Genomic DNA, 52,372 nt, shown 5'->3' on the forward strand with positions numbered 1-52,372 from the left:
TCTACGTGGCGGTTACTTAATTGGTTTTGCGTTTCTCAGTCTATTTCGTTGAGGAAAGTGTTTTGTGGAAGGGCATAACAACAGAAAAGGTGACATTATGAATATTTTGATAGGAAAGTAGTCAATGGCAGGTGGAACAAACGCGCTTCAACTGGATTCGATCGTAATTTTTTTATTTTTGGGAAAGTACCCTTTTCGCTACGCCTTAGCAGCTCTTGACTCATCTGCTTTTAAAGACAAAGGTTTTTTTGGACTAGAATCTTGTATGCAGATTGTTTGGTTACCACATCTCTAATGGTAATTCTCGACCCTGTTTCGATTTCTAACTTTTAGGAAATTTGGCGGAATAAGAAGGTACTGAAATACTTTCAAAAACAAATTGTAATTAAATAAGACTTCAAAAATCTGGTTTCAATTCATTACAAAAAAAATCTACATTTGGTAGATATAAATTTTATATTGGAAAAGTTTATGTTCCAGTAATTTTAATAATATATTATATATTAAGAAAACAAAATATCTAAAGAGTTACAAAAATGTTTCATTTAACAGTTAATGTTGATTTCTATTTTTAAATTATAAATCTTTTTGAAATAAAATTTTTGGTTAACAAATCTTCAAAATTGCAACAAGTCTTTGCTGAAATAAGACAAATTTCATGAATTCGCATTCCGCAAAAATCGATCGGAATTCGAAACAGAAACAGGGGCTCTTGTTGCGCTTTCCACTCAATGAACAAACTACGGCTACTCGAATTAATATGGCATTTTGCTGGAAAACCTTTGCTAAAGCTGCCCCGAGCGAGCGAGATGGGTGATGGATGTGGTGGAGGGGTCGTCGGATGAGAGCCTAAGAGTGCGAGTGAGACAGCAGAGGCCGGGCGTGCGAATCGACCAGCTTGAGCGGCTACAGCTGGCTGAAACTGCTGGTCGATACCCAGTGCGCGGTGTCCGGGCGTACCATTAACTATATGGGACCGTAGTCGCTGAGCGCCTGGCCCGGATGCTGGGCACCCGGTCCGCCGGGCAGCGTGACCACCACGGACACGGCCCGCGAATCGATCACCGATCCGGGGGCGGTGTTCTGTCCGCCCACGCCATTGTTTCCGTTCCCATTGCCGTAGACATTGCCGGGATTACCGCCGCCGCCGCCGCCAGAGGCGCCATGCATCAGGGTGCCGGGGAGAGGGCCCATGCCGACCGTGCTGCTGCTCATCGCGGTGCCGTGGCCCAGGGTGCCGCCGCCAATGGTGCTACCGCCGCCACCCCCGCCACCGACGCCGCCGCCGCCCATGGTCGATGCTCCCCCCGACTCTCCATGTCATACGTGGCTGGCCGCCGGCTGCTTGAGAACATGATGGTGCAGGTGGTGGTGGCTGGTGGAGGCCACCGAGGCGCCCCCAGCCTGGGTGTAGGGCGTGGCCAGCAGCGAGCCCGCCGCCGAGCCCACGGGCATGCCCATTCCGGATCCGGCATACGGATGCGGAATGGGCGGTCGCTGCTTGATCAGCGCCTGATTGGCGCCCGTCCGATCGGGCGCTCCAAAGAGTCGCCGCCAGAAGCGACGCCAGCTCTCCAGTGTCTTGCCGGACCAAATCCAAACGCCCGAGGTGATGCCCACGGCCAGGGCCATGAAGTACTTGAGCATCAGCACCGAGTAGAGCGGCTTCTTGCCGGGACCCTTCACCTGGGCACACGGACAGGCCAGCGCCTTGATCCAGTCCTCGAAGTAGGCCGCCTCGTACAGATAGCAGCCGATCACTATGGTGGCCGGCACTGTGTAGAGCACCGAGAAGATGCCAATCCTGATCATCAGCTTCTCCAGCTTATCCGCCTTGACGCCGGCTCCAACGCCACCCTGCTGCTTGATCACCGATCGAATCCGGAAGAGGGAGACAAAGCCGGCCATCAGGAAGGTGGTGCCAATAACCAGGTAAACGAAGAGCGGGGCCAGCACAAAGGTCTTCAGGTGATCTGGGTTCAGGTTGCCCACATAGCAAATGCCCAGAATGGGATCGCCATCCACCGCGGAGAGCAGGAGCACGGCCACCGACTGGACAGTGGGTATGAGCCAGGCGGCCAGGTGGAAGTACTGCGAGTGCTTGGTGATGGCCTCATTCCCCCATTTTAATCCAGCGGCCAGGAACCAGGTGAAGCTGAGGATGACCCACCAGATCGAGGAGGCCATGCCGAAGAAGTAGGTGAGCAGGAAGACCAGGGTGCACGAATGCGGACCCGTTGAGCTCTCCCGCAGCAGCAGGCCATCGCAGGCTATCTCCTCGTTTTGGAGGAAATTCCGGGACAAATAGCCCACGGCCACCATGAAATAGCAGGCGGAGAGGAAGACAATCGGCCGCTCCGGGTACTTAAACCTTTCGGTGTCGATGATGAATGTGGTTAGGGTCATGAGCGTGCTGCAGAAGCACAGGCCCGACCACAGGGCGATCCAGAGGCCGGCGAAGTCCTTTTCGTCGTTGCTGAAGAAGGGTCCCTTGCAGGGAATGCCGCAGTTTGGCACGCCGGCGATCCTTTGCACAGTGAGGTTCATGTACCAGTGATGCGGATGGTGCATCATGGGCGACTGCTGCTGCTGCTGCTGCTGCAGCAGCTGCTCCTTCCCCAGGAAGATGAGTGGGGAGCGGCACGAGCAGCTGCACTCTTTTCCGCTTGCCTTTTCTCCTTGGGGATTTTGGCAGTTTTTTGAATTGCGTCCGCGGCACTGTTTTGTGTTCGTTGAGCCACCGCTGCCGCCGGCACCACCGCCGCCGGAGCCACTGCCTCCCTGCTTTCGCTTGCCACCGGAACCAGAACCGCTGCCAGATCCTCCCGATCCGCCAGAGCCACTGCCGCCACTGCCCGCTTCGGTATAGGAAGGCTGCTCCATGCACAGGTTGTCGGGGTCACCATGGATGGGCAAGTGCTCGCAGGCCATCCTCTCCGGCCACTCAAAGCTGTACTGCTGCATAATGGGTGCACATCCCGAACGGGCTCGTTCGCAGACACTGCGGCAAACGGGCAGTGGTTTGTGATAGTCCTCCAAGCATATGGGCGTGTACATGCTGCACAAGAAGAACTTGAGGTCCGGTGAGCACTTAATCTCCACCAGGGGCCAGAACTGGTGCACCTCCAGGCCCGCCTCGTCCTGCGTCTCGTGGTTCATTTCGTTGGGAAAGGAGGTCATGTTGTAGCCAATGCCCCGGCACATGGGTATGGTGATCTCCTCGCAGCGTAAATTGGGATCCTTGGGTATGGCCGGCACTCCGTAACCGGGCGCAGGACTCGCGTCCAGACCATGTCCGCCCATTCCCATGCCGCCCATGCCCAGGCCGTGATCCGGACTGTGCTGCGGCCCATCCGCTCGACAGCAAGTCGTCAGGATGAGGATGAGTGCGAGTCCCAGGAGTCCCAGGACCCTCAGTCGATTGTGTCTCATTGTGTGCGTCTTAGCTAAGCTTCGTTCTCGGGTGTGACTTGCACCCACTCGGGGTCTCTGTTGGCCCTCTGACCTTCTCTGCGCTTGCACCTCACTCCACGTGGAGGCGCCTCGAGAGCCGGAAAAGCGAGTCGCGTTTCCTTCCTGCCAGACAGACAGCTCAGCGTCAAATCGTCAGCGCTCGACAAACGGCGTGGTCTAGCTGTAATTAAAGGAAAATAAAATATATAATTAGTTTAAGGGTTAATTAAAGAAATACGAGATGTTCTAAGTTCTAAATAGAATTCCCAAGATTCTCAGATCTCAGATCCCAAGGGTCCAAAAATATCTATAAGTTTTAAGTCAAGTTGTATTAAATCTTATGTTCCATGATTTATTTATTTCGATATTTAGACAGTTATAAAACAAATATTGAATTATAAATAACCACACAATTTTATGATCATTAAATCACCATTTTGTTTACTCCTGTACTTTTATGATAAGAAATTCAGATCCTGATAATGATTGTCTTAAGCCTGCACATACTGAACAGATATTTAATATTATTTTTAGCTTCTAACGAGTCAACCTCCGAAATTCAACTGATTTTGTGCTCTAAAATTTTCCAACAGACGTCACATTGTGGAAAAGAGATGGTGTTATAGTCGTTATTGTGGATCACTGATGAGGCGGCGACAAGTCGTAACTGCTCTTTCCTGTTTTCTGATTCGCTTTCTGGCCCACTCCCTGGAGAACTTTCGCGCTTCATTTGTTTCAATTGAGCGCAGCGACACTTGGACGACATGTCCATGTCACATGTCAAGCACTCCGGTCCTCCCACCATCCAGCACTTCACCCCGATTTCCCACTCCTCCAACGAGTGTGTCAACCCTTCCGCCAATATTTGCTGACGCTTCGGGGCTGTCCCTGCTGATGATTCTGATTCTGATTCCGATTCCAATTCCGATTCGGGAACTGCTACTGCTGCTGCTGACCAAGAGGCGCATCAATCAAAATCAGTGAGTTTTATTAAATTTGACGGCGTCTGCTGGCTGCAAACGCATGGATCCAGTGCAGATAGAAAAAAATTACCCTCTAGAATTGGAAATAATGTATCTGTATTGGGAAATAACTATTTCACAAGTTTGCAATAAAAAAAAAGAAAATACAAAAACTACCTTATAGTTAAAAAAAAATATGTATCTGAATCGGGATACAACTAACTTTATCAAAAATAAGCAACATAACCCTCGAATACTTTTCATAGTATCATAAGTTTATTTAATAAACACTAATTTCCAATCAAAAATAGCTAAGATAATGGGCTTAAGTATATTAAATATATGCAGTTTTTAAATTTGCTAAAATCTAAAGAGTCTTTCAAAAGTAGTTACTTTCCACATGTTACACCCCGGGTTTTCCCTTAGTGTGTGCTTGATGAATGTGTTTGCTTTGGTTTCCCAGCCGAAGAAGGGTGTGAAACGCTGATGGATTGGATGTGATGAGGCAGAAATTAATTCAAGACAATTGCTCACTTGAAACGCAGTCAAAATGGAGGCTGCAAAGCCACCCATCAAGTTAAGTTTCCACTCATCGCTGGCTGGATAATAAATATTATATGGGTGACACCTTATTTGGGGATAAACCACTCTGACATGGCAGCTGGCGATATCGATGCCAGTGGTTTGTGGTCAACTCAACGGGCACACAGCACAGCTGTTCCAGCTCCAGAAGCGATACTTGGCGATACCGAAAAATTGACAGCTGGACAGACTGAAGTGAAGGGCAATTTACTTGCCAGCAGCCAGCAGTCAGCAGCTTCTGTATGCTCAAAGTCACGAAATTTATCTACAAGATACAGTTTTTAGCAAGTGTCAAGTGACATACATATTTGCGGCTTTTGCGGCCAGCTTCAGCTTCAGTTTCAGTTTGGGATGGATCTCAGCTGCGCGTGTGTGGTCCAAAAGGAAAAGCATCAGCTTTAAAGCTTTACAGCTCCACAGAGCTCTTGGAAAAAGTGTCAACAACAGCTGCAAATAAAACATAGTCGTACTCCCCATACTTTACCCCGCCTTCTACTTTGTTTGGCGCTGAAAGTCCTTTCATTGTTTTTCCAAATGAATGACATTTTAATTAATAACATTTGTGTGCGCTAGTCGACGGCATGGCGTCCATCACAAATTTGCCCACTCCTCCTGTTTGCCACCGATACAACCCCGAAAATAAGTTGGTAGAGTGTGGCTGTGGCTGTGGCTCTCACTGAAACATTTTTCGTGTTAAAATGTTTGCCAAGCACTTCAAAATAATTAAGTAAATACGCTACGGAAAATGTTTCTAGGACAGCGCGGACGTGGGACGGGGCAAAAAGCCCAAGTGTTGTGATTACAACTCGAGGGTAGCGCCAAAAATAAACGTTGAAATCCAATATCGAAATGTGGGCACCAGGCAATCGGATCGTGAGAAACAATGCCAGGCGTTAGTCCAGGCTATCGATTGCAGCGAATATATATTCTATATACTCCACATAAGATGGTGGCGTCTATCGGTTGCGGTGATGCTGCTTACGCAATGTTCACCTACTCAAATGACAAATTCAGCGGATGATGGAAGTGCAAAAGAGCAGAGAAGCTGTCATAAATCAAGGTTGAAGAGTGGTTACAGCTGCCAGAGGGTTTAAAATAATTTTTAAAAAATTATTTGTTGCAAAACAAAGTTAAATTTGATTTGCAATGGTGTAGAAATGACATAATAATTTTTTGCAAGTTCTCACAAAGGCTCAAAGGCTTTAAAGCAAATTTACAATCCTTATAGATAAAAACAAGTATTTAAAAGTTTTGAAATGACTTTAAAATTTAATGAAATACTTAAAACAAATTAAATTTCCTTTTGTAAGTTCCCCAATGGCAAAACCTAACCCAATGCATTAAAATTTGCCCTCGCCAATTGACACTTAAGTTTTTTCTTCGTAACCGAGAGTGAAAATTAGCAGTAAGCCGAAACAATGCGACAATCACCGAACGGAAAGAGGGAAAAGTCTAATTGGTTTGTCCGACGCAGGAAAATCATATTGAAATGCAGCGAACGTGACCAAAATGGCAGAGACCCCAACAGAGCGAAATGAAAAAGAAAAGAAAAGAAAATGCGTACATATGAATACATTGGATATGGAAAAGCCACGTTCACAACGGATTCCACATTTGGATTTGGCCAACGGGTGGTGGTGATTCTGGTTGTGTGCTGTTGTTGCTGTTGTGGTCCGAAACGAAAAACACCACTTGCTCTGGTTATTAAAGCCTCAAGTGGACGAGGGATCTTGGGCTCCTTTCGGGCCCGACTGAGTTCTGATTGCCGGGCAACACAACTACCACTAATAGGTGGATGTGTTCATGGGAAATGGCCTGGAAATAATAGCAAACGTGCTTCTCTCGAATGGAGCGAGGCAAAAAGAAAAAAGAAATAAGAAATAAGCAGAATGCATAAATATTATTTTTAATAGAGAAAAATGTCTCAAGTGGCGGTGACGAATGGATCGCTTCTCTGAGATTCTCTGTGATTCTCTGTGATTCTCCCCGTTTTCTCGGCTTCTACAAGTGGTAGCTAAATGTTTGTATTTGCCTCGATCGACTGGGCCATGTTTGCTTAATGATTTGTTGTTTCTCTCCCGCTCAGCGTATTTAGTGCAGACTCATATTGTTTATTTAATTGTTAACAAGCGTGCGGCTCAGACGCTACAAGCTCGTTACGAGTAACAAATTATTACTCGCCCCGAATGCATGGCTTTTTGCCAATCATTCCGCCGCTGCTAGAATTTATACAAAATCACGCTGCCATCCAGTCTCAACGATGTTTGTCCAAGCTCTTCAGCAAACTAGAGATCTGGCTCTGACTTTCCTGGCCATGTTTGCCAAAGACTTGAAAACGCAGAGAAAAAGAGATTCAGCGGGGAAAATGGAGAGGGATCCCCCGGTGATCGGTGAATGGCTGCGCTTCGATGCACTAAAGAGGTCGTCGGGCGGAAGCTGTTACCAAAGTTGGTAGCTCGCCATCACCAGCAACATGGGCAAAACACAGCAGCAATAGCAGCAGCAGCAGCAACAGCAGCAACTGCGACAACGACAACCTGACTGTTTTAATTAAACAAACAAGCCAAAGACAAGATGGGAAGACGACACCAACGAGCAAATAAGTAGCAAGTGTTGCTGGCTACTCAAAGTACAGTCGACACCCATGGCAAACAAACCGCACAAGGTGTGGGTTTCCAAGAAGGTGGGAATTTCATATCAAGACGAGTCTTGAAGGAATGATCTTATTTGCAATATTCCGAGAATCTAAGAAGATGTGTTGTATTTATTTTATGGATGATTAAAAATGTTGATTGTAACTATTTACATACTTTTCTTAATTACCTTTGGGTTTAATTATACAATACATTTATTTTTAGGCACCTAAAAGTATAAAAGCGAAGCCATATTAATTTTAAGGAGCAAAGCTATCTTAAGACAAACTGAAAGATTGACTATATAAATAGAAGGTTCTAAAGAGGTTTCCTTTAACAAGGCCATAAACTTTTAAGTACCAATATCGCTTACAAGTACAGTTAACAACGAGGCACAAAAGCGGAGGAAGTGAATCCGGTATTCAACTCAAGATAATGATGATGAGCAATTAACCAAACAATGCCCGAAACCAGCATTGTTGGGCAGCCAAAGAGAATGCTAATCGATAACTTATCGCCCCGATGGAGGCCAATCAATCAATCAAAGGCAAAAAACAATAATAAAAAAAAAATCCCCCATCGAAGAGGTCTTCATACAAAACGGCTCCAAATCGCCAGCTTGTGGAGTTTGGGGTAAAAATGCAGAAAAAATAAGCGCCGAATAAGAACGCGGAGCATGGAAAAGCCAAAAAGGAAAAACTTGCCAACCACAAGGCACTTAAACTTTCTATGGGGGGTATTTCCGCTCTGTTCTCTGTTCTCAGTTTTTTTTTTTTTTTTTGTATTTTCGGGGCATCCCCTGTCCCCACCGCAGGTGCACAAGGCACAAAGAAGCGTTGAAGCAGCAGCAACAAACTCGAAGGGCTCGCAGGTGCAACAGTCAACTCAAATCGCCCACCCACCTACCCCCTACGCTGTGGCCTTGGCCAAAGCAAACCGCGAAAATCAATTGAAAAACTCGCCGTGAAAAGCGGAAGGAAAAGCGAAGGGAGGGTGGGAGGTAGGAAAAACAGAATCAGGAGCTGGAGGAGGAGGAGGAGGAGGAGGAGGAGGAGGAGGAGGAGCAACTGTTTGCCTTGTTGGCGGCGGCATCAAAAAGCGCGTAGCGGCGCAAAATGAAAACAGTTTGTCGACACGGTAGGGTCAGAGTGAGTGAGAGAGACAGGTAGACATTTACTGAAAGAGACGGCAAATGAAAAAGTTTTTATTTTACCAGCCCCTTTCCCACCACCCCAACTCAAAGTCAATGCAGACAAGTTCCATGACCTTACAAACGCAGCGCGAGTTCAAATGGGGAAACGGCAAAAAGGGCTGCGGAAAATGGGGAAAAGCGGCGGTCTCGACTCTCCTGTGAGCTTTTCCCCGAGGAGCTTTGTCAACGTAATAACACAAAACTGGCTCAAGATTTTTGCGCGTCCGCCCATTAAAATCATTGACATTTAAACGTGTTTTAGCTTTCCTTTTTTTTTTTTTTTTCTTTTTTTGCATTTGCATTTGCCAGGCTGTTTTTGCTGTCACACTTTTGCAACAAATTTTTTTAAAAAGGGTTTTAGAGCACTCTTCCCTGCGCTTTGGCTCTTTGATGTTCGGCTGCTTTTGTTGCTTTGTGAAAGTTTTAGCAAAATGCAAATTGTTTGTGCATGTGGCCCATCATTAAATGCTTTTTTGCATAGTTCTTTTTTTGTTTTAGTCCATGCTTAACCACTGTGAGTCCTCTGACTTTACAATTAAGTTTTAATTAAGTGGACGCCATCATGACTCCGCTGATTGTGAATCTATCTCATTATTCACTGGCTTTTCTGTCTATTCCTCTGGTGGCTTCATTTGGCTCTTTTGATAAATTATGGTAAATGCATAACTAAGAGATCCTCGGAGATCGGGGAAATCCGGTGGGCACTTCACGCAAAACGATTTGCAAATGTCAAACTGTTCCTGTGTATTTTTGGGAACCACCCTGCACCACCAAAGAAATTCGGAAGGGATGGGAAGGGTTCTTTCGAGGGGTTGATTTCGTCGTTTAGGGTTTTCTATTATTGAATATTTCTTGTCCTTGTTTTTTTTTGTCGTCGTTGTTGTCCTTGTTTTGTGCTAAAACTCTTACTGCGGACTAAATGACACCGCAGAAAGCGAGTGGAACAGCTAAAAGGGCAAAGACAGAGGGGTGGCAATACACGGAAAATTATTTGTATAACTTTGCTAATAAACAGTAGGAAAAACTTGATTAAAAGTCGTACTCACAAGACCTTGAATGATTGAAAAACATTCACTAAACAAATTGTTATATATTTTTAGAAAAATTGATTTGTATTAAGACAATAAATAAAGCGACCTTTTATTTAAGAGTATATAAAACGATTAACATAATTTAACTTTCTGTGCAAAACAAAATTAACACAATTTTATTTTCTGTGCAAAATAAGTGAGCCCGAGGTTGAAGGCGAAACAAAAACATGGAAATAAAATTAAATTTCCGATTTTTACCCCGCTTCCTACGCCCTGGTAAATTTTGCTAATAACAAGACAAAAGTGCAGCTGCAGTGGCCAAAGGGGAATGAAGGGGTGCTTTACAGGGGGTGTGAACTGTCGGCTGGCTGACTAAATACAAAAGAGTGTCAAGTGTCTTCCCAGCTAAAAGGCAAAAACCTACAAAAAAAAAAAATGCAAGTCCTGCATGTGTGGGTGGTTGTCCTGTTGGCAGATTTTATTTTCCATTTCAAATTTTGCAGCATGAGCAAGCGTTTTTATTTTGACAGTTGTTGCCACTCCCCTTTTGGTAGACTTTCGAGGGAGAAGAAAAACAATTAAAAACGAATTGCCTTGCACTCCCATTCCCATTTCCATTTCCTCTGCGACAATGAAAACACATCCCGAAGCCCATCAAAAGGGAATTTTGTGGGGTACAAATTAAATATACCAAAGAATACAAAAAAAAAAAGGAAATATATATATATATAATTTTTGTTGCTTCAGGATGTGGCACATTTGTAAAATAACAATTTTCTGGGTGGGAAAAGAGGAAGAGGTTTTATGATGCAACTTTAACGCATCATAAAACAGCGGCGTGAAAGGAACTATAAAAATGTTCATGACTTTTTCCACCAAGCTGAGGTGTTACAAAGATATATATTAAGTGCTGAGTAACGATAATGACTTTTGGAAAAAACAGGGAATAAGGTAATCATTGTCCAGTTTTATGGAATTCCAAAGGATTTTGTCCCATAAATTTTCTAAATATTATAAAGTTATTGCATATAAAATAAAATGTAATTGTCCATATCCTATAGTTTTTTCACATTTTATTTACTTTGTTCAAATTTATTTTATTATTATTGTAAACGTAGAAAACCAGTTACCATTCGGTTTTCAATTTTCAATTTTTTCATTTTTTCATTTTTCCATTTAACGATCTTCCATTTCCGAGACTTTTATTTTAATACTATTTGTTGGTTATTTAACTTTCCAAAATGGAAAACGAAAAATACTGTTATTGCCATTTATCTACGATTTACATTTATGGGCATATTTGATAATAGACCGTTTTATGGCTAATACCGGTGACGGCATTTTTACACCCCGATTTGGCAATAAAAGTAATTGAATCATAAATGCAGCGCGGCTACTAAAAAAATAAAATATGCTGATATTTGTTGATGGAAAACTAATTGAAACAGCAGGAGGACAGCAGGAAAGCGAGAGAGGTGGTTTAACGACTGTCGCCGCGTTGTCTGTGGCTCACATTCCGGTGGATCTTTCATTTTTATGGCAATTAAAGGGAACCGCAGAAAAAAATAACCAACTGCCGGCGACATTGACATACAAAAAACCAACAAAAAAATATAAAAAAAAAATGGGAGAAAAACTATTACGGTAAGAGTTTTCCCGGCTGTTGTGACACATGCAATAAAAACGATTTTTATGGTCATTTGAAAGCGTCAAGAGGGCAAAAAGAAGGGCCCCCAAAAGAACATATACATTCCGGCATGAATGATGCATGTTATGTCTGAAGTTCTAGGTAGACAATTTAGCATGTCTCCCTGGTTGTACTCCTTCTCCGGGGATGGAAACTCCGTCCTCATTTGGCGTACAAACATTTTTAGTGCCCTTTGTTGTCAACTAACAACCTCGTGCCGTTCACACATACACACACCCGCACACCCGCACACCCACACACCCACACACACACACGTGTATTAATTAATGTCAGGGAAATTAAGTGAAATATATCTGCAACATGCTCCCGGAAAATGCGAGGATGTTTCGTAGGTAGCGTCGCTTGTTGTGTGACAAAATGCCGCTGACATGGATAATTAATGGTGAGCTACGAGGTGGAGACTTGAAGATACATAGGTGACATCGGGTTGAGGGGTCGTGTGTGGTGACCTCCACCTGCGAAAGGTGCTTAATTGCTGAGCTTGGGCAAGACTAAGTACAGTGGATGTACCGCAGCAACACATTTAATTAAGCTCTAAACTTATTTTCCTAATAATAATAGTTTCCTCAGCACACAGAAAAATTAGAGCCATTTGGGATGCGATATTGCAAGATCAAACTTTATTATAAACTCATCATCTTGATTTAGGTATAATATTAACTAAATATTATTTTATTATGATTTTTAATTTACCATACAATTTTTAAGTGTAAAATGTGCAATGCATCTCAAGGGTGAACCTGTTTGTTTGGCAGACCGTAAGTCAACAATTTCTATTCACGACCAAACAAAGGAAAATAAAAAAAAAGGAGTACCATAATTTATGATGTGTTTGCTTTGACCGAAATTCCGCAATTAATTCACAGACATTTATTGTATTTATTTACGCGACGCCAACACACTTTGGCAACATTCTTGATTGGTAGCAATTAATTTATGCAACTTAATGCAATGCAAACAACGAATCACAACATGGCTCATAAATTCCCATTTTTAGAGTGCGGCCTGCCAAAAAGGATTTTTAATTATTTGTTTTAACCAGCAATTTTGCAATAGTTTGTATGGTTTTTGACTTTGAAATTCGTGTGTGTGTGTGTGTGTGTGTGTATTGGGGCAATTTGACGTCTCGATGTCTGGTTTCTATTTCAATGCTATAAATTTGTCGCCGCTCTCACTCTATTTTCATGGCTCTCTGCGCTGCTCCTTTAATATTACGCATACGCCTCGCTATCCTGGTGGGTGGCTCTTCCTCCGCCTGGCATTGATTTTTATGTTTGTTTGTCGCTGCTGCTTCTCCCCATATTCCTTAGCGTCTTTTTGGCTTGCTTTGTATTATATGTATATGCTCTTTTTCCCTCATTCTTTTTTTTTTTTTGTATTTTTCTCTCGTATTTAATGGCATTTGTAGCATGGTTTACTTTGTTGGCATGCGTGCGCGACCCGACGCCAAACGATAAACACGCGGCAGCCACCGTCGCCGGTTTGCCCGCCTCCCAATTTTCCGATTTTACCGCTTTTCCCCCCATCTTTTAACCCCCTTCTTTATTTCGCTATGTGTCTCTGGCATGCGTTTAAGTTTTCAGTTAATGGCTTTTAATGGCATTGCTGCTGCTGCGTTTGTTTCTCTTGGCTTTCTTGTCAAAATGTTAAATAAATATCCAAATCAATTAGTTGCGTAAATTTCGATCCAAAACAGACAAAATTAGTTCAATCAATAGATGAAAGATGCCATTGAAAAGCCATAAAAAGTATACAATTCCTTTTGAGTTGACTAAAAGTATTTCAGTGCCATACCAATGGAGAAATTTAAGTTTCGAAACACCAATATTATTAATATAAATGACACATCCAAATCCCCGCATCAGATAAACCATCCAAATAAATAATATTAACCACACTCATTTATCTTCCCCGCATTTGTCGGGGCGAACGAATATCATTTAGAAATCTGATTAATTTACCACCTTTGGCGCAGGCCAGAGACATTCTATAAATACCGACCACAAATATTGGTTTTGCGCCGCCCAAAACACACGTTTCCAAATATTTTCCAACTAATTTAGCACCCTCTTCAAGTCATAAAGTTGCAGTCCAATTCAGATTCAAATGGAAATGCATAAACCAATGCGAGACCACAAATTACCAAATTCAATCTGCGTATACAGGGCGATGTATGGTATATACTATATATGTGGATGTAAATTTGAAATGCGAGGCACATGTCCCAGGCAGTCGACTTTCCTCCCGGGCTCTTGGTTTTTGGATTTCTGCCTTCGGCTAGGGGAATTTCAATGAGGCATCTCGCATCTCGGCGACTCTGCTCTCCGGCTCTGGTTTATAATTTATGGCGCTGTGGCTAATGGCCAAATTGCCCATAACAATAATTTGCATGCAAGCGCTTCCAACTTTGACTAATTTCTTTTGGCCAGTCCTACAGAAATCTTAACGATTCACAGGCTCGCCCAGCCAGCCATATATCACTCAATATCAAAATCAATATCAACATCAATATCAATATCGGTCGAAGGAAATGCAGAGAGCGGGCAGAACAAAAATTCGAAAAACAATTTACAACAATTGCTTAATTGAAACGCCAGGGCCACTGTAGAATTTAAATTTATGAAAGCATCAGACCCCAAATCGAACAAAATCATAAATAAATCGCGGGCTTATCAGCGTTTTTTGTTGCTGGCACTTTGTGGCATTTCAAAGTGAAAATGCCGCCCTACCCTAAAAAGTTTGAAAGTGGACAGCACATGACTCTTGATACCGATCCGAGTTTCGATTCCTAGCTGACAGATGAACTTTGTACTCCACATATCACCCGTCTTGGTCTGACAGCTTTCATGTTTTGTTGGCTTTCAAAATTTAGGAATATTTTCAGAGCTAGGTTTCTCCGATAAGCGCATTTTAATATTCTATATTGAAATTGTCATGCAACTTTCTGTTGATTTCCTTTTACGGAACATGCTAGATTGAAAATAAATCCCAGGCAACATTTCTTTGCATAATTCGTATTTGTGATTGACAGACAAACAACCAAGGTATCAAACTGCTGCACTGAAGAAAAGATATTTTATAACAAATTTGTTAATAAAAATGATATACATATTTTTATTTTTAACTTTATGGATTATGCACATAACATTTATTTATCTTTGAATTTCGAGCGAGAACTCTTGATATTTCACTTTTTTCTCTGTGCAGCCTCTAGGTAGAAGTAAAGTTTCCCCATTAGCATTTTCATGCCACATATGGCTGGCAAATGTAGGAACAACAGCCAGTCAACTCCACTTCACTCGACTGAACTAAACTCGACTCAAAGGCAGACAATAGGCCTGCGGGACATGCGACAGCGCCTATGTGTTTTCGAACTTCCCCCGATGTTTTATACGACTTTTTCGTAGGCGTAACATGTGTGGCATAAACAAAGATACAAAACGGACGGAAAATATCAACCGATATTCGCTTGTACATGTACTATACATGCCAGTATGCAAAAGGCCGAGGGAAGGCGTGAAACTGTTGATAGTCTATTGCACTTTTTTCTTCGTTCTGTTTGTGTTATTCTTTTTTATGGCTATGCAATAAAAATATTTACGATGCCAAAGCGCCAAATATGTAGGGAAATTGTTCGAACCAAGGGTGGGGTAGGGACAACCGGAGGGTTAATAAAATGTTGCACTTGTAACAAGAAATTGAAGTTGCAAAGTGGTTAGAGTTGGTTGGGGAAATTTATTTCACTTTTATTTTAAACGCTGATGGAAAAAGATTTTGTTAGGCGATAAACCTGAAAAACTGATTTGAAATTTAGTAATAAAAACTTTTGTAGTTGGGTTTTGTTTCGTTGTGGGTTTAACTTTAAAAATTGAGCTAAAGTAGAAGTTACGGATTTATACATATAGAGTTTCTATTTGTTTGCTCATAAATATTTTTGGTTTATTTTGTACAAGTTTCTTGCATAATATAGTTTATCAATTTTCTCCTCTTAAATTCTTCTTCGGCCTTAAATTCAACATTTTCGGGCTTAATTCTTTGGTCAGCTTTGATTTCCCCCTGGTCACAGTACAAGGAAATCAAATGAGCTGAACAAGAGAAAAAATGTAAATGAGTAGAGTGGAATAAGGAAAATTTTGAAGGGGATGTGCTGCAGAGGAAGTGGGAACCAATGAACTCTTGGTATGCTGCAGATGCAACTGCATTCTGAATTCTCCATTCTCCATTCTGCACTCGGCATCAAGGCAGTCAGTTTCAAAATAACTCGGCCCACACGATTTCCCCGACTTCCACTCAACACCCTGGTTTTTCACGATTTTCCACCCACCTCCCAGTGTAAAGTGCAGGCGGCTGGCTGCAATCAACGCACTTGTTCCTGTTTTTCTTTCCTTCTCAGGGAAACGCTGCTGCCGCTGCTGCTGATTCCCTGTTATTGTTGTAAACTATTTATGCATTTCGAAGTTTATTTGAAACACTAACAGCAACACACAGGAATTCCCTGCATGGCATTTCAAATGTTGTTTGAGATTCCCATTGCTATTCCTATTCCTATTCGGCTTTTCCCTAGAAGATGTGGATCTTTGTTCAGCTTCTGCTTCTGCTGCTGCTGCTGTTTGTTGATTTTATGAACTGTTTTTCTTGCTTCACTTGCTCTCAGTCGGGTGCCCTCCGGCCACATATGGTCACCTTAATTTTCCAGAGGTGGCTGAGGAATGGGGGTATTTTCTTTTCCCCTTTTTTTTTTGTTGTTGCATCAAATAATTTATGCCTTTTTCCCTGGGCTCTTGGTTTATTTTTTCAAGCGCATTTCAACAGCCAAAGCAATCAGCGCGTGTTTTTCGGGCAGGAAACAGCACGAAGGGATGTCGGATGATGTGTGCCACTCCACTCCAAGCCCCCCCTACTACCCACATCCCACTCAACGGGTGGTTCCACTGTAGCTGCACGATGCGTGATCCGCCTTAGGTGGATACCCACTGTTGTTTACACTAACGCCATTGCCGACGTGCCACAAAAGTTGAGTTCAATCGAATAGAATCGAATCAGGGGCAATTCGAGCCAACCGTAAGGTGCAAACTGATTTGGGCAAATGATTCGGTTTAACCGGAGTTCAAGTTGCCGTGAAACAGAAATTCAGTTAGCATCATTGTCTGCTCGTGTCTTGTAAAACATTATCTAGACACATTTTATTTATTCTTGTGAGAATTTCTGATAGCCTCTGAATAGGCACTTTTAGGAATATACCATTTACGAAATAAGAAATATTATTTGTATTGAATAACGAACTGGAGAATCTTAGACTGCTACTCATTTAAGATCCAAGTACCAAAAGCATATTACAATATTCCGGTATATATATAAATTATTGATTTGGTAAATTAAAAAATAAGATACATAATCAATTCAAATTTTATAGTCCTGAAATTACACCTATAAGCTGTAGGCATACCTAAGCTTTCATCATTATTAAAATCAGGGAATCAGGGAACCATGACAAGCACTACATCTATCACACAACACATTTGTTACTCATAAGCATTTCTATAATTTCCCAACAATAAATATCATAACAATTTCTGTATTCAATCCCTAGCCAAGAGAAACCCATCTCCAAGCAGCACTGGCATTTTCAATGAACTCTGCCTATGGCTACCCGGAATATATACACATTTTACCAACGAGCAGGCACCGAGAATATGAAAATATCTTTAGAAAATTGATTGACTGCTCGACATGATCGACGTGATCTATGCGAGGGAGTGGCGTACAGGGGAAAATCTAGGGGAAAAGATAGCTGCCTGGCTGCCGTCTACAATTATAATTCAATTAACCGAATAATTCCATCTTTCTCTAGCGCAGTCGAGCGCCACATGCTGCGATGGGAGACGTTGCATGTTTGGCATATTAAATTAGTTATTTGTAATTTTAAGCAAACGCATTGTAAACAAAAAACAGAAAAGGCACACGAAGATCGAGCGAACGAACGGATTGAGAATGATGATGTGTCATTGCAGTATGTTTGCCCATCTGGCTGAATCAATGTTTGTATTTATGGAAATATTCTCATGTTTTAATTACGAGAACATTTCGAAATGTCTCGCATAACAAATGAGCCTCGGAACAAACGAAAATAAAACAACAGTGTCTGGAGAGAGAATAAAACAAAAAAACAAACCATGTCAACAAAAAGCTTCGACAGTTGGCCAGACAAGTTGAGACGGCGAAAGAGATGGCTGTAGAGTGACAGAAAGAGACGGACAGATGTTTACTATACTGCAAGGCTTGCCAGGATATTTTGCATTAAAGCCGGCAAAGGAAATATGAGAGAATGATGGATAGGCAAAGCAGGGAACCAGATGATGATGACGACGGAAGATGGAGTCGAGCTGAAGAACTTGGCAACTCAACTGCCGGCAAAAGCAGAAAGAAGTCAACAGCTCGTTAACGTTAAAGTGGCAAAAGATATGCCAGCAGATTCAGTTCTCTCTTTCCCGGTCTCTCTACCACATTCTCATATTCTCCGCTGAAAAGGGTAAGCCAACAATGGGGCAACAAGTCGCGTCTGAAGATGCATCGCCCACGGCAGCCGAAACCAGAAAACCAGGCTCAAACCAAAAGAATAGTCCTACACCGAGGAAAACTATAATAAGTAAGGTTTAATTAAGTTCCAACTGAATCATCTCCTTAGTAAGTAAATTGTACAATGGAAAATGCTAGGAAGTTTGTAATAAAAATGTATCGTGGCTATTTAAAATCATTTCTTAGAAGAAATAAAATACATATTATATTTCTTAATCATTTCGTAAGTGAGCTAAATAAATAGTTAATGAAAAAAAGCTAGGAAGTAAGTGATATCAATTTTGAAAGAGTTTTTTGATTTTTGAAGTAATTTTTTAAAAATAAGGTCGATTGAAGGTCGTTTGGACTAATTTTTCAAAGACTTTCTTCATATTTGTATTACCTATTTTAAACTATTCTTAGTTTTCAAACGTAATTTTTCTCTGTGCAGCAGGAGTTGGCTCGTTTTGAAGAGTAAAATTGGCGTTGAAAAGTAACTGCCGACAACCGCAGACGGAGACGAAGTTTATGATGCCGATGGATGCTGGGTGCTGACTACTAGGAGGTTCCTGCTCCTTGGCTCCTTGGTCAATTGCACTGCCTGGGTCACACAGAGGGCCCTGGCATTTTTCTCTCCATTGTGCGGCAAACTAAGCGCAATGAAGTAGCCAAGGGGCCAAGTGTTAGTGGGGAAGGTCAAGTTTTCTGGCCTCTTATTTATTTTTACTTCTAGCTGATGTCTTCTTGTATGCAAAATAGTAAGGAACAGGAAATTATAGAGCAGAAGAGTCTGTAAATTGTAACCAAGCTAGTATTTTGCAACAAAATGGTGATTTAACTATCAGTTATCTCAAGGTTAATAGAAATTACAAAATTAAAAACACTACACTGTTAATTCCCTTCTCAGGTTTCCCATAAAAAAACACTGTTTCAATATAATCACCGCAGGAATAATTTTCTCATTGATATTAATAGCCAAAGAAATATTTGTAAAGTTTCTAAGCTATAAAATTCGCCTTCAACTTACCATTTTTTCCATTCCGTTGGTTTAGCTGCTTTCTGGTTGATTTCCTGATTCATACAATTTCGCACAGCTGTAATGAGATGCAAAAAGAGATACGAAAAGGCTGATAAGTTATCTGATATCTGATGATTTTAGGTGCAGCTATAAAAACTTAAAATAAGCAACTTCCATAAAACGAAATCCCCGAGCGGAGATTTCGAGCATCGCTAAATCTTGCTAATCGTAAAAGGGGTCGTAAAAAAATGTTTATAAATCTTGTATAATTAGAAAATATTAAAGGCCAAATAACTTAATTATGCAATAAGCATAAAACTGGATTTATGCCCGAAAATCTGCTGGAAAAAACAAGGGACTTGGCGACATAATTTACAGTCTGTCCGAAGAGGAAAAAGAGTTTGCCACAATTTGCGGCATGAGTTATGTTCTGGGTTATACCCGGGCAAATATGTTAATATTTGGACAATAAATTTGTGGGCGGCTAAAGAACAATTGCAGTTGTCTCTGCGGCAGCACTTCAAAAGCGGAAAAACCACGAAAGAAAAACAGAGGAGCAGAAGCAGCTTCCAAAAAGCAAACAGGAAAAGCCAGCAAAGAAAGGGGGGAAAAGCGTGGAAAATGGCCGGGGAGTTTTATCCCTGGGCCCAGCCGAAAGTGGACTACTTTAATCACGCCACGGGATTAAGGGGCCAGACATTCGCCGGATGATGAAGAAGTTGCGTGTGTGCCAATGAAAGAAGCAGCCACTCACTCGTTTACAATTTAATTAACTTTTTTCACTCCCTCTCGGTTTTTTTTTTTCTTTTTTCTTATTAAAGAACGCGCCTTGTTGTTATTTGCTTTAACGGCACTCTTTGTACATATATTTATGTGTATATATAATGCAAGTTTAATCAGCCAGCGACAAATAAAAGGCCGTAGAAGAGGTTCCCTCCGTATCCGCATCCATATCTGTTTGTCTATCTGTATCTGTATCTGTAAATGTATCTGAAGCTGAAAACTGCCCGTGTGGGAGTGCCGCCAAAGATTTGCCTAACCAAACCGAGCCAAGAGAACCCAGATAAGTCGGAGGAGCAACAATGCATAGCATTTGTGGGCCCACAATTTGCCGCCTTTGATTTACCACCTCGCACCACCTCCGCCTCCTCACAATTTGCCAGGTGTAATCTCTGCTGTAACCAATTGCAGATAAAGTTAAGCAAACGACAACAAAATGACAATTTTTTAATTATGAACGTCTGCCTCTGGCTTTTGCGTTCTTTGTTTTTCTGGCTTGCTTAATTGAGATAGGACACGAGATCATTGCGAAATGGGGAGCGAAGATGAAGTGTTTCATCCGTAATTGAATTCTTTGGTTGGCAGGGGTATTACCCACTTTTACAATGTGTTTCTTTGTAATTAATATGGCCAAGAATGAAGAAAATTGCTTACGGCTTATAATTTTTAATTTAAGTTTTCAAATTGTATCCATGGTCTAAGAAATTCTTATTTATAACTGAATTTTTAGTTTAAAAAACAAATGGTTTATAAGCTGATAATACTTATTAAAGTTTTTACGAAAACTAGACAATTAAGAATCATAATTCATTTTTGACAATTCCCAAAACTTCATTTAATGCGCAGTTTTATGTTGTTTAAATTCTTTATAAAAGCCAACTTGTCATTATAAATCTCTTGCCTTAGAAATCTGAGAAATTATTCTTTATTCAATTTCCAAGCTTGAACAAATCAAATTCTAAGAAAAGCTCAATTTAAATGTGAATCCAAAGTTATAAATCTGCGACACACAAATACATTTCCATAAAAATCTTTGAAACTCAAGCAACAACAAAAACAGAACAACCTGCTAAGACAAGATGGAGAATCGCCAAGCTCTTCCGAGCTCCCAAGACTCGTTTGATTCGCTCTTCTGTTTCTAACTAATTAACTGGGAAAGATTCAGAGTGGAGGAATTGGAATTTGTAGGCCAATTAATTAGGCGCATAATTTATGGCAAAATATTATCACTGTCTCGCTCTTTCCTTCACTCCGTCGAATGTCAACTTGATGATCAATAAAAATAAAAGGGGCAGTCACAGGGAGGGGCGAAACGTATCAGTTTCGAAAATGTTTAATTTATGACATTGCAAAAAAGCAGAAAACAAATTTATGAGCGAGCATTTAAATGCCCAACACGACGGCGAGCGTCGACAATGAATATGTATTGTGTGGAGTATCGTTTTTTGAAAATTGAAATTCCAATGAATCTCAAGGAGCAGAGGCAGAGGCACCCCTTCTTAGTTCTCGAATCTCTCCTCCGCTCGGAGGAAAGCAAATATCGCCATCGTCATTGCCGTCGCAGGAAACAACAGTCAGTCGCAGGCGCAGACCTTAAACAAACAGAAATTAATTATGTTTCGATGCGAGAGCCCAAAAAGATACTCAAGTACAGAGAGAAAAATATAATAAATATATTATTAAACTTGAGATTTAACATGATTTTTATAAGGAAATCTCGAATTAATTGAAAAAGTTAATTAATTTTAAGGAAGGGTTAGTATTCAAGTTTTAAATAGGTATTGTAAAACTAAATATAAAAATATAATACCAAAATACTATAACAACAAATTATTTGCAAAATTTTTTTTACAATGATTAAATTTAATTATTTGTATTTTGAAATTTCTCCATGTGTAAATTCAAGAGAGGCGGTGCTAAAGGAAGACACCGAGATACAAGAGAACCTGATGCTGGCTGCTGAAAATAAAATTATTTTGTTCTGAGTTCTGTTTATAAGTAAAATATGTTTTTGTTTGTTTTAACGCGAGCCGAGCGCTTCCTTTTCACTTGGAATGGACTGAGAGCGAAGCATGTGCATGTAGATGCAACCCAGAGATGCGTATCTGTTGGATACATGCAACAGAAACTTCAGTTGTGGCTTCTATTTTTGGGACCTATTTCAATTAATTTGCTTTGCTACCTCTAAACAAAGTTTCTGCTGCTAGAGGCCAGACGAGATATTTATGAGTAATATTGCATGCTCGATTGCAGCCACAGATTTTTCTCTGCCTTTTAATTAGCTTGACATTTATTTCGTGCCGGACTTCTTCGTTGCCGTCTGTCTGCGGTTTTTTAGGGTTAACAGCGCGTAGATTGATATCTTCAAGTTCATTAGAGTTGCAAGTCGCTTTAATTGGAAATATGCACAACGGGCCGAGGAAGCGGTAGGAAACGCTCCAGTCGTCGTGCAACACTTGGGTGAGAATTAATGATGCCTGCCCATCCCATCGCCCTTCCTTCCTCGGCATCCCGATCTGAATTCTGTTTAAACTTGGGCATTTTTATACACTCAACTCAACTTGGGTCTGCCTGCTCCTTGCCTTTCTTTCTTCGTTTCATTTTTTTTTTTTTTGGTTTCAGTGGTGCCCCTTTCGCTTTGCATCCTCCTCGACTGGCTCTGTTTATCTTTGGGCTTTTGTTAACTGATTTCAAGGGAAGCTCCCGCCAGAAACGGCCGCCCTCCTACAGGGTCGATTTAATTAACTGCTTTCTATATAAGGCATATTAAATAAGTTTCATCTGGGCTTGTTTTCGTTTGATTCTTGGGGGAATGAGTGATCAAAAGGATGTGTTGAGCGAAACTTTCTAAGAAGACCAGAACATCGTATTCAATCTGAGGAATTCGCTTGGTCTGTGTTAATTAACTTGTGAGTCATTTCGATTGGAATGCATTTCATGAGATTTTTAACAATTGAATGAAAGTTCAAAGTATAATTTCCTTTAAATTGGATTAAATATGTTTATGTCTATTAAATTATATACATATACATATATATTTTAAAAATACTTTATTTGGCTTAAAAAGTATCTGCATTTTAAATTATTATTTTAACAACTCATCAATATATTCTGAAACTGTAATAACCTTTAAGCCACTAAATTGTAAAACTTTAGATAACTCTGAAAATTCTTTGACCTTTTGGTAACCATAAATTTTTAATGATAATTTCCATTTAAATTTTCCACTTGTTGCGGCTGTTCCCCTGCCCGTGTAATTTTCCCAACACCTACACTCGCCCGCATGTCTTGTTAATTTTCATTTTTAATGGGAATTTTCATTTTAGAACTGTGTTTCTTCGCTGTTCGCTTGTGAACTATTTGTTCCTTGGGATTGGGGACTGGCGACTGGTTCGAATAACAAACAAAATTAACACCTAGTCGCTACATTTCCAGCTAAAAGCCACACACATGTCAGCTTGAAAATATCCCCCCACATCCCGTCATAAGTCAGGGCTCTAACAAGGTGTCGTCTTGCTAAATGAATTAGACTCGAAGCGAAACTGATGCCCGACGAAAGAAAAAATGCCATAAATATGTGTTTCTATTTTCAATTCTCCCACACGTCTGAGTGGGCCATTGGATTTATAACCGACACTTTAAGTTTTGTTCGTATAAAATGCAAATTGCTTCAGCCAGGCGCATGCTCAATATTTGCATTGGCAATTAGCATATTAAAAATAGCTAGGTACCCCCAACAAAATACTCTTGGAAAACATGTTTTTATCGTTTTTTCATGTGGGCTCTCTGTTTGCTCAAACCCGAAATAAATTCTAGTTAAAATTGCCCAATGTACGGTGGTGTCGATTTTGTTTGTATTTTCTGTTGTCGGTGCTAACCTCTCGAGTAAAGTTGGAAATCTAGGTAGCAATGAAGGTGTATCTATGAGTTTGAATTTATTCGGGTGTGTGCGTGTGTATCTATGTGCAGTCTGCCTTGTGTTCTTCTATTACCGTAATTTTCTACTTGATTTCTGACGCTCATAAATCATCATCAGTTCTCCCTCAGATAGCGTCGTCGTCGTCGTTTGCCGTTGTCATTTCTCATTTCTCATTGTTACTGTTGCTTAGGTAGTCGTCGATTTTAGAGTGTGTTGCTGTTGATTTTTATGGAATTTATCTCCTCCAACAACACCGCACAGCACATTTAGCGACACAGTTAGCAAGCAGCACAGCCAGAAATTCAAACAACGCTAGAAAACCGAAACCCAAGCAACAAGTTTCAACTTTTTGTTTGATGTATCTGCCAGATACGAAAGGTGAAAAATTGATAGCTTGCTCGCCTGTCTAACCAAACTATGCATAATAAATGTTTTTCGTAAACAATCGAACAAAAAACGCAAACCAAAAGAAAACGAAAAACAATAAATTTATTGAAAAATTATAAGAGATAAATTGGTCTGGAGACGGGAGGTATATTTTTCTGTCTTAAGCTGCCTTCAAAGTTGGCAAACCTTTAAGATATGCAAAGATAAACAAATAAATAAATAAGTAAACTGCCATTAAAAGGCAATTTCAGTTTGATTGTTGGCCAAAGACAAATAGTTTGCTGGCATGCTAAAATAATATTCAGAAAAAGTGCGAGATCTAAGGGAACCGAAAGCTGATCTTCTTTTGTCTTTCGACGTTTTCTGTGACTTTTGGTGATTTTTCATTTAAAAACAAATAATCGTTTTTCGGTTAGAGAGGCGTTTGTGTTGGCTAATTGCCGGGCCAATTCCAACGAGCCATGAGCAGTTCTCTGTGGAGTGTGTGTGCCCCATGGGTTCAGCTCATAAATAATCAAAACCTAATAGCCGGCAAACAAAATATTCAAAACAAACACACACCAAAAACCCGGGGTCCAAAGAAAGCGCCGAAGAAACCAACCGAATAAAAGAGATAGAAAAAAAAATTATGATCCATGGCAATCATGTCAAATTGATTTCGGTTTTCCTCCGCTAACCACAATGGGCAGGGGCTTCAAAAAAAATGAAAAAAAAAAACCTCGGGGAAAGAGAGAGCCTCATGCCTAATGATATGACCGAATGGGGAAAATTGAGGGAGCTGCAAAATAAATCAAACAAAACGAGGCCAAACAAAAAAAAAAGACCACTTACTGTGAGAAAAATATAGATTTCATATTCTTGTTAAGGAATAATTTTGATAATCAGGATACAAGCAATATTATTTGTAATTATAATTAAACAAAAAGTTTTTTTTTTTTTTGCTTTTCAAATGTAGAATTTAGAGTAGTATATATTTCTTTCTGTGCATCAAAACAAGGAAGAAGACCAACACATTGTGGCCCGCAGTTTGATGAATTGCAGCACGGGGCTCGGGTTGACTTGGCCAGTTTGATGGACGACTCGAGACCTGCTTCTGGCCCGTTTCGAACCATGTCAAGTCCCGTCTTCGGCCCTGCTTCGAAAATTAATCAATATGTTGGTGTTATTTAAACAAGCCACATGTGTACCGAGAGAAAAAAAAGGGAGCGAGAAACAGTGCAACAGAGATGGCAATGCTTGTATAATTACGAGGGTCGTTGCTCAGGCTGTTCGTAAATTATCGGTTGCCCACTGGAGGAGGAGTTGCCCGGGACTCAACATGATTAGACTCTGGCAGAGGATACCCGCAATAAGACAATTGTGGGTTTTATAATTATAACAAGATCGGTAAATGATCATGGGAACACATAACATAATGCCACTGCCCCGCGGACAAATTGCCATCGGAGGTGGAACAGGCAAAAGGTGGAACTGAAAGCCACATGTGGCAGATGATGATTGCGGTCTCGATAAATTGAGAATGATATGACAACATTGTGGCACTGTTTGTTGAGTTTATACCATAATCATTTGTATGCATTTGCTTGTGTTTTATTGTGACATGTGTTTGTAGGTATTTTTTGATACTTTCAAAAGTTTAAAATTTGTTTCTTAACTAGAAGTATACACAATTTTATAGTCCAAAATTATTTATTAAAAAAAAATAACGAATACCTATTTTTCCCCAATTCAAGTCAACTTAAAACTCAAGCACTTGTTGCGCTACAACCTGCTTAAATCTCAGAACATTCCCAAATAGTTTCGCCGTCAATTCCCACTCTTTTTGCCATAAACCTCCTGAAGCATCCGACATTAGTATGCACATTAGCGCCTAAGCTGACAGCTCCATCGTGGCTGATCAGCAAAATACGTTTACCAGGATACAAAACTGACAAACCCGTCGCGGGTGACAAGTCAACTGACATCTCCCCGCTGAATTGAGTGAGTGAGTGACTGACTGACTCACTGGCCGAGTGTCAATAAATTTTCGCAGCAGCCAATTGCTACAAAAAAAAGAGATAATCCTCGTGCAATCACAATTAAGCTAAAGGAGACCCCGAAAAATCATAAAAAAGATACCAAGTCAAGCACCAAGAAAATGAAATGTCTTTGACAAGTGGAAAGAGTCAACCAGAAATTTATAGCCAAGCCCATTGGAGGAGACAAAAAACCAGCGAGCGACAAAAAGCAAACAAAACATAATTTATGGCTGACTTTTGGGATTCTCGGATCGCCGGGACCAGCGGGAACAGGTAGCCCAGGACCGTTTGTAAAATGATCACCTGTTCGGGAGATAGAGCGGAGGCGGGAAGAGGAAACCGGCGAGAAGATACAGGGAACCGGAGTACCAGACATGCCGTAAAGCTGCGGGAGGTCACTTGGTACAGTGGTCAAGGATTTTCAGGAAGAAGGGGTTTCTACTATTTTTAAAGACTAAAAGTTAAGCGGAAATAGTCCTTACACGCAATAATATTAGGAAAAGTTAATGATAAAATACCTTAAAACAAGTAAAAGCATATAATTAACAAAAAGTATATATTGTCTTTGCATTTATATGAAGTTTAATACTGCAATTAATACCTCTGAACTAAATAATAATAGGTACTTGATCTTGGTTCTTTAAAAATGATATTCAAATTTTGTAAAAAAAATTGTTTACACAACGAGTCAAAAACTGATCCAAACTCAAATTGTTATTCCAAAAGTTCTGTAAAGTAAAACCAAAAAAGAAATCTAAATATATGTTAAAATTTTAATAATATTTACAAAATCAATAATATAGAATTGATAAATAATAATATATTTTTCCATTTTTAATGATAAAGAATAGAATTTCTCCAGGATATTTTCCTGGAATGTTCGACTACCACTGTGCCCAAGGCAACAGGCAACACTCGGCAGTTGCAACCAGCAGAGAAGAGCAAACAGCACGGCCTGGCATTTGAGTGTCGCCCCAGCAGGCGGCCGAAAGTCGTTTGCTGTGTGACAAAGCGCAATTTTTCGAATTGCGAAAGTGCGGGCCAGGCCCGGAGGAGAAACCGAGAATCGGGAATTGGGCACACAGAGCACCACATGATGTCCCTGTGTCTCTGTATGTAAATTGATATTTTTTAGCCGGCTCTGCGCGGGCAGTTGAGCCAACACCTTTTGCTTTTGCTTTGCTTTTGCTTTAGCCTTTAACGAGAGGGTCTAACCTTGGGAGCGTCTGCTGTTAACTGAAAAATTAATGAAATCATTTCTTGTCTCAACGATCCGAGTCCTCCGCCTTTTCGCTTCATGCGAAAAAAAAAAATACCAATGGCAGAGCTATAGAAATGAAATAAAATATTTAACGACACATTGGAAACCTGTAGACGAAGGTGTCGCGTTACGCATAATTTATGACCGCAGAGGAACATAATTTTCCACACAGAAACACAAAAAAAAAAAAAATAATAAACTGGCAAAGAAAGAAAGAAAGAGGAAAACTATCTATAGGATCTCGAACACGAAACGATCGACATGCAATGGCTTATCTTGATCACAGATTAAGTCGAAGACCAGAGACAAACTCCAACTTTTTCCAGGTAGAGCATTAAGCACCAAGCACCTGCAATCTGCGCTCTCCCTCTATCTGTGGCTCTTTCACTCCCTCTTCTATGTTTTCCCTTCTTTTTTTACTGATTTTCCAACTCTGTCGATTGCATGGTAGTATTTCTGGTAGTCGCTGCCTCGGCAGCCAAAACTTTGACAACAAATAATGAAATAATGTAGACACACACACGCATTCCAGACCCCACTTTTTCCCCCTTTGGTGAGAGATAAGATTTCAGTTCGTGGTTCTCCATTCATTTGACGGCAATATTGATTCGAATGAAATAAACGAAAATTGTCGAAAAAAAAAGAACGTAACAGCCGCAATTTTTGTTGTTGAGTAAACAAAAAGCCAGCCGAACAGAAATCGAACAGAGATAAGGTGCCTGGCTAAACGAATAAAACGGTAAAAATAACCATATGTAACTGTTGTTGGGGTTAAATATTCACTGAGTTTTTGACCCTCGGGATTTGTACTATTTTGAATGGGATCAACTCCAAAGTTCCCACAAAGATTTATGAAGCCTCAAGACCATTCAATCTTCTTTGCTGATACCCTATTCGGAAACTATATTAAGTTTATATATACATAGCAAGATTAGATCTGTGTCGAATATTTGATTTGGAAGACAAAATATTATACAATAACTCAATAGTCTGCTTTTAAGAATAACAAGGTTCTTGATTTAATTCAACAATAAATACTTAAATATTTAAATGTTTTATTGATGAAATTTCAAATAAATTTGTTACATTCAATTTGTAAATAATCTACTTATCATGGATATATAAAAATATATTTAATTTCATCGAATGCTTTTTCAATTAATGGATTTTATGACGATTTTTTTAAAATCTATTTTTATTATAACGGTCTCTAATTATTGCTGTGTTAGTATTTTTAAAGGTATCCACCTAATGGTTCCCACCCAGCTCAGATAAGCTTATGTCCAACTGAATCAGCTTTGGTAAAAATAATTTCCTGAAAGTAATTTTCATTTGCTCGAGTTGGAGATTTGTTTCCCAGACTTTTCCCCCTCATTTAGAGATCGGTTCGCCCCTGGATTTTGACTGACTGGCATATCCCATTAAACGGATCTCCCGCAACTGATCTTTGACTCCCAGTGTAATGGAAATCCGCTGGCTCCCCAACTTTACTTTTCTATATGGATATGGACATTTACCTGGGGGAGCTGGTCCAACTTTGCGCTGTTAATCCCAAATAAAAGAAAAACTCTTTGGTGGTAATTAAAAACCGCCGTACGTCTGTCAAAGTTAATCCAATTTCACGTCTGCTTACATCAAACACTCACACAGCCGCACGGACACCTGGAGATGCAGGCTCACACGGATAGAGAATATCTGACGGATACACAGATACTTGCGCCGATTCTCATAGAAACTTTTTGTTGCCCGCTGCAAGTAATTTTTACTTTATTTTTGGACAGATTTTTTAATTAAAATTTCATGTTGCGCCAAATGTTGTCGCTATCTCAAGTGTTAAAGGTGTAGGATGTATATTTTTCATAGATTTTTTTTGGTTGTTTTTCGGTTTTTTGTTACGTTGAGCGCCGAAAATCCAATTTCAGTTGACGCTTGTCGATCACCGATCACAGATCGGGATAGCAACAATAACAACGACCACAAACGGCCAATCTTGTTTCTTTATAACAATTTTCAACACACATTCTCACATGGCACGGCCACAATTTGTATTTTCATAACTCGTTTTCTGTATTTTCTGTCGCTTTTATTCGAGGACGCCACTTGGTGGCTATTTTATAAAACTTCTTTTTATTCACGACTGCCCTCGGCTATTGTTATTGCTTTCGATTTGCGCACAAAAGAAAGATATTTATATATATTTTTGGTAAATATTTTCTTCATTGATTAATTGCCGTTTGAAAGGTGCAATTAGGGTTCGCGAGACTTTACGTTGGATTTATTTTCGAGCGGTAACCATCCGTCCGCTGAACCGAGTGCTCCGATCGTCGAAAGAGAACTGAACCAAAACTGAGAACTGAGCTCGCACGTCGCTGGCAATTGTGCGGGAGGGCAGTGAGAGAGGGTGATTGGAACTGGAAGAGAGTTTGGAAGAGAGAACTCTTTCCTATAGCATGCGATAAATGCAGCTAAATAAATGTTTTGTTTACGGTTTGCTTTCTTTTTGTTTGCCTTGCCCTGCATTTCGTTACTTTTTGCATAAGCTAAATAAATATGTGAAGGAAGTAAACTTTTAATGGCTGCATTTGGGTTCGTACGTCTGTATTTCTAAGGTGAGTTTTACGGTTACAATGCCTATGTAAATCGGTTTTATGACAGCGATTTCCTGTTGCATGTTTAATAGGATTATCAGGAGGAAGCATCTTATTTTTATTATTTTTGTTGTGTTAGTTTTAAGATTTTTTCCTCACTAATTAATGTGCCTAATAAAAATTGTAACTTAAATTTACATTATTAAAGCATTAATGCCTTTATTATTGAATATTCTAACATTTGAATTCTTTCAGACCATAAAGATATCTTATACTTTTTATTACTATTTTTTTTTTAGTTTTTTACTTGTGTTTCTTATGCAGTCGCTTGACTAAATTTTATTCTTTTCTGGTCCTTCTTTTACTCCACCTATTGTTTTCCCATTATTAACCCACTTGCGACTTCCCAACCCCCGTATAAAAGTTGTCAACTCTCTCTCTGGGTGACAAATCTGTGACTACATTGACAGCTACACTTTCTTGCGCTCTTTTTTGTTCCTCGTCCTTGTTTTTTCCGTATTCCTTCTCTCAGCTCTCTCCTCTTTCCTTTTCCTGATTGCTCTTCCTCTTTTCGCTGCACATGTGCTGCGTTTCGCATACCAAACCACCACCACCCTCCGCCACCCGATCCCCTTTTCCTCCCATTTTTTGTCAGACGCATCTGTTGTTGTCTGGCATATTTTCAGGTTTTCCATTTACTCTCTCTTTCTCTCCCTGATTTTTCCAGAGCACCCTGCTAAAATTTCAGCAAGTTCTTTGACTTTCTCTGGCGGTGGTGTTAGAAGTACAGGGTATTCGGAGTTCTCTATTTCCCCCCTCCTTGGTGCGGGATAATTGCAATTCCTTCCTGTTTATATGCTCACCTCGCTAATGAGCGCACGTTCCAATCTCTTCTGAAGACTCTCTTCCGGCCTACCGCTCTATCTTACTCTCCCTGGTTAACCCGCTCTCGACCGGTTTTCTGGTTTTTATCTGCTAAGGGTCTTGTTAAAAGTAATTCGTAACACGTTGTTACCAGATAACGCCGTCAGCCCACGAGCTCCGTCTCTCTCCGGCGCTCTCTCTCCCTCTCCACCTCCCTTTTACACCCTTTCCCGATTCTTCTGAGAACCCCTTTCGATCATTCTTCTGCCCCCGTGCGATTGTTGTTGCTCTTGCCTTGTTAGCGTCATCGGTTGGCTTGCTAAAAGAGCGATAAAAAGGTAGAATACAAAAAAAACTTCCAGGTTTACTGGTCAGGTTTACCGGTAGGAGTGAAGAAGGGGGAATCGAGAGAAGAAAGGGGGAAAGAGAGAGGGGCGAGAGGGGGACGCGAGATCGCCTGCAATTCCCGGCTCACGTTTTGACTTTTGGCTTTGACTTTGCTCGTATTGTTGTCTTGTTGCCTTTGATGCGGTTCAATACACCCCGTTCTTTTAGCTGCAGGGTGCCGCTGGAGCTGGAAGATTTTGCCATCCTCTCTCCTCCTCTTCTACCACCTCTCCTCCCCTTTCCGATTTTGCTCCTGGCGAGCCGGTTCTTCGCTCTTCCGACCACATGTGGTGCACTGTGGCTGCAAGTATGAGTGATTTTGCCTAGTTAGTTAGGCGGAGCTCCCAGGTATGCAAAAGCACAAAAAAAAGATTAACAAGCAGTGACGATAAGCTCCAGTGAACGAAACTTAAATACCCTAGGATTTAGTAGGCTGACTTTCATTAAACTTGACTTGATCGTCTACAGTGTTATTATACATCAACTAACAAAGTTTAATTTTAATATTGCGACAAATATCTTAATATAATTTTATTATAATTTATGCCTATTTAGTACGGAGGAGTTTAATATATAATAAACAAGCATAAATAATAAGCAATCTACCAAGTTGAGTCCCAGGGAACAGTACCCAAAAATTAAAAAAAAGTACTTTAAGCATATATGTAACTTAAGTATATAGTTAGCATTAGGGCTTGTTGATAATTAGAAAAATGCTTATATCATTAAAATTAAAAAGCTATGCTCATTTATAAAAAATCAGTTTCCGCAAGGCTCTATAATTTTATTTTACCTGATCTAAAATTCTATTCCATAGGTTTTTTTTACAAAAATCTTCTGTATTCCTTCAACATATTTAATGTGCTCATTAATCTTGTTGCTAAAATCACAGTACTCCCTGCTTGGGTATCAAAAATAAAAGCCTGTCCAGGAGGTGCAGAAAAATCTCATGTTTATATGCATTTCGGGGTGGTGGGGGAGGTTGCACTAAAGTCCGATCCACCATCCAACATCGGGCATACGGAACAACAACAATAACAACAACAATAACAACAACAACAACAACAATAACAACAACAACAACAGCAAGCGAATCGTGCACTTGGGCCGCTAATGAACTTACAATGCATGGCTTGTTCAGATTCGAAAAGAAGAGGGAAATGCAGCAGGATCCCTAGGAGGGGGAAAGTTATAAATGGCAGCAGGGGGAAAGCGGGAGGCACCCACACACCGATGCAGGAAGGCCCGATTAGAGTTATTTGCAAACTGTGAAACATGAACTCGACTCCCGACCCTAACTCCAACTGCAGCCTCAAGTCGGAGGAACCCGATGATTGACCCACGAAGGAGTTTTGCCTGTTCGTGCCTCAATCAGTTTGTCCACTGGGCAGGGCTCCAAAGGTTACACTGATCGAAATCGGCGGTTAAGGCTTAGTTGGGCAAAGTATTATAAATTATTCATTTTATGAACTATAATCTAAATTACACATTTCAAAAATACTTAATTTTAGCAATTATTTTATTGGCATGGACCCATTTTTATTAAGATATTATCAAGCTACATTATTACAATAATACTAAATGATTAATACTGAACTAACAAATTGTTTTTAAGATCATTAATGTTACTCATTTAAATTTTTCTATAATTAATAATTTATTTCTATTTAATCTTTAAACTTGTTATACCTATTCAAATATAATTAATATATCTGCAACAATTTGCTTTCTAAATTACTATCAGAATATCGACAGAGCTTTTCCCTTATTTTGAACAGTGTATTCGGCACATCTCTCTACCGCTGTCACGATCATGATCAGTAAAACTAACAAGAGGTGTTGCCTCTGTCGATGTTTCCTTTTGCGGGCCATGTATCTGTATCTGGCCGGGCATCAGTTCGTCATCGTGATTTTCCTGGGTGGTACCGGGTACCCCCTCCCATCGCCCGATCTTCCCATATTTTCCCTTTGGCTAAGCCCCCCTCTCCCACCCTCCCCACTCCTTTTCTCTGTGGCATGCCTTTTGTTTGTACTTTGTCGATCGATCGTCTGCGCTTTTGTTTGTTTCTCAGGGGGAATTTCGCTTTAACTTTAGCTTTAACTAGACAACCAGTGGCGTTGTCGCTGATGTTGTTGCCGAAGTGCATGTTGTTTTTGTAGACTGGACTGCACCCGGCGCTCTGTCAATGGGCATTAAAGACATCCCATAACAGCTCACTTCCCTGGAATCGAATCGCTTCAAGCACTCACATAGCATCGACATCCCAATTGGTTTTTTTGGTATTCGGTTTGGGTTGGGTCCAGTTAAGTTGGCCCTTCCGCAGTCCACAAGCTGACAAATCAATTTGATACCAAGGACTGAAAGAGTTAAGACACCGAGTTACAAATGAGTCGGATCAATTTAAAGCTCATAAATCTTGGGCATCAATTGAGAGATCATTAATCTCACTAAGTTGTAAGATGAATTGACCAAGAAGTGGTAGAATAACAAAGTACAATTAAAGATGTATGGTGGTTGTGTTGGCATTTAAAAGAAACTACAACAAAGAAAAGGATGAAGTAAATTAAATTCATATTTTACAATGCTTTGATGTACTAGCCAAAAATAAATCTATAAATTTCCAAGGGGAAATCCCAATTCTTAATATTTCAACACCGACATTTTCAAGGCTCTCTGATCTCATTGTTTAATTGAAGATAGCCTTTTCATTCATTTGTTTATACCCCAAGATTATTTAAAATCTCGTTAATCAAGTAAACAAATTAATTAACTTTGTTAAATCCTCATTAGCTCTATCTGCAAGTAAGTATATAGTATGTAAGTATTGCAGATTAAAGCAAATATCAATGTCATCGCTCGGAAATGAGTTCAATCCTCTGAGCTACAAATTCCGATCGTGCCAACGCCAGAGATAAAGAATAACACAAACGGACGGACGGACGGACAATTAATGCGCCACTACAAATCTCATTTCCCATAAATAAGCACGATTTATGACAGACAGAGGACAGACTGGGATCGAAATAAATATTATTATTACATATTATTATCATTATCGCAAATGAACGAAAAAACCGATGTGAAAATTACGAAAACAATTGTCAGTCAGACGAAATTATCAGTGTAGGGGAGGAAAGGTGGCAGCGTGTTTGGCACGCAGGGTAAACATAAAAAGCCAACTGCAGTCGGATCATAATAAACCATTAAAGAAAATTAAGATATAACAATTCTGGCCATAAAAAATCCACACGAGAATGTGAAAGGGAGAATGGAAGAGGCAGACTGAAACGAACAAATAATTCACACCATTCTAAAGCAAATTATGGCATAGTTGGGATAGTATTCCATTCTTCCGATAACCGCACGTCACACCAAAGATAACCCGCATAGATATCGCCCTGTAGTTCCCCGACTTCGAAGTAACCGAAAAAAAAAAAATGAGTACGATATTGAAATTTATGACCCAGCTAAATTGACAGGAGTGCTGCCAAGGGTGACTTTATATATATAGAACCTTTGGGTTCCATAAACAAAACACTAAGTATATGGGCCTTCGGCAGCTACCGCATAATTGGGCTTGTAAATTACTAGAATGGTTCGCATATATGAATATGTTCACTTAGCCTTTGCTCCACAAATTATTTGGCCCAGATGTTGCCAACTCTAAGAATCGCTTCCAATTCATTAAGCCAGAGTGGAGAAAACCTTAACCGACATGAAGGAATTTCTCTCTTTTTACTTTGAAGCAAATGAAAAAACTTTGCTAAAATAAAAATTCAAAATAGCTCGGAGGGGCGAAAGATTAAAGGGGTCCTCGGATCAACTGAGCGGAACAATTGCAGTGCGGCAAACAATGTGCAGCATGCCAAAGCATTGAAGAGCGACAGGAGCTGGAGACAGGGAACAGGAGTTGCTACACAGAGAGAAAAACGTGTGGAATAACAAAAATGAATGACAATTTTTGGAAGCTTTTATCCATGCAAATATAACAAATATTCGAAAAGTCGTTTAACAAAAATATTTATAATTCGCTTTCAATGAACAATGTTAGGAAACCAAACTCTCAAAAAAGTAAAAAAAAATATTCATTTAAAACGGAACATATTATTGTTTTAAATTTTCATACATTTATTCATTAAACTGTGTGGAGTTGTATAAATTCAGGGTTGTTTTAATGCTTACCTATTCTTGTTGTCAAATCTCTTTTAGTTTACAATACAGACGAACTCAATTGTTCTTTACACCTTATTTAAGAAGCTTACCCTTTTCTGGGCCCCAAAAACCCAAAACAATTAAATTAAATTTATATAATTTGTCTTACTAATTTTAAGCCACACATTTCCGCTCAGTGTAGAGAGAGCAATGGAAGACAAATCGAGCGACAACTGCTTTTTGGGTTGTTCATTGCTTTGGCCGTTGCTCCACTAAACAAAAGTTGAAAGCCAGAAACTTTGGCTAAAACCAAAACTAGTGACAAATCGGGTCGGCAAAAGGAGCGGTAGAGTGGGAGTGGGATGTGGGATGTGGTGGGCGAGGTCAGGTCGTGGGGCCAAATGCAGTTGCTGAAATCAGATAGCAACAATAAGAAGACCGAAAGACCAAAGACCAAAGACCAAACGAACCGAAGTTTGGGGCGATGTGCATTTGAAGCCAAAAGGAGCTGAATATAGGGAGCAGATATAGGGACAGTTTATCGACACATATCGAGTTATATGACTGTCAAAATCTACACAGAACCCCGGCAAAACAACAAACTTTGACTTTTGCTTGTGTTGCTCCTGCTTTTTCAACATTAACTCAACTTGTTTGCCGCTTCGCAGTTGGCACTCGCAATTTTCTCTTGGCTGGCAAAAATATGCGCAAAATTTCTGTCATTTGTTCCCCAACTCCCAAAGTATTTCCTTTTTATGGCAAACTTTTACTACAAAGTTTCCAATTTGCCTGTGCGCTCGTGTATGTGGTTAAGTTTAGCTAGAATACTTCGAAAAAAAAGGGGGAACACGATTTGATTGCTTTTTCATTGTTTTCGAATGGATTTTTGAATGTCGTCGGGCACAAATGTGAGTGTGGCGAAATCGATTAAAATCATATTTATGAGGTGCCCAGGGAGGGGAGTTTTCGCAAGTGCGTCGCGTTTGTTAAAGTTTTCCGACCAGCAAAGTTTCTTTTACGGTTCTTTGAGAGTTCAAAGATATTATGTAAACTGGGAAAACTCTGGCTTTATATAAATAAGTTAATATATGGATGAATAAATATAATTAAATGTTGTAAAATCAATAAGTTAGTATTTAAATGATTCTTCATTTTAATAAAAAAGTTGATAGCTTCAGAAAATCATACAAAATTTAAAAAACTAAAAAAAACTTAAACTTCGTTACACCATTAAATCCATAAAATCTTTAACCGGTTAGGTAAAATTTCAACATTTCCTTTCCCATTCGGGTTTTAGGCTCGACTCCATTTTCGGCCAGCTGCCAAGTGAAACTTACTTAACACCTCAATGCCCCCTAACTGTCAAACCGGCAAACGAAATATGCACATTTGACCTAAAACACACACAGACGGCCATAAAAACATCAGTTAGCCATTAAAAGGAAACCCGAAAATAAACAAGAAAGTTCCGGTTCCGATTTCGAAATCGTTTGAGAAACGCAGTTAAAGTCTGACAATGACTGGTCAAGGTCAAGTAGAACGGAAACCCAAAATCCGTGCCAAAGGGTTAACTAGTCAAATGACCTTTCTAATACTGTAAACTGAACTTTAGCAAAATAAAAACGAAATATGTACATTTCGCCTTGGCTGCACTTGAGCTCAATTTGAAAAGTGATTGGGTTTGAGTTGTGAGTTCTGATTCTGTTTTCCGATTTTCGGTTTCTGGCACAGCTCAGCCTTCAATTTATTAACCTCAATATCAATTGTGGCGCATAAATCTCGATAAAAGTAAATACGAGTGCTGCATATTTCAAACAAAAATTCAAAAAAAAAAAAGAAAAAAAAAGGCGGAAGCAAAAAGAAACGAAACGAATTCATTTGAAGCCAAGGATGTAAAAAGGATTGCGCTCAGGCAGTGATTTTCAATTTAAAAAATTGCACGCAAAAGCGCCACAAATCAAAGGAATTGACTTTGCCAGCAGAGGCGGAAAAAAAAGGGGGGACCTCTCCCTCTCAATAAATTTCAATCTAAAAACTTAACTAAAGGCACCGAGACCAGAGCTTCTGTACTGAGCTGAGTGAGAAAAAATATCAGAAAGTACGGATGTTTTAGGAAACCGACTCTTTAAATACTCTTTAAAAGGATGTAAGTATTTTACAGGACATAAAAAAGATACATTGCTTATTTAGGTCAGATATTTTCCATAAAATTGTATTAAAATCAGCATACAGAATAATCAAATTTTTCTTTAATCCTTAGATTTAATGTATAGATTGTGTTGTTCTTAAATTCTTTCAAACTGTTTTTTTTTTAATTGGAATGATAGAGAAACGTATATATCGATTTACGAGGAATAGCTTATTATTATTAAATAAAAATACTTTTTTAGTTGGGGGCTAAATACCTTTAAATAACAACAATACCCAAAAAAAGGGTATAAAAACGGAACTGCTCTGTAAAGTAGTAAACTGAAAAATGCAAAGCGAGTGAAGCTGCCACGCCCCCTAAACCAATACACGCCACAATAAATCTCAATTGAAAATGCTTTTTACAGCGGCCAGTGATTGAGAGAGGGGTATATTGGCGTAGAGGGGCGGTGAAAGAGAGGGCTTGATTCACTCTTGAAGCTTCGAAAGAAATCAATGGAACGAACGTTTGAGTGGCGCCCCCTGTCGCTTTTTGCTCTCCACGCTTTGAGCCATCGAAGGGAATTTATAATTAATAAATGCCCCCAAGTGAGGCAGTGAGAACAAGTGCTGATTAGTGCAATGACAAAGCAATCAAAACACTTTAGCAAACGTGGCAATTAAAATTCACAAAAGCCCAAAGAGACTCCCCTCCCCACAGTGTTTCTGGCGCCCTCTGTTGACCGCAAACGGCAACGACGGTTTGATTGCTGCCAAAGGGAAATCAATGTGAAATCGGTGGGAGTATATCGCCTATATAGCTTACGTGTGTGTTTGAAGCAATCACACCAAATAAATCATTCAATGCATTTGCCATTTGCCATTTTGGAGTTGCAGAGGGAGATGGCCATATGCGAAGAGAAAGAGAGACGGATGGATGGGGCGAGAAAGAGAGGAAGCGAGTTCCGGAGAAGTTGCGAATTATTCATGGGACTCTGCGGTTAAAGGGAAGTGGACCATCGTTCCTGGCCTTCAGGATTCAGGTTTCAGGACTCCTCTTATCTGTCATCAACCGCACAGTTTAGTGGCAAAGGAAATTACTTTGGATCTCCGACTCCGGCAAAATGGCCGACGGAAGTTGGTCGAGCTGAATGGATTTCGCTATCGTTATACCGGTGGTGGTCTGATGGATGAGCGGATGGATGGATAGGTGCCTGGATGAAAACATGGGGTTAATGTGGCGCAGCAAATGGTAGTTGTTTGGGCAAGGGAAATATAAGCAATTTACTGGATTCTTCCCAAGAGAATAGTCAACAGTGAATATAGGATTTCCTATATATATCTATACTTTGTTATAAAGAAAAAAATGTCTTGCAAAACGAAAACAATATACAAATACAAATTATAATATAATATATATAATAATAATTCAAGCAACAAGTGGGTTTTATAACCAAATTTGTCTAAAAATGAAGTACCAATAATCATTTTAACCTAAAGACCCATAAATTATTATTTGGGAAATCTATAAAAATATAACCTACCCATCCGTAATTTTGATGACTTCGTTTTCATAGTTTTGTTAATTATTCCCTAGAGACAGATTCTTTACCATTTCCTTACAACTTTTCAAACCCAGTCCCTGAAAACTCAATTTAAATGACTATAGACCAATGTAATTAGGTGAAATTTGTTTTGGTTTATTGTTTGGGCAGTCAGTGCTAATAATGAGGCTTGAAATTGCCCAAAATGGAATAATGGAATGGATGGGGAATTGAGCGTTCTAAGACGCTGTGACGAATCAACTGTATACAGCCAGCATTGCGAAATTCCCATGGAGACAAAGCGGAAAGAAATCTAAAGCGTGTTAAATCTCAGGGTCCCTCAATGGCCCTCGCTCCCGACCATTCAATGCGTTTCAGTCTGGCAGCTGTGAAAATCCAATTTCCAGCACGCCTAAGCGGATGTAGTCCGGCCCGGCATTTTCTCGAAAATGACACAAAAGGAACCAAAGGACACACATGCAGCAAAGCAGGACGAGAGGGACGACGGTTGTGATGGACGCGGCACTGCCGTTTAAGTGACATTAGCAGTTGACATGTCTCGTCTGCGACTGCGACTGCGGTTGGTCCCAATAGTCAGGTCAGGAAAATGTACACTCAACTAAAAATGTCTCTTTTATAAGACCATATTCCTATGTTTTATAATAACCCTAAATCGTTTATTTATTTTTTGCCATCAACATAAGCCTTTTAAAGTTCTAAGCTACAAACCAATAATAGCTAAATCGCAAGAAAGTACATTTTTATTGTGTTTATTATTAAAAAAATGTATATATAAGATTACAAATAATAAAGGTAATGGGCATCAATTCAATTAACAATAATCAATTTATCGTATGTTATTTTTAATTTATTCCAAATTTTAATATTTTTTTCATTGATTTATTTTCTTAAACTGTCTAGGGCACATTTTTTATTATATAGATATGCGCTCAATATTTTTTCTAAGTGTATTAAAAAGGACTCAGGAAGCAATTTCAACTCCTGAGGTTCAGCGCTTTGAAAATTACTTTCTGTTTAGACAATATTATGGATCGTTTAATGCCAGCCACTGTTGACAAATTGTTTACCCATTTGCCCCAAATCAATTGAAGGAACCTCGCCTCAAAGCAGATAACTGTCGCCGCCGAGGTTCAATCAACTTTCAATCCACGACCCCTCGTTTTTCGTCTGTCAATCATCAAAGCAAAACAAAAGCAGAGAGCAAACTTTTTCTATTTCGAAAATTGGCCAGAAACGTAGAAATAATTCCAAACGGCAAATGTTGTACAGCACGCCATGTCAAGAATGAAAAGTAAACGAGTTACCAAAGGGAAAATGGTTAAACTACCATTTTGGTGGCCTGCAGGTTTTTGATCAACTTTTCCATTTTCATTTATGCATTTTTCACTGCAAATCATGCATAGCCCAACTGTGGCGTCAAATGTGTGGGGAATACAGCGCGGCCCAACCGCACTGTCAGCCATCAAAACTTGTCAATTTTCCATATAGTTAAGCAATTTTCTGCAGTCATGATATGCACTGCGGTAGAGAAATTGTGGGAGTGCATGAGCTTAAATGGAAAGTACCGAAGAGCCTTTCAAGTAGCCAGACATCGAGCTGATTTGGCATGTGATTTATGGCAAATTGATTAAATGTTCTTCGCCAGCAAAAGTTCAGTGGGGGAAATAAGAATAAAAAAAAAGTTTTTGATTGGGATTTGTTTAAAGGAAAATCCATAGGAAAGTAGGATTTAGGTTAATCGAATTTACATCTTCTTGTAGATACAGGTGATTATAATTATTATGAAAATTTAAATAAATATGTCCAAGAGATAAAGAAGTCATAAAAAAGTAACAATTATTCCTCCTTTTTAGGACCCCAATAGAGAATCCGATTGCGAGTCCCTAAAAGTCCTGCAATAGCGCCCCATTAAATGGCACCCCATAATCTAGACACATAATAATAACTTCTCATCCCACGAGACCATCATCCATGCCATTGTTAACCACGCTACTGATTTATGATATCCAAATTCATATTTTGACAGGGCAAAAGAAGGCAAGTAAATGCCGACAATTGACGCCCTTAATCTTAATCTAAGCGTCAGTTCGAAGAGGGTAACCCGTAACCTCGATCCGTTCAGTCGACTGTGATATAAAACCCCTCGAATCCGTCGATAGGAACCCATAACCCATGGTGACAACGACAATTACGACGACAATCCACTGTGCAACCGTGCAAACATAAAGCGGCAGCAAACTCAAACAAATCGCTGGAAATCGAAAGAAATGCGCCATAAAACACAGGATGTGGGATGGAATGGGAATGGGAACTGGTACCAAAATCGAAATCGAAACAGAAACAGAAATAAAGAAACGCGTTGACAGTTTTAGGCAAGCTGTCGATCAAAAAAGTAAAGTGAGACAGACCGAGTTCCAATTCCAGACTGCACTGCAGTTTCAGTTCCTCCACAATTCACACCTTGCCCGGAAAATGAAATCGTTCGCGGGGGTAACGAGGGAATATATATATATATGAGGGAATATACGGTTGCGGGTACGGTTGTAAAATGCGCACAATCAGTGCTTCAAATCTAGAAAAATCAACAAAGGAATCGAACTCAACTGAAGTGACGGTGGGTCGAGAGTTGGGGTTTTTGCTTTGAGGTGAGTGGCAGCCCAGTTTATCAACAGAATGTGGGAGAGGGGACACTCAAGACCTCATATAACATGTAATAATAAATAGAAAAAAAATGCTATATATATAAAATGTGATAGAGGTTGTGATAAGACAGAGAAATGTTTATGACTGTGGTAAGGGTTCAATATTTGTCAAGGATAAACTATTGGCTAAGGATATTATCAGTTAAGTTATCTTTTATTATGGGTAAGAACTCAATATTAAATGACACTATGATGAACGGTTTTATATAAATCTGCAAGAAATTCTGTAAAAATTAAAAGTTTCAAGCGTTTAGTGAAAAATGCAAGTTTGCTTTAATCATTATTTTTATTCATATGCATACTAACATTCACGAAAAATGCTAACTCAACGGAAAACAAAAGATTTATTTTTAACAAACAATTTTGTCAGTACTACAACAATCTATTTCCCATCAATGCAAATATATGTGATATATATTGTCATCATGTTGAACAAATTGAACAGCAAGCCAATAGATAAATACAATTTATTTATAAATGAACAAAAATCTGTGCAATACTCGACGATTGATCAGACTAAGTAAGATTTTTGTGAAAACAGTGGCAGAGTCAATGTGGGCCAATTCTATTTATATTCAATAATTTGCAATTCAAAGAAACCCCTTAGGTGGCAGCAATAAAATCCAGCACAGATATTTATGACAAACAATCAACACCCGCAAACAACAAACACACATGGCTTGTATCGGAAACAAAAAAGGCTTTATGAAGCTATAGATAGACGCGTATCTATCTATCTGTGCACACTAGCACTGTCAATGAGAAATGCATTGATATGTAATTCAATAGCAAAACTAATAAACTGCTATTGCAATTGCAATGGCAATGGCAATTGCTAGTGCGAATGCGACTGCGAGAGTGCGACTTTTGTTGAGCCAACCGACCACCCCAGGTGGGTTGCGATGCCAAACGATTCCTGCGCTGTTTGCCTTCGATACAATCTTAGCCAGGTGAGTGCAACCGGCACGGGCATAAATCAAAGCACAACTTCAGACTTATCAAGATATGGCAGAGCCAACACAAAACTTGCTGTTGAAACAACAGTTATCTACACTTTAAAGAAATTACAACAATTTTCTACATTTTGAAAATGAGAATTTGGATAAATAATAGATAGGTTAAATGTCTTTAATGAAATTAAAACAGATAAATTTCGAATAATTAAAAATACTTTAATATACTTTCCACAAACGCCATTAATTTTATGTTTATTACATTTTCTTCTGGTTAGACAATTCGAAAACCTAAATTAATTATTCGAAATTTCAATAAAATATTAATTTAGCTTTTTCAGTTTCAATTGCAATTGCTCCATACCTATTTTAAATTATTAATCCAATTAATTTATTAATAAAACTTTTTAACTTTCAAATGCAATTGCTCAATGCCTATCTTAAATAGTAACTAAGACTTTTTTTTTAATATTAAGTGTTTTAAAGTTGTACAATATTTTTGATAATATTTGTGAAATAACTTTTTGAAAACCTATTTTCCAGAGTGCATATAACTGCTGCAGTTTACAGTTCAAACTTTTTAGTGGCATGAGTAATCGAAGTTGGTGACGAGTAGAGCGGACTAAAATGTTAGAAATGAATTTTAAATATTTTATCGATGCGCGTTCGTGACTCACTTGAGTCCCCAGTCTGGCTTTCTGGCTTTCTGGCTTGCTGTCTCCCGGCGGACGCTCGCATTTTGATCAAATGTGGCCCAAGTCAAGTCGAGCCAAGTCAGTGGCAACCGCAGAAATCCCCACAGAAATATCTCCGAAGGGTCGCAGTGTCTAACTATATATGTGAGTCACGTAGTCGGGCGGAGCATGTAAATGACTTGGGTGACAAACAGACTATAGACTGATATTTGGGGGTGGCGGTGGAATAGACCTTGTCACATTGTCTCGAAAGCCCAGGAAAAATTAGTGAAAAGGAGTTGCCGCTTTGGTTTTCGTTTTTTCGTTTTTTTTCCGTTTTTTTTTCGGGTCTTTTAACTTGTTTTGCTCATTCGTGACACGCGCCAAAACACAAATTTCTGTTCGATTTATGCAATTGAGGAAATAAGTTCGACTTCGACAACTGAGGAAGATTGCTTTCGGCTTGTGGCAACTTTGGATTTGGATTGGTGGCGGATTGGATGGTTGGAGTTTGGGGACTTAAGTGGATATACCAGGAACGGAACACGAAGTCCAATAAACGTTTTGCGGTAAATGCGAAATTAATAATTAAGCAGACACAACTGCAAGGAGTTAGTCGAACAGTTGAGGAATATTTATTGCCTGTGTCAATTTGTTTGTATACGAAGTGTGATTACTTTTTGGGGGATGGATTGTTTCAGGGAAATTTAATGGAGTTCGAGTTGGCAATGCAAAAACCATGCAATTACCAGGTTTTTTTTAAATTGTTTTTCATTTACCGCTTTAGTTTAGTTTAATTTTAAAAGCTTAAATAAAACCTTAATAGAAAACTCATACAGCGAATTTAAGTTCGTAGCGATAAGCAAACGAAATGGTTAATTTAATTGCACAAAAATTAAATCTGTTTATGAAAGCTTGTTTATTTAAATAGATTAAACACCAATTATTGTACAAATCATTAATCTGTTCAAGCGTAAGGATATCCGAGAAATTATTTAGAAAATTTGATGCGTAGTTTAATAAATTCAAAAAAGTATGCAGAGAACATGCCCTGTACACTAAATCATATAACCAATTAATTGGCGGCACGATTTAAATTTCAAAGGAATAAAGAAATTTCAAACAAATATTCCAAAGTATAAATCAATCTAATAAACTTGTTCAACAAGCCCTAAGCCGCAACAAGATTACTCTTTTCCAAGCTCGAAAGGAACACTCCCCAGCAGTTGTGTGTTGGATCCCACACACATTGAGGAATTTATGTGCCATGACTGTCTCATAATTCGTATATGCATTTTGTTCTGTATCGTATATTCGAAACCCCTTAGTATATTCTGTGTTTCTTTTTTTTTTTATCGGCCGCAAACGTTTACCATATGTGGGCAATGTCACAGATTGCTCATGTTCGTGTTCCAGTGCAGCGGGGTAACTTGAGAACTCAAGTTCGAGTACGACTCTGCTGTCCGGGCATTTATTTCATTAGCACGCTGATCGGGGGACAGGATAAAAGGAGAAGTGAACAAGAACCGAGAAATTCATTAAAGACTAAAATTCGAATAAGAAAAGCCAAAACGATGCCCGGCGAACGATAAAACCGCGACATGCGACTCCAAACTCGAACAGAAAAAACAAAAACAACAAAGAAAAAAACATCCTCGACCGCTGGGTGACAGAGCGTTGGTAATTTATTTAACTGCATTTTTGTGGATTCGATTTCCGAGGAGCCAGAATTTGTATACGCACGACAGATTAATGCGCCCGTGTGATGCCAAAAGATACAAAGATACAGATACAATGATGCTGGTTCGAATGTTCGTAGACTGCGGCAGGTAGAGATGTCTCGATAAGATACTTCTTTTTGGGATCCTTTGATTTCTCAGTGTGTGTGTGTGTGTGTGTGGCAGACAGGCAAGAAGTACAAATATAAATATTTATGTGGAAAACAGCAGGCGTTTTGTCAAAATATTTGTGTAAGACCTCGAAGCCATCCACATTCTGAGCTAAACACAGATTTTCTGATTCCGGCTTGCGAGAGCGATTTGTACCCCGAAATATTGTTTACACACCCGATTTCTGTTTGTCTTTATCGATGCCAGCAGTCAGATTGTATTAAGTCATTCAGTCCGGGAAAGAGTTCCAGCGGTTTTGTGGTTTTATCCCGAAGACCAGGTGAAACGCCCCTGCTTCCTCTGTTCCTTGCTTTCTGTGAAAAATGGCTGGCTTACATGGAGATAGATAGCTGGAGACAAGAATAGGAACGGGGTTTTCTAAGGGCGCATAATCCTTTGGCCTGTCATAGCCCAAGAGTTGCGTATCCCTTGGCTTCCTGCATTGCAGCAGATGCCCTCTTGGGCCATAAATCGTTTCAACTGGGTTAATTCGATCTGAAAGGGATTTTATTGTGCCTTCTAATCTAAGCTTAATTACGGGATATGTTAAGATTCAGTTCTTGATATGTAATTATCTACATTTTTCACATATGCAATATTAGGTAATACATTTTAGCATGACTAAAAGCCCTAAAAGTTCTTTAAATTGAGTAGCAAGTTGGGCAGACAATATTATCATAATTAATTATATAAAATAAATAACTTTGACTTTCGCAAAGTGATTCTACAATAATACATTTTATTTCAATCTACATACAATTTTAAAGCTAGTAAATTATTAATATATGTTTATTTATTTAACAGCTTTCATGAAAAAATCATTTTCTTTCTTCTTCAAGTTTAATTTAAATGCTTTTAATAATATAAAACTTAGTACAAATTAATATCTGTTTGACAACAAAAATCATTTGACTATATACAAAAAATTAAACCAGTAAGTAGATAATTTGCAAGTCGATTTGGCCACTCTAAGGCACTTCTTCCCCCAGCCTCCTTTTTTTGGCTGTCCTCAATTTTAGCTCCGGTAGTAAGCTTCTGCCATGCGGTCGACTTGCCGCATTATCCTATTTTATTTACTGCTAATGCTGCGCTTTCGACGTCTAAATCGCATTTACTGTGATTTTTTCCCTATTTTCCTTCTTATATATACACATTTTTTTCTGGCATGGCCAACAACAGGAGCAGCATAAAACACATCATTAATTTAAGACGAGGCTGCGAGACAAACACATATATTAGAAGAAAGGACTAAGGGGCAGAGCTTCATCATCAAACGAGGCAAAAGTCAAAGGACTTAAGTAGCATTGGCAACAACCAACAGTGGCAAAGAACAAAAATTAATTTAGCTTAATTCGTCCACGAAACTTTGTGTGGAGGCCAGAAACCAACTCGGATGCTCAAGCGAATGTGTGTGAGTTGGACTCCTTCAGGGCCTTTTTGCCGCTGAATCCTTTAATCCCATTGCCTGCCAGTTTAATTATGTAGTTTATTAGGCGGAAATGAAAAAGCGAAAGCCAAAAGCGGAAACGGAAACCAAGCGACGACCGAAAGAACTCCCGGGTCTTATACAATTTATATATGCACAAGGAGTCGGCTGAAACCACTTCACCCAGCCAAACTCCAAACTCCAAACTCTGAATCATTTAACTCTACTTTGCATTTATAGAGTCGGGCACTGAAAAAAGGTTAAACTCTTTTTAGCTTACCTTATTTGGTGGCTGCACTCAATAACAACTAAACAAAAGTCAAGCTGGAGCTGAAAAAGCAAATAAAAAAGTTCAGAATTAGTTTACAAGTTATAGGAAAGCGGAGAAGAGTGAAATTTTTTGGTTAAGCTTAAAAAAATATAAGAAATCGAAACATCTTTGCGTATTTAATTGGGAACATAGCAATATAATTTAGTAAGTTCATATTTCGTATATTAATTAAATTAATTTGTTTGTAGAAGTATAATTGCATTTTAAAAACCATAAATAAACAAATTCTTTCCCATTTCAGCTTTCTTTAATATTGTGACTGTTATATGCAGAACATATTTTTGTGCTTTCTCAAAAAACTTTGTAACCTGAAATGTTTGTGAACAAATGGGAAAAGTACTTGAACAAAAATTCAAATGTTTTTTTTTACCTCTTATAGCCGAAACTCTTGAAAATTCCTGACCCCACCTAACAAATCTAACCAATCAGAAAAGGGTAACTTAAATTAAAGAAGAAAAGGCCAAAGGTTTCTTTTCTCCTATTTTCATTGTTTTAAGGCTGAGTGCCCTGCACTTGTTATGGAAAATAGAAACAGAAAATTTTGTATTTTGGGCCAAAGGTTTTCCCGTTCATGGCTAGCGGCCAATTTCCCAACTGTAGTCTGAAGGAATTTTCGTAAATTGCCCCACAATCAGCATAAATTTTGTCAGCTAGCCCGAATTAGCCTCGGCAGACTCTCACAGAAGTCTACGTCTCCAGACCCCGAGTCCGTCTCCCACTTACTCGTACTCGTATTGAAAGGCACAAATTTGTGCTAATGAGTTTTGAAAAAGGGATTTGTAGGTGGCCTGTGCCGACCTGCTTAATGCTTGGCCAGCTTTCGGGCTCATTCCACTCCGTGCCTTCCAATCTCGACTAACCTCGGCTAACCTTACCTCATCTGATACAGAATCCCAGTTAGTCACGTGTGGCGACTGGGCCCGTAATTGAGTTAAACTTTTCTAGGCCAGGCCCGAAAGGCTTCGACGTATTTTTTTTTCTCGTGCCAGTAGGAAATGGGACTCAGCTTCGACGATTGCATCAGTCGATGGGTCGAAACTCTTTTGGCCCGGCTGTGGAAAGTTTTTAAAGCTTAAACACACACACACACACACACTTTGGCAATTGAAAGTGTTTGCCGCTGATGTGTGTCCATATCGAAGCATATCGAACGTGCCATAGAATTCATCTAGTGAACCAACAATTGCCAGGCTAACACAAACCAAAAGCCCGTACAAATATGGTCAGAAGAAGTTGGAGTACATTAGAATGTTTCAGATTGATTTTCTGTTTTGATATATAAGTAAAAATATTTAAATAACATTTTTTTAACGCAATTTAAAACGGTTAAGTTTCAATTTTTCTTTTATTATTTAAAAAATTTATTTTTATATATTTTTTTTATGTATAAAAACATTTATGTATTTGAAGGACACATTTTCGTAGAGCTTACTCTTAAATATAAACCAATTTATTACATTATTCAAAACTTATTTATTCATGTTTTCAGTAACCTTCTAAACTGAAAAACTTTTAATACATTTAATAGAATAACTATGGAAAAAAATTTTATTTTCTGTTTAAACATTTATAAAATAAAATTGTTAAAGTAAAAACTTTTTTTTCATTGCTCTAAGTTTTTTGTTAAAATTAAAGTGATATCTTGCCATGACCATTATTTTAAGTTTTCTTATTGGAGATATACATATCTTATAATCCTATCGAATTTCTACGATCTTATCCCATAAACCTCTTCAGCTGTACGATTGCAATAGGTTTTTTTTGGATTTTTGGATTGGTAATCCAAATATGGCAAGTGCCATGGCTATGGCCTGCCCGTTTGCTGCGATTTGAATTTGAATCTGAATCTGGAGTGCCAAAAGCACTAGACACCCGCACACAATGGAAAGTGCATTTACATTTGGGAGGAGGATGAGGAGCCAGCAGGCAGTCGGCCAGGCAGGCGCACTTCAAATGTTATTGAAATATTTATAAGTTAGACACCAGGCCGTACGATGGAGGGACCTCAACACTCACAGCAATCAAATGCACACAATAAAACATTTTCAATAACTCTTTCGACGCTGCGACTGAGGCCATTAAGGATTGAAAAAGCCCCCCAAAAAGCCACCCAAAACCCACAAATGTTTGCGACTGCACATGCTGGGATTGAGATCCCCAATTGCATGAGTAGTTTGTGTGCAAGTGTACTTCTCATTGTGTCCCACTGTGCCCAAAAGCCCACCCAAAAGAATTTGGTGCTCAGTGCACTGGGCAATGTCAGTTAATACACAGGAAAAATCAGTTTTTCAGTTGAAATAAAGGTACATTTTTTAAGTAGTATTGAAAGTAAAAAAGTACTTCTTCAGTCTGCAAGTTAAATTTCTTTGATTTATTTATATTGCATTTATTTATTTATTTTAAAAGAAGTTATGATTTTATTCAACCAAATTCATTTGAGCATAAGACTTATACAAATGAAATCAGAATGATACCAACAAATATAAGTTAAAGCTAACATTTTATTTAAAAATAATACAAATATTTTATTAAATCCATTTAAGCTTCCTTATATTTCAGAATTTCTTAGTTAAATTTACTGTAAAAATGTAAAATTGTGTTAGAAGGCAATATGTTTTTGTAGCGGTGTACCTGATAGTGGAGGCAAAGCAGAGGCCGCTTTTCAAGTGGCTATCAATCGTTGCCCTTGCCGGTTTCTGTTTCTATTTAGTTCCAAAAATTGTTCGCCTCTGCCGCACTCAACTGATGATGGAATTATTTGCAGTTAAAATACACGAAAAAATTTACAGACTTGCAGGCACTTCACGAAAAATTCAACGGTTTATATTTTTAGTTTGGTCCGCACAGAGCAACTATTCCCATATGAATATAGCAAGCATTTGATTGCTTTGAAAACATGCAGCAGAATCTCCTGTTTTTCCGCATTTCTATCTGTGGCTGGATCTCTCTTTCCGTTTTTGCCTTTTCGTAAATTACTAACGAGTTTCGCCGGTGGGCGGATGATGGGTGGGTTTTGGTGGAAAATAAAATGCAAGTCACGTACGAGGGGGAGGGGGAGGGGGAGGGGGAGGGGGATGGGGCAAAACGCGACATCAGCAAGGACATTGTCAACACACAAAGCTTGCCGCTTGTCCTGTTCAGCATATCCTAGGTCCTTCGCTTCACTTCGCCTGTCTTCGGCGTCACTCAACGCCGCTGTTTGTTTGTCAACAACCCGAACCCATCACACCCCCAAAAACCCCCCTTGTTTAAAAATGGAACCTTCCCCCCTACGGAACCCCTGAGAAACGCAAATTGCGCAAATCCTTTTAAAGGCAACGGCAAAGCGAATGCCGCTACGCGTTTTTCACTTCACCCCCACACTCCCGTTGACAACCCCCTTGGAAATGTCCATATCCCTCCACCCATGATGGGCCATGTTTAAATACGCAAACAGCCGACAGAAGCTACGTGCTTGGAAAATAATTTAAAAGCTCAAAAGGTGAGCAAAAGCAATGCACATAGGCACGTCCTAGCAACAACATCAACAAAAGCAACAACAAAGGCTACAAAAAATTGTATTTATTATGACGGAGATTGATGAATAATGGGATACCCTCTTCGGCAATCAAGGGATGAAATTAAAGCTTGCTGATGCGAAAGAATGTTGATCAAAAATGATTAAAAAAGCTATAGTTCATTAAGTAGGCAATGGGAAACCGCAAGCATTTTCCATCAATTTTTTAAAGGCAGCCTCAGGTAGTCCCAAAGAATAAATTAAAATATCACAACCTCATTTAACACACTTTTGTATATAAAAACAATTAGCATGAAGCATGTTAAAGAATTGGCTTATATTGTAAATTCAAATTTAAATACATATATTATATTCTTTTAGAATATATATTAGCTCTCACGAAACCCTTTTATCGAACTGATATTTATGTATGAGGGTTGTGTTAAGTGTAAAAAGTATTTTCCTATAAGACAAGAAACTTTTAACTGAATTTCTTAAAAGCACTATTTCGAAAAAGTGAAGCTTAATCATACAGCATGCCAGTGATTACAGGGTAACCACAAAATGGCGTATAAAAGCCACCAAACCCAACTCCTTTTGAGGCTCAGCTTTTCGCTTTCCTTTCAGTTGCCATTTCTTTTCTTAGACTTTTTTCTCGGCAACTCGTGTGTTTGTTTTAAAAATTTATGAAAATTTGTTTTTCCCCAAAGTAGGAGTCAAGGGAAGCCGGCGAAACATCAAAAGACACGACAACCAGAAACTGCAGTCGTGAGGAAAACGCAAAATCAGGGTGAGGAAAAGCGGTAAGGAACGGAACGGGAATCGGAGGAGCAATCATCTGGGCAATTTGCATTTTCAATTTGCAGCAACAAACAAGAGATAGAAAGGGAGATAAGCGCCGAACCGCAAAACACCGCCTTAAACGCGACCTAACGAAGCAATAATCAATTATCAATAAATTTTACTGACGCCACGCCCACCCACGGAATGGAAGAGAGAAGGAAACCTCCAGGCGCTGATTAAGGATGTTTTTGGCTTTTATCTCAGAGTCGAAGACATCTCGATGGTCTTTATGAGCTGTCGAGTGGGGAATATTCGCCAAATATTTGCTTCTTCAACCAGCTCGATTGGCTTCTGGTTTTGGTCTGGGCTTTTGCTTCTGGCTTGGTCTTTCCCCCTTCTGGTTTCGTCCTGAAATTGTCCTCGCAGTCACGCCCTTTCCGTGCTTTAATGACATTTTAAGCACACAAACACGCACGCATGCAAAGAAAAAATGGCAGCAGTTGGGGCAAGAAATACAACGTAGCATCCTGGTAAACAATGTTTATACGTGGCATAAATGGCATTTAAAAACTCACTTTAAGCGGCCTTTAATTTATTACTACTATTTCAACAGCTTTCATGCTTCATTTTTTATTTAATGTCCTATATATGCAGCATATTAAATATAATTTATTTATACTTATATGTCAAATAAAAAAATATATTTCTTATAAGAAGAAGTCTTAGCAAAACTTGTGCATAAATATTATTTTTAATTAAATATAAAACTTTTAATATGTTACTTAAATCTAATAAAAAGTTAAGGTGTTATCTGATATTCTGAATAATAAACCATCGTCAGACCGTAAACTCCCGATTTTATGTCCCATTTCTTTGTAATTTATGAATTATCTGCACATACACCTCAATGCCTTTATCTTTATATATTTTTTTAA

At 39.3% G+C, this 52,372-nt stretch overlaps 2 protein-coding genes and 1 long non-coding RNA gene across 3 annotated transcripts; 1 reads left to right on the forward strand and 2 right to left on the reverse strand.

Annotated features, from left to right (window-relative positions):
* Positions 1-587: 587 nt before the first annotated feature.
* LOC128257801 (acanthoscurrin-1-like) lies at positions 588-1,293 on the reverse strand. The gene has a single exon (XM_052989002.1). It carries the CDS (start codon positions 1,291-1,293, stop codon positions 967-969), a length of 327 nt encoding a protein of 108 aa, XP_052844962.1. The 3' UTR covers positions 588-966.
* A 27-nt stretch (positions 1,294-1,320) lies between these two features.
* Positions 1,321-29,843, reverse strand: LOC128257796 (frizzled-2). The gene is made up of 3 exons (XM_052988995.1): positions 29,017-29,843; positions 19,144-19,210; positions 1,321-3,634 (listed from the first exon to the last, which is right to left on the reverse strand). The coding sequence occupies exon 3, from the start codon at positions 3,430-3,432 to the stop codon at positions 1,321-1,323; it is 2,112 nt and encodes a 703-aa protein (XP_052844955.1). The 5' UTR covers positions 3,433-3,634; positions 19,144-19,210; positions 29,017-29,843.
* A 12,388-nt stretch (positions 29,844-42,231) lies between these two features.
* LOC128257803 (uncharacterized) lies at positions 42,232-52,019 on the forward strand. The gene is made up of 3 exons (XR_008267903.1): positions 42,232-42,835; positions 51,368-51,457; positions 51,521-52,019. It is a non-coding gene; the product is annotated as an uncharacterized LOC128257803 (long non-coding RNA).
* Positions 52,020-52,372: the final 353 nt, after the last annotated feature.

This window comes from Drosophila gunungcola, assembly GCF_025200985.1.
Source record: "Drosophila gunungcola strain Sukarami chromosome 3L unlocalized genomic scaffold, Dgunungcola_SK_2 000002F, whole genome shotgun sequence".
NCBI classification, from domain to species: Eukaryota; Metazoa; Arthropoda; class Insecta; order Diptera; family Drosophilidae; genus Drosophila; species Drosophila gunungcola.

Bases quoted from the DNA above. Each gene is read 5' to 3' on its own strand.
- LOC128257801 (XM_052989002.1), bottom strand. From the start codon at position 1,293: ATGGGCGGCGGCGGCGTCGGTGGCGGGGGTGGCGGCGGTAGCACCATT.
- LOC128257796 (XM_052988995.1), bottom strand. From the start codon at position 3,432: ATGAGACACAATCGACTGAGGGTCCTGGGACTCCTGGGACTCGCACTC.